This window comes from Peromyscus eremicus, chromosome 23 (assembly GCF_949786415.1).
Source record: "Peromyscus eremicus chromosome 23, PerEre_H2_v1, whole genome shotgun sequence".
Classification (NCBI taxonomy): domain Eukaryota; kingdom Metazoa; phylum Chordata; class Mammalia; order Rodentia; family Cricetidae; genus Peromyscus; species Peromyscus eremicus.
The window spans coordinates 37,211,866-37,282,680 of NC_081438.1; the positions used below are offsets into that span (position 1 = coordinate 37,211,866).

At 48.8% G+C, this 70,815-nt stretch overlaps 1 protein-coding gene across 1 annotated transcript; it reads left to right on the plus strand.

Moving 5' to 3' along the window:
- Positions 1-37,595: 37,595 nt before the first annotated feature.
- Gsx1 (GS homeobox 1) lies at positions 37,596-38,856 on the plus strand. The gene is made up of 2 exons (XM_059248866.1): positions 37,596-38,007; positions 38,462-38,856. Exons 1-2 carry the CDS (start codon positions 37,596-37,598, stop codon positions 38,854-38,856), a joined length of 807 nt encoding a protein of 268 aa, XP_059104849.1.
- The last annotated feature ends 31,959 nt before the right edge of the window (positions 38,857-70,815 follow it).

A 70,815-nucleotide genomic window follows, 5' to 3' on the forward strand; every position in this document is an offset into this window, starting at 1 on the left:
GAAGAGTGAGTTTATTTGGGCTTACAGTCCCAGAGAGCTAGAGTCTGTGATGGCAGAGTGGAGGCAGCAAGCCTGGTGGCTGGAGCAGAGGCTGAGAGCTCACATCGTGAACACAAAGAAGAGCTAATTCTAAAGAGTAAAACTCCCAAAGCCCACCTCCAAGGACACTTCAACAGGGTCAAAGTCTCCCCAAACAATGCCATCAACTGGGGACCGAGGACCTGTCATTCAAACTACTGCACTGTGCAAAGGGAAAGCTCTGGAGCCCCTGGACCCAGTGAAGAAAAGAGAGCTGCACTCTTTCCTTCTCTTGATTTCAGTTGGTTGTAGTGTCCACTATGTGCTAGGTAAGGATATTTTACAAATACTGATTCACTGATTGACAGCTGCTTCAACCAATGGGCTGGTGCGGCTGATTCCCACAAGTTGTTTTCTGGTCTCCATTTGAGCGTGGTGGCAAGCCTGCATGTACACACACACACACACACACACACACACACACACACACACACACACACACAGAGATAATCTTAAATTTTGTTAATTAATGTATATGTATGGGTGTTTGCCTGCTTATATGTATGTGCACTACGTGTGTGCCTCATGTCCTAGGAGGCCGGAAGAGGGTGTCGGATGGCTGTGAGCTGCTATGTGGGTGCTGGGAGTCAAACTCAGACCCTCTGGAAAAGCAGCCCACGCTATTAACCACTGGGTGTAGCAAGCTTTCTTGCTGGACTGTCTTTGGATTGCCAGCCCTCAAATAATGACACGGAGACTTATTATTAATTAAGAGCCTTTCACTTAGGCTTGTTTCCAACTAGCTCTCATAACTTAGTTAACCCATATTTTGTAAGCTACATTCTGTTACATGGCACAGTTACCTCTTCCTAGTATGAAATGTCCAATTTGCTCCGAGTCTGCTGGCCAAATCCACATGCCTAAATACCTCCTCCTCCTCCTCCTCCTCCTCCTCCTCCTCCTCCTGCTCCTCCTCCTCCTCCCTCCTTCCCTCCCTCCCTGGAAATCTTGCCTGTCCTCTGCTGCCTAGCTATTGGCCATTCAGCTCTTTATTACACCAATCACAACAATACATCTTCACACAGTGTACAAATACCCCACCACGACTGAGCTCTCTCTCCAGCTACCTTAAAACTGCTTTCAAGAATTAGGATGGAGGCGGGCCGGGCGGTGGTGGCGCACGCCTTTAATCCCAGCACTCGGGAGGCAGAGCCAGGCGGATCTCTGTGAGTTCGAGGCCCACCTGGACTACCAAGTGAGTCCCAGGAAAGGCGCAAAGCTACACAGAGAAACCCTGTCTCGAAGAAAAAAAAAAAAAAAAAAAAAAAGAATTAGGATGGAGGCATTTGTGTTCTCCTCTGGGTGCCTCTGGCCCCGTAACATAACAATGTGAGAGCCATTGGAGGCCATGTGCACTGCTTTGTACACCAAGTAGCAGAGGAAGCCAGCGAAGAGCAGAGAGAAAAACAGGGGAGGGCAGAGGTGAAGGACCAAGAGCAGCCTTGAGTAGAGGCAGCAGTAGAGGAAAGGCAGGCTACCGGAGGGAGGAGGGGCTTAAGATTTAAGAGCTAGAATTACAGACAAGGAGAGGAAGTAGAGGCAAGGGGTCTATATGCCGTGTAAAGGAACCTGGTGACAGGTGATGCCATAATTGCTTGGCAGAGGCTGGAGGAGCATGGGGGAGTTGGCGATGAGGAAGGAGCTGAGATGGGAGGAGATAGGCATATTTTTCCACAATGAGATATAAGGCCCAGCAGACTGACCTCTGGCAGCCCAGAGGGCCAGTGAGGGCCAACGATAATGGTGCAAGATAGCCAATGGACCATCGTCACAAAGACTATGGGCCGTGGAACTGAGAGGGCACAGGCTGCTGCCATATGCCGTCACATAGGGGTGGGGGCCGAGGGGCTTAGAGCCTGAAAGACACGTGGTACCAGCGAGTGAAACGAGAGGAATCCTCACTTGTGGGAAAATGGCCAGGAGGGAGGAATCTTATTGATCTAGTAGGGTGAAGAGTCCCTTGAGGAAAAATGGCGGGTGGTACAGGATCCCAGAGCTCCTCAGACTGCCAGTGGGCAGGAGAAAGCAGTAGGATTGCCTGGCGATGTTGGCCGTCAGTGTTATGAATTATACACGTGTGGGGAACCCCCAGCTGGCCCGGCCAGAGTGTCCCACTCGTGAGGGAAAACTTGATGGCATGCTGGGCAGATGCAGTGGTGGGCGGGGCAGATGCATGCCATGCAGGCATGGTGGCGGCAGCGGCGGCCAGTAATTCACAATCCAGACACTGCATCCACGTAAAGAGTTTATTATAATAGAGAGATGAAGAGAAAAATAGGGAAGAGGGGGAGAAGAGAGAAAGAGAGAGAAGAGTGTAGCATGAATCTTAACAGTTCTTGTTAATAAGATCAAACCTGTGGCCAGTTATTGGGGTGAAATACTGGAAGGTCAGAGAGACAGAACAAGCCACAGCTAACCTCACCTGGCCAACTTCTCAGCTGGTCTTGTTTCCTCAGACCGGAGGCCTCTGAGTCCTCATCCCAAATGGCTCTCAGCTGAACTGTGCTGCTAGAAGCCTGAAAGCTTAACCAGCCAAATGCTTAACCAGCCAAATGCTTCTAGTTTCTGGTCCTCATGCCTTACATATCTTTCTGCTTTCTGCCATCACTCCCTGGGATTAAAGACTTGCTTTCTGGGATTAAAGGCATGATGAGTCACCATGCCTGTCTGTATCCTTGAACACGTGGATTTCTGCCTCTGGAATGCTAGGATTAAAGGCGTGTGCTACCACTGCCTATCCTTTATGTTTAATATTGTGGCTGTTCTGTCTCTGACCCCAGATAAGTTTATTAGCATGCACAACATTTGGGGGAATACAATACCACAAAAGAGAGAGAGGTCAAGGGGTGTACACCTCATGGAGAAAAAGGCAGAAGAGAGGGAGAGAGAGGAAGGGGTGGAGTTTTTCCTTAAAAAGGGGGCTTTAAATCAGGACCCAGGGCAGCACCAAGGGGGGGATTTCAAGAGGCGGATCAGCACATTAACAATGTGGGTGCTGGGAACCAAACCCTGGTCCTCTGCAAGAGCAAACCACACTCTTAATCACTGAGCTGTCTCTCCAGCCCCATTCCTTCTTTTTATATGAACCTACTTTTAATCGGGCCAGAAAGCATTTCTACTTAAAAACCAGAAGAGAACATTGATCAATGGCAGTGATGATTGTGGCTGTCTTTGGCTTCCTTTGTTTCTGGCTCTGTGGTCAGTGTATTTTGTGCCTTACCCCATTTCCATGCACAGAAACCCTAGACTGAGGGTGCTAGTCTTGTCTCCACTCCACATGCAAAGTCACAGAGGTGCAAACAAAGTCTCAGAGGTGCAAAGTCCAAGGCTAGCCCATCCCCACCCAAGGTCACACCGTCAATAGGTGGTACAGCCCGACTTAGATTCAGAAAGCGCTCAAATACTACGCTATCGAGGCTTATGCGGAGGCAGCCGTCTTACCTGGATGGGAGAGAGCCCTCCACTGCAAGGGACTTGGTAGAGACAAAACCCAGACTCCCTCACAGACGCCCAGCTCTGAGATGCAGGCAAGTGCTCATGGAAATGCCGGGCAGGTCACCTCTGTGGCCGATTGTCAGAGCTCCCCTTGGCCAGAACGGTGGCTTGGGCAATCCATCATCTGGTGACTGCGGCGCCAGCAGCGGACTCTGGCTGCCGGTGCTTGATGCTATTAGCATCATTTAGTTTTAGACTTATCCTATTAAGAAAGGTTCCCACCGGCAACAGCAAAACATCCTTACCACCTCTTTCATTACCCCAGCTTTTCTTCCCCGTAATTACTATTGAGCTCCTGGCTGATTAAATTAGGTTTTCGGAGGGCCTTTCTAAAATCTTGGGGAAATTATCTAAAAATCATGAAATCAATTCCCTTCCGCTGTTTTAATCTTTTATGCCCTCTGCTCAAGGAGGGTTGGGCAGACAAGGGCAGGCCCTCGGGGAAGTGTGCAGTTCGACACTGCTTGCCAGCCTCCGAGGGCCTTTGTGGACCATCTGGGTCAATTTCCTTCCAGGCAAATGAAATGCAAATAAAAATTCCAGCAGTTTTTCAGATGCAGGCTGCCTAGCTGATTAGCATGACAGAGGCTGGGAGATGAGGCCTGACCCTGTGCACTTCCCCTCGGCTCATTAAGTTGTAACTCCACCGCGGCTGCATTCATGGTGTGTATTGACGCTGAAAGGCGTCTTTATCCAAAACTAGCTAAATTCACATTCAGACTTTTTGCCTGGAAGTCTTGCCTGCTTCGGCACCCACATGAAAGTGAACCTATTGTGGCTGGCTCATGAGTCCTGCTGATTCTAAGACAATCTGGAGGTTTCCCAAAAAAGTGTTTATTTCCCAAGTTTGTGTCCTTCCAGACTCCCTCCCCCATCCCACCCCCAGCCTCGGAGTGCGGAGAGACAGCAGTGTGGGAGGAGATGCAGAGCGTGGGAGGAATTCCTAAAGTCAAGTTCTTGGGGATCTGAGGGGATGCCTGCCTGGATGACTCTGGGGTTTGTGGGCTACCTGGAGCAGCTTCGCAGAGATGTTGGTGGCCCAGGGACGAGCTTCCTTAGTCTTTCTTCTAGAAAGCACGTGTAAGCTAGTCCCCTTGATAAAACATTCTATCCATTAACCATATGGGGAAAAAAAAAGCCATGCCATGTCTATAGCCTTGGTTATCATAGATCCTCCTTGGGTTGTGGCTTCAGTATTTGCATGGGGATGATTGTTATTGAGGTTGGGAGGTCCCACTTTAGTCTAAGAGGATACCACAGGGGAAACAAGAGCTCTTTCTCTGAGAAACTAAGAATGAGGAGAGAGGATAGGAAATCTAAGAGGGCGAAGAAGTCACTACTATTTGTAACTCTCTGGTTGCCCCACAAATAAAACACTAGATCAGAAACCCAGCCTCACTGGCCTTGCTGGATTCGCAGAGGGAGAGAGCATTGACATTTCGTGAAGGTTTGGTTGATAGTGAGTTTGCTATGTGAAAACAAAACCTAATGCTTCTAGATTCAGGTTAGCATGTAGGGGGTGGAAGTGTGTGGTTCTGCATGTGAGAAGGAATTGGAGTCCTTACAAAGGCGCTCCTGACATCTTCAAAAGTCCAGGGAACTTCTTTGGCAGTTCTTAGATCAGAATCCATAGCTTCTTGCATGCTAGGCAAGCGATCTACCACTGAGATATACACTCAGCCCAAAACATCTTTAAGCATGTAAACAACATTGGGTTTGATATAATGCTTGAATGGCTATGTGATTTCAATGAAAAATGTCCCCCATAGACTCAGATACTTGAATACTTGGTCCCCAGCTGCAGGTGCTCTTTGGGGAAGTCTAGGAGAATAGCCTTACATAAGTATTTCACTGGAGTTTTTTTGATAGTAAAAAGCTGTGTTTACTTACTGTTTGCTCTCTCTGTTTCCTGCTTGTGTTTGAAGATGTGAATTCTCTGCCTGCCTCTTGCAGCCATGCTTCCCGCCATGGTGGACTGTCATCCTCTGGCACCCAAACAAGCTCCTCCTTCTGTAAGTTGCTTCTGGTCACAGTATTTTATCACAGGACCGGAACTGACACGTTGGTCTATGTCATTGTCCTAGCCTCATGCCCTCTGCCTATTTTAATATCCCAGGGCCCAAATCAGTAGGTTGGTCACTCTATAGGCTGGCCCTGGTTTTCCTGGCTGCTGATAGGACATTTTATTTCTCTTCAGTTGGCCAACAGCAGGAGGTGAGCAAGGCAAGGACAGCAGGCCTGGCCATGCCCAGGAGCTGTGGAAAGATGCGAAGATTTGTTCAGCTCACCCTTCAAAGGAATAAAAGACATGGTTTATGTAGTGAGCACATACCCCAGTTACGGGGGAAGAATAATCACTCTTGATGCAGACTTGGTATAACACTCATTTATTCTCACAGTAAGATTACAAGCATTATTTATCCCGTCTTCCAAATGGAAGCAGGAGTACCTTTCCAGGTGTACAGGTCCGGACTCGCCAGTCTGTTCCTCTGGATCTTGGGTCAGCCTTCCTCAGGTCAGCCACGTCTGCACTGGGGACAGGATCTCACGTCTCTGGCAGAGGAGAGTCGTCTCACGCGAGGGCCTGACGAGCTCTGTTGGTCGGGTCTGAGGCTTCATCTTTTATATTCTTTCCTGGCTAGGTTTCTAGTCTTATCCCCACTTCCACACATAGCTTATAGCTCACCACTACTCCGTTTGTGGTTTACTTATGTCATTCTATTGCTTATCACTCCTGACCAGGGTTGTTCACCCTAGGCCTTACATGTTCCTTACAGTTTATTCTGGAGCAAATATGAATGACCGTGGCTCAGGTACATCTAGATCTTCCCAGATACAATGTTCTAACATGGAAACAATTTCATGGGGTGTTTATACTAACAGAGCAAAAACTTATAAACCAAGACATTTTTAAAATACATTGGTGGAAAGCCGAGTGGTGGTAACACACGCCTTTAATCCCAGCACTGGGAGGCAGAGTCAGGCAGATCTCTGTGAGTTCCAGGCCAGCCTGGTCTACAAAGCTAGTTCCAAGACAACCAAGGCTACCCAAAGGAACTCTGTCTACAAATAAACAAACAAACAAATAGGATACATTGGTGGAAACATCAGAGGGTCACAAAGAGATGGGTGATCTCTCCTCTAGGTCTCAGGTGCTATATAATGACATTCTGAGTGTTTAGGTTGGTGGAAGTTAGTGGTCTGCTAAGTTAATAAATTCCAAAAGACTTTAATCTGTTAGTCACAAGATGTCAGGCCAGACACAGAGGTGGACAAGGTAGCTATTTAGTGGGCTAAAGCTAGCCAAAGATAAAGTTTACTTAAGCTCTAGACCTGCAACATTCCAACCTCTCCACATCACTGTAGCTCTAATAAATCAGTCTTTGAAAGCACAGCTCCTTTCCAGGAGTTCTCATTCACTCCTCAAAGAGGATGAGAGAGCTTACGCCGGAGTCAGACATGAGTGGCTGCAGGCTGGGAACACAGATGAGGTCACCCCCAAATGCCGGGTCCCAACACAGTGTCAGGCCCATGAAAGTTTATAGGAACAGAGGAGAGTCATAAATCATGGTGCTTTTCAGACTTACTGGTAGAAAAATCAGGTAGGTGGGTACAAGGAAGTGGGAAATCACAGCTGATGCTATCTGACGACATCCTTGTTTGTACATCCCAGAGGATTTACCTAATGATCCTCTCTTAGTTAGGGTTACTATTGCTGTGACGAAACACCATGACCAGAAGCAAGTTGGGGAGGAAAGGGTTTATTTACCTTGTAGTTCCACATCACAGTCCATCCCTGGAGGAAGCCAGGACAGGAACTCAAGCAGGGCAGGAACCTGGAGGCAGGAGCTGATGCAGAGGCCGAGGAGGGGTGCTGCTTACTGGCTTGCTCCTCATGGCTTGCTCAGTCTGCTTTCTTATAGAACCAGGACCACCAGCCCAGGGATGTTCCCACCCACAATGGGCTGGGCCCTCCACCATATATTACCAACTAAGAAAATGACCTGGCCGGGCAGTGGTGGCACACACCTTTAATCCCAGCACTCGGGAGGCAGAGGCAGGTGGATCTCTTTGAGTTCGAGGCCAGCCTGGTCTACAAAGCGAGTTCCAGGAAAGGCGCAAAGCTACACAGAGAAACCCTGTCTTGAAAAACCAAAAAAAAAAAAAAAAAAAAAAAAAAGAAAATGCCCTACAGGCTTCTTCGTATATCACTAATTAAGAAAATGCCCTACAGGCTTGCCCACAGCCCGATCTTATGGAGCTATTCTCTCTCTTTTTTTTTTGGTTTTTCGAGTCAGGGTTTCTCTGTGTAGCTTTGCGCCTTTCCTGGGACTCACTTGGTAGTCCAGGCTGGCCTCGAACTCACAGAGATCCGCCTGGCTCTGCCTCCCGAGTGCTGGGATTAAAGGCATGCGCCACCACCGCCCGGCCCTGGAGCTATTCTCTCAATTGTGGCTCCCTCCTCTCTGATGACTCCAGCTTGTGTCACAGTGACATAAAACCCAGGCAGCACAGTCACAGAGATGTTAGATCACATGAGAAGATGGGTAATAAATGGCTATTGTGGGGGACTAAAGATGACCCAGAATAATTTGGCTCTGGGTTTGCGACATTCCAATCTCTCATCACCGAATGGTTCGGGTAGGATATGGTCTTTTCCAAGATCCTTCATTCATGAGGTGAGAACAGAGTCTCAGACGCGGCTTTGGCAAACTTCGGCAACAGAAAGGGGCTGGCACAGTCTGGTTAACCAGGCAACCTTCCTGCGGGCTGTGATTCAGGACTCCTGTAGAGCGTCAAGGTGATTCTGACAGGGGACAGCAGACCATGAGGGCAGCGGCTAGCACCTGGTGAGGCATCATCTGCCATAAACCATCTACATCCTACATTTATTTGAAGGTGCTAAGGGCAGCGGGGATGGAAGCACAGCCCCGCACTGCCACTCAACACAGCTACATCTTCTCATGACCCTAGTACACCAGACCCTGGGAGGAGAACACAATCAGGTGGCGTGCCTTGTGTAAAACATGTGAGCTCAAGGAAATGGCCGCTTATGTCCTACAGGAAAAGCTGAGGGAAAAAGACATTGTTTATTTGAGATTGTAGTAATTTGCCTCAAGGGCAAGGGTGCACTCACGTGTGTGTGTGTGTGTGTGTGTGTGTGTGTGTGTGTGTGTGGTGTGTATGTGTGTGCATGTGTGTGGTATGTGTATGTGAGTGTGTATATGTGTATGTGTGTGTGTATGTGTATGTGTGTGTGTGTGTCCGCTCCACTGTAACCATCTGAACTCTTCAAGGAGTTGGTTCTTGTCACCTCACTTCATTTTTATTTATTTGTTTATTTGTTTGCTTGTTTATTCTTTGAGAGAGGGTCTCACGAATCCTGGACGGCATCTTGCTGTGTAGCTGAGGATGACCTTGAACTCCGATTCTCTACCTCCCAAATTCCACCAAACACCAAGAAGCCGGCTGGCTTCCCACCAAGAACAATGAGATTCAAGGAGAGAAGAGGCGACCCCCTGACATGGGCCAGGCCACTGGGGAGACTCTTTAGGGAAAGGGGTTTGCTGTACACACCTGGGCCCTAAATTCAGTCCCTAGAATCACCCCCAGATCCTGTGGTGAGGGAGAGAACCCCTAAACTTGCCCTCGGACCTCTACTCACGAGTCATGGCGTACCCATCATATGAGCAAACACACATGATAATGAATAAAACAGGCCTGGAAGACATGGCTTAATCCCAGCCTTTGGGAGGCAGGGGCATCTCTACGAGTGGAGTCGAGGCCAGCTTGAGCTACATAGGGAGTTCCCGGCCACCCAGAACTGCATCATGAGACTCTGTCTCCAGCAAACGGTAATTATAGTGATGATGAATGAATAAAATGTTTAAATCTTTGGCGCGAGAGACTGAGGTGTGATGGAAAGGGGAAGCTGCATAGACAGTGAGAGGCAGAGTCTAGTTGAAACATTTCACCAGCAAAGGATTTTAGTTCTCCTAACATTGGTTAAAGGCCCTTTGGTTTTGCCAGTTGAAAATCTAGTTTTTCACATCAGAAACCCCATTCACAGTAAAAGTCATGTCCTAAGTGTTGGCATTCTGGCCCGCCCCTTGGGGACCTGCCCTGTGGGTCCTGACGGAAAGCCTACTTTAAGAGAAAACTCCTCATTCCCCCCTTTCTCTCTGTTCCCACGAGGTGTGCATCTCTCTCTCTCTCCCCCTCCTTCTCTCTTCCCCCCACCAAATAAACCTCTTCGCTGAGCACTGCCTGCATGATGTCTCTGTCTCATCACCCACTGTGGGGCACCTTAGCCCAACTCCCCCCCGACCCCCCCATGCCGTATCATTACACTAAGCCCTCCTGAAACACTGGTGGCTCCGGGATCTACCTCTTTAGATCAGAGCTCCATGCAAGTTCCCACTGGAGACATTCATTTTCTCACTTACCAAAAAGAGAGAGATTAGGTTTATTCATTTCGTTGTATGTGAGTGTTCTGTCTTCATGTGTGTATGTGCACCACGTGTGTGTCTGGTGCCAGCAGAGGCCAGAAGAGGGGCATCAGATTCCCTGGAACTGGAGCTACAGATGGTCGTGGGCCACCAGGTGAGTGCTGGGAATCAAACCTGGGTCCTCTGCAAGAGTAAGTGCTCTAACCACTAGGCCATCCAGCCCCACTTCTAGTGTCTAATAATGCAGATGCTGAGGAAGAACTCTGTGAGCTTCCACACAAAGAAAAGTTTCCTTATTTCACTTTTTCAGAAACTCCCTTGCGGCACCGTAGAACTGAACCCAGGTCCTTCTGCACACTAAGCAAGCTAGAGCTCTGAGGCACGTGGTGCTCTCCACTCTTGAAGATAGTTTCACTGGGTGTAGACTCACAGGTTCAAAGGCGGTGGCTGGTTGTGGGGATTTTGTTGTTCTTGTTTTTGTGTTTGCGTTGCCTTTGGTGTTGGTTTATCTGTTTCCAGGTTTCCTCCTTCCTTCCCTCCCTCCCTCCCTCTTCCTCCCTCCCTCCCTCCCTCTTCCTCCCTCCCTCTTCCTCCCTCTCTCCCTCCCCCTCCCTCCCTCTCTCCCTCCCTCCCTCCCTCCCTCCTCTGTCTATACACTTTAGCATGTTCCTCATTTACATTCTTTTCTGTGAGACAGCGCCCCTCACCCATTTCTCTCTCTGGCTTTTCTCTGGCCACCTTAGAGCTCTGTCATTGGCTGTGACTCGCCACGGTGTGGTTTGTGTCTCTGCTCCTGTTTTACTGAAGGCTGTGGGTCTACAGGCTTGCTGTGTGTAAAAAGCCTGGGTAGTTCCACAGCTACCCCATTATTTCTTCTGCACCCCACTTCAGGGGCCCTAGCCGTGTGTGTATCAGCCTCTTGGCTCCATAACACACTGATACTGTTCATTTTCCCAAATTCTGTGTCATCTGTGCTGCTTCTGTTGTGGGGTAGACTTCCTAAGAAGGTGCAACACCACACACACATACACACACAAATATACATTCAGCACACACACACTCAGCACACACACACATATATACACACATCACATATACACACCACATACACATCACATATACATACCACACACACATACACATCACATATACATACCACACACACCACATATACACACACCACACACATAAACACATATACCACATATACACAGCACACACACACTCACACACAGGCCTCTATTCACACCAGAAAGATCCCAGGACAGATCCAAGTAATGATTGCACCAAAGTGCACCTTGGTGAACCAATAAATTTGTATTGGGGCCACTAACAGGAGTGTTGGGTGAGGGTTAACTTACAGGAGTAGGGGTGATGCAGAAGCCACTGTGTCACTGTGAACATGGGTGACCAACCCTGTAGCTCTCTGTCCAGCCTGCAGGCAGCCCGGCAGTCTGAGACCCTCCCCTGCTGCTGGCTGGCCAGTCTCCACACCCTGAAGCTGTTCACTCCATTTGTTTGTTTGTGAGGCAGGGTTTCTCTGTGTAGTTTTGGTACCTCTCCTAGAACTCACTATGTAGGCCAGGCTGGCCTCGAACTCACAGAGACCCACCAGCCTCTGCCTCCCGAGTGCTGGGATTAAAGGCGTGCGCCACCACCGCTGGCTACGCTCCTTTTTATAAGCTGGGGAGGGGCCATCCGAATCACCTGTTTCTTTTCTCCCAGAGAGATAACCTTTTGTTCACCTCCTGACTCTCGTGGACCACCTCCTCCTGATTCCTGGAATGAAGGCTTTTAATTTAGAGGAAACTGCCAAACGTAGCTTTCTTTGGAATAAATTCCTGTTTCCATGCTTTTAAGATGTCTAAAGTTTTCCCTAACTGATCTTCACTAGACCTCTCTAGTGTTTTCATTTCAGACATGAACCTTTTCATGTCTAGAAGGTTGATTTGGATATTATTATTATTGTATCTTCTTGCTTTTCCAGCAAGTTCCAGATCAGGCTGGCCTCGAACTCACAGAGATCCTCCTGGCTCTGCCTCCTGAGTGCTGGGATTATGGGCGTGAACCACACTCCCGCCCGGCTTGGACTAAGGTTTTATAGAATGTCCATGTGGCCAGGGACTGGACAAAGCAGCTTCTGTACCTGATGTGTGTGTCACAGCTCAGGTGGTGTCTCAGCGCTCTCCAGCACCCCCTGCTACTCTTGATGCCACTTATTATTGATGAACAGATACAGGACTTTTACGGCATGTCAGTCACTGCTAGGGAAGGCTTTGATCAGGACTGGGAACACAGCTCACTGGTAGAGCACTTCCCTCAACACACTCCTCTGTGTCAAAAGAAAAAAATGAATCTGGGCAGCGGTGGTGGCACACGCCTTTAATCCCAGCACTTGGGAGGCAGAGGCTGGCGGGTCTCTGTGAGTTCGAGGCCAGCCTGGTCTACAGAGAAAGTTCAAGGACAGCCAGAGCTACACACAGAAACCAAATCCAAAAACAAAAAAAGAAAAAGAAAAAAAATTAAGAAATGTATGAGTATTCCCTCCTTGTCGGTCTCCATCAACACATGTTGACTGAAAGCTGGATGATGGTAGCATCTGCACTAATACCCACAAGAAACCCTCTGAAAACAATCTTACAGGTCCAGGGACGGAACTCGGTATGAGGCACTTGTACAGCACGTGTAGAGTCCTGGCTTCAGCCTCCAGTAGGACAGAGAAGTCGTTTGTCTCAGAAGTCCTTCTGTATCTCAGGGCATGTGCCCTAAGACCCCCACCACACTGTATGCCTGAAACCATATATAATACCGAACCCTACACATGGTGTTTTTTCCTCACTTATCCATACAAAGCCTATAATAAAGTTTAATTCGTAAGTTAACCACAGTAAGATGTTAATGAGTGTGATCATAAACAAGAACGATTGTAAAGGTCGTTGATAAAATATCCAGCGTCACTGCTCATGCCTCTCGGGACCATTACTATGTAAAGTAAGAGTAGCTTGAGCACAGGTACCACGGCATTGTGCCGGTGGATCCCACGGCTGAGCAGACTGCAGGGTCAGGTGGCCCACACAGGGTAGATACGCTCGTGAATCAGGAGAGTGATTTCATCATGCTTCTCTGAATGGTCTGCATTCTAAAACTCCCATTGTTTATTTTTGCAGTTCCCCAATTGTAGCCAGAAGTTTCTCTGGTCCTGCTTGGGCCCTGCAGTCCCGTGGCCTGCTTATAAAATAATCACTCAGAAGCTTATATTAATTAAAACTGCTCAGCCATTCACTCAGGCTTACCACTAACTAGCTCTTACATTTAAACTCAGCCCATTTCTGTTGATCTGTATGTTGCCATGTGTTCTGTGCCTTTACCTGTGTGCCGTTACATGCTGTTCCCTGGATGGCAGGCTGGCACCTGACTCAGCCTTTGTCTTCCCAAAATTCTCCCTGTCTGCTTATCCTACCTATACTTCTTGCCTGGCTACTGGCCAGTCAGCGTTTTATTTATCAACCAATCAGAGCAACACATATTCACAGCATACATAACATCCCACAGCACCCAGTTAGTATTCTCTGACTGCAGTTGAGCACGAGTAACCAAAGCTGCAGAAACTATGACCATGCAGAAGGGGATGTGGCCTCCACAACCCCACTTTACTGATGAAAGCTGAGGGGGCAAAGAGGGCATAGTTGTCCAAACAGTGCCCCTCAGCCAGCATATGGCAGGACTGTCATTCTGTCTGTCTCTCTACAGACAGTCCTTACACTCATGCACAGTCTTTGACAGAGTGGAATGGACAAAAGTGACATGACTGTCTGTGGACAGAGAAGAGATTCCCTCCCACATGCCCTACAAGAAGCTGGAGGCTACGCTCCAAGTCTGGGAGGAGCAGATTGCTAGGCAGGCGGTAGCTTCCCAAAAAACACAAATCTGTCCCCAATCCCAACATATTCCTTCTAGTCAGTTTAATGCACTTGCCTGTTGTGATCTTTGTAGAGACAAGTCGGAACTCTCAATTTTGACTAACTCTAACAGACCACAGAGCTTCCCATGCAAAGCAGAGGACCAGCCCCATCCTGGTGACCATCACCTTGCAGCAGTTAAGTAACCTCCTCGATGACCTTGGACCACTTACATTCACAAGCCTTTTGAAGACCACTGGCAATGGTTCCCCAAACCCCTCAGCTATGGTGGTATTTTATTTGTACTGAAATGTGATTTTAATTGTATGTTAATAAATAAAGTTGCCCGGGGGTCAGAACTATTAGAGCCATAGCAAGAGTGTGGCGGTGGTGGCGCATGCCTTTAATCCCAGCACTTGGTAGACAGAGCTAGGTAGATCTCTATGTGTTCAAGGATACAGCCAGCATTGGAGACACATGCCTTTAATCTCAATACCAACCACAGAAGACCTGGAAGTCTCTACAGACAGGCAGTGACAAGGCAGTCATGTGTTTGGGTTTACAACCAATGAGAAGGCAGAACAGAAAGACTATATAAATACATACATACAGGAAGTAGATCCCTTTCGGAGAGCTCTCTTGGCTGAAGCAGGAAGGTTAAGGCTCTTAGCTCTGATCTCTTGGCTTTCTTCTCTGAATCGGCTCTGTGTTTCTTAATAAGACGGTTGGTTACATCTACATTTGGCGCCCAACGTGGGGCCACGAAGATGGGGAGTGCTAGCTGCTCTGCAGCAGCTTGGCTGTGTGTCTCAGAGCTGTGAAACTGAGAGATGCATCACCAACTAGGGCAAGACCTTCCGGCTAACCTCATACCCTCAAATAACTGCCAGGAGACCTAACACAGGCCCAGTCTTCAAGTGACTTTCCACAATAATCTCAAGTGTCCTCAGATGGGGTCTTGTTACTCATGGAAGGACATAATAACGACAGCACCATACATTGACTTGGAGATTCTGTTTTGTGAACGTTTTCATATCCTTTCATTGGAACTTTGCACCCACCTGTGTGAGAAGCAGGCAAGTAACTTTTGTTTTGTTTTGTTTAGTTTTGAGACAAGCTCTCAATCTGTAGCTCTGGCTGTCCCTGGAACTCACTGTATTGTCCAGACTGGCCTCCGATTCATGGAGATCTGCCTGCCTCTGCCTCCCGAGTGCTGGGATCAAAGACATGTACCACTATGCCCAGTGGCAGGCAAGTATGTATATCTTCTCTGTTGAGAACTTTTAGGCTTAAAGAAGATAAATACTTGTTCAAGGTCACACCTGTAATAAGATTTGGGACTGGCTATGGCCATAGACTGGAAGGATTCTGTAACACGAATTGCTAAACGGTCTTATTAATTAAAAAAAAAAAAAACAACACAGAGCCAGATATCGGGGTGAAAGCTGAAAGATCAGAGGAATAGAACAAATCAGCCACAAGTTCTTACCACCAGGAAATCCTTAGTCCTAGAGAGAGCTAGTTCTTATATACTCACGCCCATATACCTTTCTGCGCCCTGCCATCTTACTTCCTCTGTCCGTCCAACTACACCACTTCCTCTTTCCACCCAGCTCTATCAGTTCCTGTCTGTCTGTACAGACCTCCAGAACTCTATGATTAACTAGTGCTGGGATTAAAGGCGTGTGCCACCATGCCTGGCTCTGTTCCCAGGGTGGCCTTGAACTCACAGAGATCTGGATGAATCTCTGCCTCCTGAATGCTAGGATTAGAGGCGTGTGCTGCCGCTGCCTGACCTCTATGTTTAATAAAGTGGCTGGCTTTTTCCTCTGATCCCCAGGCAAGCTTTATTTGTTAGAGCACAAATAAAATATCACCGTAGGATTCTGAGCCCAATACTTCTTCACTGGTTCGGCTACTCACAGCATCACGTGGCCTCAGGAAAGGGCTGTCAGGATCCACAGCCATCCCCAGTGGCATGCTACCTTGCAAACAAACCACAGATATGTTTGGTCACTACAGCCACAAGAAGCCCACTCTGCCCACACACCACACACCGCACACCTCCGCTTATGCAAGAGACTTGGGAATGGCTCCTTTCTCACACCCACAGTCACTCCTGGAAATGTACTGTTTCCCAAATTCGTTCAGACAGAATTTTGTATTCAGGACAGGGCTTCCTTGGGCTTCATTTGCTGAGAGTCTGTGGTACCCGTGTGGCACCAAGCCCTGGCATAACAATGCTTCCAACAAGCAACGTAATGATCACTGATTCTACCCAACCCAAGGTGAGAACAAAGGAAGAGACGAAAGTCCCAAGGCAGCTTTCCCCACCGTCAACATAGCAATTCCCAGAAACACCCAAGTGGCTGATGCACTGCCACGCATCCCAATTTGTTTTCTCACCCTCGGATCTGCATCCTCTCCAATTCTCCTGAGTCCTTGGCAGGACAGAAGTGCCAGGGATATTTTCTACAATTTGCAGACAACAAAAGGCTTTTACATGTTCAAAAGTCTGCTATCACGATGGTGTGAGCAAGCCAGCATCCCTAGGGGAGACGGTTAGGGTTACGTGCCTTAGGGAGGTGAACTGAGGCTGGAAAGCATTGAGGGGAGGGCCCGAGGCTGGGACTCTGCCTGTGAAGAGAAGGGATAAGAAGTCAGGACACTAGCAGAGAAAAAGAGGCAAGTGAATCCCACTTGGGAATCACCTGCCAGCATAGACACAGTGGACCTTTGTCACCTGCCAGCCACCATATTATGGCTACAAGGAGACGGGGCACCAGTGATGCAGAGCCTGTGACGCATGGGGGGTGGTGGGAAGAGACCAAATGCTTACCATACGTGGTGTCATCAAGGACTCTGTTCTGTGACTTCTCCCATATTGTCTCACGGACTCCTCAAACTGGCCCTATCAGATGAGTGTATAGTTTCCGTCCTGGGAATAAGGAAGCCAGAGCAATTTCTCCGAGCCTCCGAGACATGCATCAGTGTCTAGGAAACAGGCCTTCCCATCTGCCTTGTGTGTCCTCCCTTCCAAAACATGTCTTTTCTGCTACACACCAAACGTCGCCTTCTTGTTCAAGTTCTCAGCTCCAACCTCTGACACCTTCTCCAGGTCCTCCTCTGGCCCTTCCTGTTCCGTGTGGGGCCTTCTGAGTGGGCACCAATAGCGCTTCTCGGTTCCTACCTTGCCTTGCCTGTACTTGATAGTGTCTAAAAGAAAGAACCTGCCTCATCATGCTTCTGATGGCTGAAGGACAGTCCCTCCATTGCCGAGCACTCCATTCTGAGATGACTGCACTCATACGCTGCTCTGATTTCAAAATGCTCCTCCAGGCTCACTTATTAGAAGTTTGAATTGCCAGTGGAAGTCCCTGAGGCAGAGCTTAGTGAGAGGCATAGTTTCTGAGGGCAGGGACGATGTTACAGGAATGGGTTAGCTACCTTGAAAGTGGATTTGTAATTAAAAACCGTGCTTGGCCTGCTCTTGCTCACCTGCGCTTGCCTTTTCTTGTCTTTGTTTCTCCTGGAATGATACAGAAGGAAGGCCTTGCCAGATGTGGCCTCTAAGTCTTGGATTTTCCAACTTTTAGATCTCAAGCCAAATATATTTCCTTTTTTTTTTTTTTTTTTTTTTTTACTGGACAGGAATTTAGAGCAAGTGAGCCACAAGTCCCTCTTAAAAAGGTTCTTTTCTTTAAAGCTTGCCCAGCCTCAGGTATTCTGTTATAGCAACACAAACCACACTAAGAAAGCTGCTTTAGCCTAGAGTGAGGCAATAGTTTGCTTCTCCCAATGGCAGTCTAGGAAGCGTAACTTTAAGTTCTCAGTTCTGAGGGGCTGGGGGAGGCTGAGGCTGCACCAGCAGCCAGTGACAGAGACTGCCTCCTAATGGTGTTCCTAGCTGCCTCACAGGCACCTCCAGGAAGAGGAAGCAGCACTATCCACAGTATCTCCTCTTCATCCCTTCCCCTGGGTGTCCAACCTTTTGACCCTGAGGTCCGACATTGTCAGTCACAATTGTGCTGAGCCACCTTTATGGCTATCCTGGGACCCACGCAGCCCATGAGCTTCAGGTTGGACATGCCTGACTAGAGTCTCCTGGTACACGGCTCCTGTGTCTCCATGAAAAGCAGGTGCCTGTAGTAGAGGCTGAGTAAGAGGGACCAGTGTTCAAATCCCTGCTAACCCTTGTGGCTGCCTGACTTTAGTGATGTGGAGAAGGAGATGAGCCTGGCTGCCTTGGCCACACTACCCAAGAGGGGAAAATGTAGGTGGAAGTTTCCTGTCCCACTGCCTGCTCCCAAATAACCGGCAGCCGCTTCCCAAATAACTGACTTGGAGACTTAATAGAAATTACAAATGCTCGGCCAATAGCTCAGGCTTGTTACTAACTAGCTCTTACAATCTAACTCATCTCTATTAATCTATGTGTTGCCCTGAGGCTCATGGCTTTTACCTCTATCCCATTTTGTGTGTCCAACTGGTTCTCCATCTGGCTGGAGACTCCACTGACTCCGCCCTTCCTCATCCCATCATTCTCAGTTTGGCTTTCCTGCCTAACTTTATCCTGTTCAGTTACTGGTCAGTCAGCTTGTTTATTAAGCCAATCATAGCGACATATATTCATACACAGTGTACAGAAGGATTCTTCCACAGCAGAAGAACTTTTCTGGCATTGAAGGAAGAGCCTCTCACACAGTTGTCAAGGTGGCTGGGCCTCTCAGTCTATGGCTGTTCCAGTCCTGAGCATGGGGGGTGGGGTGAGGGCTGAGTCAGGCAATCCTTCTTCCTTTTAAACATCTCACAGTTAGGGTAAGAACCACTTCCCTGCCAGAGCCTTCTGTGGGTGGAATCCACATCTTCCAGCAACTTTCCCTTGATACCTAAAGTAGGAAACTTCAGAATAAGACCAGGGCCCACCCCATCCCCCAACTGCCTGGACAAGCCAGGAACCCCATCGTTCAGAGAGCTCTACCATGGTGGCCTGTGACTCACAAGCCGCTCTGTCAGCAGCTCTGCCCCCACTTCATGGACACAGTCGTGAGTTTACAGCAAGCTAAAAAGTGGCCTGAGAAAAATCCAGCCCCCAACTGGCAGGCACAGCAGCCCACCTCATCTTGGCTCAGACTTCAACTGGACCTCCATCCATCACAGCCTTCCTGCCACGTGAGAATCCAAACCCAGCCTCCAAGCCTGGCATCTCAGAGTCACAGAGATGGCAACCAGCAGGCAGGAAAGGCACCTTGTTCCAACAGCCCACTCCTAAGCAGAAGCCTAGACTAGCGGGGACTTTGCGTCTCTACTGATTTTGCCTAATGGAGGGAGGTAAATGTGTGGTCTTTGCCCTTAGTATTATTATCATATTCGTGATGGAACACCAGCGCTTTTTCTTTGAAAGACTCTTCAGTCTTAAACAATAGTGACCATTTATATTGGTCCTTTATGACATGAGGAACTAATTAGTGCTCACGCATGTGCTGAGTTCACAACATCATCCAGCTAGGCATGGAGATGCAGGCCTGTGATCTGAGCACTTAGAAAGCAGAGGCTAGAGGACTGCAGGTTCAAGCCCCAGCCTGGGTGACATATTGAGTTCTAGTCATGTGGACTATACAGCAAGACTCTCTATCTTGAGTGAGAAAAAGTAGGGACTAGGAAATTGGCTCAGGTGTTAAGAGCACTTGCTGATCTTCAGAGGACCCACATACAGTTCCCAAGCACCGCTATCAGGTGGCTCACTACTTGAAACTCCAGCTCCAGAGGATCTGCTGCCCTCTTCTGGCCTTTGGAGGCTATTACACACACACACACACACACACACACACACACACACACACATATACACACACACAATTTTTTTTTAAAGAGCAAGAAAAAAATGTATCAAGGGAAATAGGAACTGCTCTGAAAAGCCCTTGCGAATTGGATGAACCTTGAAAAAGGGTCAAAAAGGTCAGAAAATCCTCCCTTAAAGTCACTGGGTGGCCAGTGGTGGCACATGCCTTTAGTTCCAGCACTTGGAGGCAGAGGCAGGTGAATTTCTATGAGTTCAAGGCCAGCCTGGTCTACAAAGCAAGTTCCAGAACAACCAAAGCTATGCAGAGAAGCCCTATCTTGAAAAAACAATGTGTGTGTGTGTGTGTGTGTGTGTGTGTGTGTGTGTGTGTGTGTGTGCATTTAAGGGGGTGAGCATGGTAGCACACACCTTTTATCCCAGCACTCAGGAGGCAGAAGCAGGTGAATCTCTATAAGTTTGAGTCTAGCCTGATCTACGTAGTGAGTTCTAGGCCAGCCAGGGCTATGTAGAGAAGCTCTGTGTCAAAAGAACACAAGAAGAAAACATGGCTATATGCAAGAAGCCTGTGCTGGAGCACCTTAGAGAAAGCTGAAGGAAGACGGAGCTGAGAGGTGGGGGAGAGGCTGTGCAGAAAGGAGGGAAACTTGAGGGGAACAGGCTGCAAGATCCTTGGAAATCTTGGAGGACATCAGACCTCCTAAGTGTGTTACTTAGCCTTCCATTACTGCCACCAGATACCTGAGATAGTCAATGTAAAAGGGGAAAAGGCTGAAGGCGTCTCACAACATGGTGTCCAGGAAGCCAAGTAGACAAGAAGAGGCTGTTGTCCCAATGTCCACTTCACAGCCATGCCTACAATGACCTAATGTCCTTCCAATAGGACACTTCCTCAAGTGTCCCACCATGTCCCAATAAAGCAACAGGATGAGGGCCACACCTCTAATTCATGAGTCTTCACGGGACACATCACAGGAGTGCTGTGTCCCCGGGATGGGGTGAGGTGTCCAGCACAGAACAGTCATGAATTGCATGTGGCTCCTTGGTATGCACGGATGTCTAAAACCAAGATGGTGGATCAGTGCTTGAAGCACTTGCCACAGACTGGAGCTCAGATCCCTGGCAACCGTAGGTCTAGCAGCTCACCTATAATCCCGGCACTCAGGAGTCAGCGGCAGGGGAGTCCCTAGAACAAGCTGATTAACGAGACTAGCTGACTCAGTGAGCACAGAGTTCAAATAAGAGACTGCCTAAATACATAAAATGGAGAGTGATCAACACCCAGTGTCAGCCTCCGCATGTTGTAGAATAGAATATGTGTTTAGGGCTGGAGAGATGGCTCAGCGGTTAGGAGCACTGGCTATTCTTCCAGAGGTCCTGAGTTCAATTCCCAGCAACCACATGGTGGATCACAACCATCTGTAATGAAACCTGGTGCCCTCTTCTGGCCTGCAGGGATATGTGCAGACAGAACACTGTATACATAATAAATAAATCTTAAAAAAAAAAAAAAAAAAAAAGAATATGTGTTTAACTATGTAATATGTTTATTTATGCTGCGTTCTTTTAACAATGTAAAGATGTGTAGGACATACAGAATGAAAGAAAGGTAAAAAGCCTTGAGGCAAAATGTAGATGAAGAGAAACAGGTTAAATTAAGTTATAAGGCCAGGCGGTGGTGGCGCATGCCTTTAATCCCAGCACTCAGGAGGCAGAGCCAGGCGGATCTCTGTGAGTTCGAGGCCAGCCTGGACTACCAAATGAGTTCCAGGAAAGGCACAAAGCTACACAGAGAAACCCTGTCTCGAAAAACCAAAAAAAAAAAAAAAAAAAAAATTAAGTTATAAGAGCTAGTGGGACAAGCCCAAGCTAAGACCGAGCATTCATAACTATGAATCTCTGTGTCTTTATTTGGGAGCTGGTTGGTGGCCCAAGGAAAGCCTGCTACATCTGCACCTACACCTTTTACACATATGCAAACATTCACACACATACACATGCAAAAACATCCATAAAGATTCATGAGGCCATTTATACTTTCTGGGTCTCTGAATGTCAATGATGGTATCATGTAAAATTGCCAGACTTCTGTTGCAGCACAGGATCCAGGGCGTGTGGCAGGGTCAGGGGTCAGAGGACTGGGGAGGCAGATCAGTTAGTAGAGGACTGCTGGACAAGTGTAAGAACTGAGTTTCATCCCCAGCACTCATGTAGAAAGCCAGGCATGATGTTGTGAGCTTGTCAGCCCAGCACTGGCGAGGTAGAGACAGGCAGATCTCTGTGAGTTGGAGGCCAGCCTGGTCTACAGAGTGAGTTTCAGGCCAGCCAGGGCTACACAGAGAAACCTTGTCTCAAAAAACAAAACAAACAAATAAATAATAATGAAAATTTAAAAACAGGTGGATAGTTCCTGGAGAGAGATACTAAATATTTACCTCTCTCTCTCTCTCTCCTCTCTCTCTCTCTCTCTCTCTCTCTCTCTCTCTCTCACACACACACACACACACACACACACACACACACACACACACACACGCGCGCGCGCACGCGCGCACACGATTCCAGGAATTGGGTTGGGGGTATAACTCAGTGTCACAGCACTTGGCTAACACGTGCAAGGCCCCAGGTTCCACCAGCAGCACCGAAAACCAGACAGTCAGACAAATAAGCAACATCCACCACAAAAGAAAGAAAGGAAAAATAACCTGAGGACTGATGGAGATTTCTTCTGAAGTGTGTAAATTTGACAGGTCCAGTGTCAGAGATATCAACCATGGAGGCAGGCAGAATTCACTGTATTTCCTACAAACGTCATTTCACTAACAGCTGCCGCCCCCTCCCCCCACCCCACCCCTGCAAACCAACGTAGACTTATCTGTGCTGTCTTGGGTATGTGGAGCTGGCAGCTGGGGTCTGATTACCAAAGCAGCCAGGACATGGTCAGTAGTTCAGTGCCTGCACAGCAGGCACATGGCCTTGGGTTCCACTCCCCGTACTACAGAAACAGCAACAACAAAAGAATGAAAATGAGAAGTTAAAATAACACTTATTGCTACAAACTGCTGTGGGATAATCCTTCTGTATACTGTGGATATGTATTACTCTCATTGGCTAATAATAAAACTGATTGGCCTATAGCAAGGCAGAATAAAGTTGATGGGACAATCACACTGAGGACTGGGAGGAAGAAGAGTGGAGTCCGGAGAGACACCAGTGAGCTGCCCAAGAAGCAAAACGCTACAGGACAGATAAAGCCACGAGCCACGAGGCAACACATAGATTAATAGAAATGGGTTAATTTAAATATAAGAGCTAGTTAGCCTGAGCTATTGACCAAGCATTTTGTAATTAATGTAAGCTTGTGTGTGTTTATTTGGGAACCGGCGGCGGTCGGGACGAGAAAACTCTGCCTCCATTTACAACAAATTTAACAATAGTAAATCGTTACAGGCTAAGATAAAGCACTGTTAACAGATTCTCAAATGCCAACCAGTTTTCATCATGCCAATCATAGCCCCTAAAGATGAATATTAAGGATAGATCCACACTGACACTACGAGCTTCCTCACATAGTAACTCAACAGACAGAGCCTTCTAAATTCCACTCCTTTTCCAAGACTTAGCTCAAAGGACTTTGTATCCATTTTAATACAAGTTAAGAGCATTTGTAAGCTTGGATAGTGGTGGTACACGCCTTTAATCCCAGCACTCGGGAGACAGAGACAGGTGGATCTCTGAGTCCAAGGACAGCCTGGTCTACAGAGTGAGTTCCAGGACAGCCAGGGCTACACAGAGAAATCCTGTCTCAAAAATCCAAAAAGAAAAGAAAAGAAGAAGGAAAAGAAGTAGGAAGAGCAGAAGGAGCATTTGTAAATCACAATCACTGTATGGCTAGGCTGCATGGTTGTGCTCATCTGGGCTTGGCTTGACTTATAACTGTTGGGTGTACTGATGTATCCTCAGGCAGTTGGCAGGCCCTCTGGGAGCCAATTGGTCTAGGTGAGCCTTGGCTAAGGTAGCTTCTGTTCTACATGACCTCTCCTGTGTAGCAATTTCCTCCAAAGCCTCTATCTTACAGGGGTCTCACTAAGACTTGGGATGTATTAAAAATGGGGTGAAACATTCCATCCGGCAGGGAAGCCCCTTAAGTTCAGAAAGCACACAATTCAAAGGCTCCAGGAAGTCCCTGAAACTTACCACATACACTAGGCCCCTCCCTCCCCAAGCATACATAAGCAATAAGGTCTACTGAGAGACACTCTGCCAAGCTGAGATGCCTGGAAGCAGAGATTGGGCCAAGCTACCTGGAAGAGTCAGAGACCAACCTCTAAGCAGAGACTAACCAAGATGAGTAGAAGGAGCTCTGTCCAACTGATCTGCCTGAAAAGGACACTCTCCAACCTGTTGAACTTCCTGCACACTGTGCAGTGTGCTCCAGGTTTCCAGCTTTCGTCACCCGTGTTGGGGTGGTCTTTGGTGACACCATTGTCTTTGAAGCATTTCTGCTCCTGTAAGTAACCCCTCACCCATATTCCTTTAAGTAACACCAATAGAACTCACCAGTTCACCACGTGGGACGTCGGTGGTGTCCATACTTCCTCTGTTGTCAATTTCTCATCTGAGGTTAGTAGATATTGTTCATGTCTCTCAAAGAATAGTGTCACACAACAACCTCTGAACCTCCTCGTGGCTAGCTTGGATTTGTCCTCAAGGTGAAGGAAGGGCTCCTAGAGATCACAGGAGTATATAGGGCTTGTAATGAGTGCCTTATCACCTTTATTGTCACTGGCCAAGACAAGTGACAAGATCAGTTTGGATGCCAAGGCTAGGCAACTAAGCTTCTTGGTGGGTGAGCTGCAATCACAGGACACTGGAGCTCTGAGGCTACCATCTATTTCACCTCTGTGGTGGTTTGAAAGAAAACGGCCCCCATAGGCCCACAGGGAGCGGCACTATTAGGAGGTATGGCTTTGTTGGAGTAGGGATGGCCTTGTTGAAGGAAGTGTGTCACTGTAGGGGTGGGCTTTGAGGTCTCAGACTCTCAAGCTATGGCCAGTATGGCACACACTTGCTTCTGCTGCCTGTGGATCAAGACATAGAACTCTCAGCTCCTTCTCCAGCACCATGTCTGCCTGCACACTACCATGACAATAATGGACTAAACCTCTGAACAGTAAGCCAGCCTCAATTAAATATTTTCCTTTGTAAGAGTTGCCCTGGTCATAGTGTCTCTTCACAGCAGTAGAAACCCTAAGACAATCACCAAGTTTGGATTGAATGCTGTTCTACACAGTAAGAAGAATCATCCGAGGTAGCCATGCTTCTGGATTTGTAGGAGTGAGTTTAGTAAGCCTGTAGCAAGCAAAAGCAAAACAATCAATAGCAAGTCACGAGTGGAGAGAAGCAGCAGACAGACAACAAAACATCATCAGATCCTGTGTCCATGGCATCCAGCAGAGATCCCTGGAGTAGCCCAACTGAGAGAGCCAGCTGAAGTAACATCACCAAATAGTGCTTACAAAATCACGCAGAAACTGATGGGGAGGGGGAGCTTGCTGAGGCAGCCAGTTCCAGCGTGCAGAGCGGTTTCTCCATGGAGAGGCTTCTTGTTCCCACAGCAGATAGTTTTATGCTACGGGATAAGCAGGGACAACCTCATTTGGAAACGGTGTGCCTCTTGATGTTCTCAAGGGCACAATGTTTTTAAGACCCTTAGATGTTTGTGATTTTCCCCTCTCCATTACAGAGCCAAGGGCCCATCCTGACCCAGAGGGGAGGTTTTGGAGGTGCTTGAGACAACCATGCTTGGGTCTGAAATGGGGCAGAGGTGGGTTTCTATCCCATTTACAGAATCAGCCATTTACCAACATAAGGAATATTACAGATTTTCTTCCCCTGTGTCCCTATATATGGCATGTATATTTCTAGCCATGTTAAACCATGACCAACACCTTTTAGAAGGGAATTACTTGGCTCTGTAACTGTTTTATCAGTAAGTTCCCTGAGTGAAAAATAACATCCCTTAACTAACTTTCCATTTTTCATAGCAGTAAAAACAAGGCAAAATTTCAATGTTGGAAGTTGTCGACAATTTAGGGAAATACATATTCTGGAATCCTGGGGGCAGAATGTAAATTGAAATATTCAGAGAAGCTGCATACACTCCAAGCCTTCACAATAGGAGTCGGTTTTGATTCCCCGGCTTTAGGAGTTATCCCCACAGCATTTATTGGCATGTGAACTGTAAGTTAGAAGAGTGGTTTGCAAACATTTAGTTATTTATGATATTAAACAGTTAAAACATTTCTAAATGCCTAATAACAAGCAATAGGCTAAATTGTTGGTTTGTTGTTGGGCACAGTGGTGCCCGCCTTTAATCCCAGCACTCGGGAGGCAGAGCCAGGAGGATTTCTGTGAGTTCGAGGCCAGCCTGGTCTACAGAGTGAGTTCCAGGACAGCCAGGGTTACAAAGGGAAACCTTGTCTCAGAAAAAAAAAATTGTTTGTTTGTTTGTTTGTTTGTTTGTTTAAGACAGGGCATCATCCTGTAGAGCAAGCTGTCCCAGATCTCACTATATCACTCATTTGATCTCAAACTCACAATGCTCTCTTTCTGTCTCAGACTCCTGAGAGCTGAGATTGCAGGGACGAGATATCATGCCCATCCTTAGTTGTGTGGATCTGTACAATGAAACCATCCATGGGTATTTCAAATGTTATTTTGGCTGTCCAGTGTTGTGGTGCACACTTTTAATCCCAGCACTCGAGAGACAGAAGCAGAAGAATCTCTGCGAGCTTCAGGCCAGCTTAGTCAACAGAGCAAGTTCCAGGCCAGCCAGGACTGCACAGTGAAAGCCTGTCAATAAATAAATAGATAGATAAATAAATAAATGTTATTTGAACTGGTTATATTAATGAGTAAAAGTATTTTATTAAATAAAAAGTACCAAATTCTAATAAATATATGATCTATTTTCCACATGGAAAAATCTATGGGGTAGGGGTGGGGATCTTGCTAAAGATTTAGCTCAGTGGCAGAGCACTTGTCTAACATATACAAGGCCTGGGGGATGTCTGTTGTTAGCACACAGAATAATGACTTTCTTTAGGATATTTGCATACACATAAAGGTCCAGGGTCTATTCCCAGGATCTAGAACAGCAACGACAATAACAAAAATCTGGAATAAAATAAGCCAAAGTAGTGGTAGTTACCTGTGAGTGATGGATTGAAGAATTTCTCTTTCTATCCAATGCCATTTTGTTTCTTTTTAGATTTATTTTATTTTTGTACGTATGAGTGTTTTGCCTGCAACAGAGGGACTTATGTTGGCTACTTCTGCCCAGCACCTGTTTTGGACTTGGAAGAAAAAGACCTGTGCAGTATTTAATCACTAATGCCATTTACAGGGTGATTTCATGCCGGTCTAGCTTGCTGTAGATCCGAGAAGGAGTGAGTCCTTTCCCAGCCTCCTCACGTCTCAATCTGTGCATTGATGACAAGGGTGAATACATTTCCTTCCACGCCGATGTAGTTAAGTCTCTATCCCTTCTTTTTAACCCAGCACCATTTCCAAATCAATTTCTATGGAGAAAGACTACCTGGACATTTAAATCCATCAAAAAGGAGTAAATGAGCATTTCAGATACATCTATCAAGAGAAATGCCCCCTTCTCCCTATCATTGGAGGGCTTTGTCAGTCCCTGTCAGATGAATGTCCCCATAAGTGTTTATTAATCATTCTCGTGCTCGCTGATGGGCCGGACACTTTGCTCTTCTGCGGCGGCGACACGCGGAGGATACAGTGGGCTCCTTCTATCTGTCTTTCCATGCAGTCACTTACTTTGTTAAAGTTAATTTCCGCTCATTTCTGGCTTTGATGGGAAGATTCCTTTATCAATTCAATTCATGTGTGTTGTCTGCAATCAAGGCAATATTGTCTGCTAATGTGAGGTACGTTCGATGCTCTCTCTCCATCTTACGCTAACGCCTTTCTTCTACTGGTCCTGCAGTGGAGAATTTGGGACGAGGCTCCCTCCCTGGCCTTCAGAGATGGGCTGGGAGTTACTGAATGACAACCATTCCTCTCTTCCTAGAATTCCTGGGCTGCAGAAGTGATGGGTGTCTGTTTCAACTATTGAAAAACAAGTTGATGGGAAAGAAGAAGGGGTTGGGAATGTGTGGTGGCAGTTTGGTATTCTGGCCACATCTTCAGAGCCAACTTTCACTCTGTAAAACTGAACACTCTGTGTTCTAAGCTTCACGGAAAGCTTTCCCATTAAACCCTCTACCTCTCCCCCAAATTCCGTCATATCCCCACCCAGACTCACACATCCCCTCTCACTCTGTCTTCCCAACTTCTTTCTCTCTCTCCCAACCTCCTGCCCTCTGTGGTTTTGAGCTGAAGGCTGCCAGAGAGTGGGAAGCTGGGGGAGAGGCTATGGCCTGGGTTTGCCCCGATAAAAGATGGGAAGAGGGGAGTGTGCACAGAGCATCTCCAGAGGTGTCTGTCGGCCTGTTGCTGTTGCATGCTGCCACCTGGCTGAGCTGCTGCATCCCTCTGCAGAGAAGGAAAGGGGAGAAGATGGACCAGCTCACCCCAGAAAGTCTCAAAACCAAGCTTGCTGGTGGGAATTCCCCCGCTGTGCCACGAACAAATCTGATTGGTGACTCAGATCACTTTCACCCGTAAGCGGCAAACGAACTGTTCCAAAGGCAAGGTCTACTTCTGGCAAGGTGGCCATTTCACAAATCACCTCAAGTGGATTGTGTCTGTCTATTCAGACCGACTATTCAACCTTTAAATCAACAAGCGTCTCTCCCTTTCTTCCTTACTGTTGACAAACACCCTTACGTTAACAAAAACAACCTTTGCTCCAGGTAGTGTCAATATGAAGGGGAAGGCTGAGGCACGTTCCTTCAGATGGAAACGCCACACCCAGAGAAAGCTTCACCAATGGCCTGACATCTTCTCACACAGGAAAGAAAATGAGACACAGCTTTCGCGGACTGAGAGCCCATTCAGTCCCCAACAGTGAGCTCAGAGTCTTACAAATGCATCAACAGTGATTCCTGGAATGAAACCTAAGAGGTTACAGATCTTATCCCAGGCCAAGGCCATGAACTCAGATGTCTCTGTGCAAGGGAGGAGTGTGGGGTTGTCACTCTGGCCATAGATGTCATGCTATGCTGTCCCACGACCACAGGCAGAAGAACAAGCAGGCACATATGGGCAAGAAAGAGAGCAGGGAAAGGCTAAAGGCACTTTCTAAAGACAAGTGTGTGTGTGTGTGTGTGTGTGTGTGTGTGTGTGTGTGTGTGTGCAGGTGGCCTCAGAGGCCAGAGAGGGCATCAAATGCCCTGGAGCTGGAGTTACAGGTGATTGTAAGCCACTTGATGTGGGTGCTGAGAACTGACCTTGGACCCTCTGCAAGAACGTCAACAATCCTTAACTACTGAGTGGTCTCTCCTGCCGCCGAAGTCACCTTTACAACAAATATACTCCTGCAATAATGACATTGTCCATTTGTGAAGGCAGGCCCCTTGGGACCTAGTCACCTTTTCAAGGTCTCAACTCTATGGCATTGTGGAATACTTTTAACACACAGAATCCAGGGGACACATGGAAACCACAGCAACAGGTAATAATATGAAATAAGGGGAAAGTTTTCTGAAATTAAGAGATGCAGGAATCCAAAGGGTTCTCCAAGCCTTTTAGATCTTCCATGTTACCAGTGAGCTGTAGTTATTGATGGGGGCCTTATAAATCTCCAACCTTAAACACAATAAAAAGCTCCAGGCTTGGGGCTTCTCTGCATTTCTTTCAGACATCTGTCTCCTAAGCAGTATTCCTTTTAGAAGATTCCTCCTTTACACTTCTGTTGTAGGTTTTCAGGTGAAATGCTGCCTGCCAGCACAGCCACATTCTAAGGAATACGGTTTGCTGGGACTGTGTCCAGACAGCTTAGGATTTGACTCCTGAATGCCCCTGGGTGAGAATCCAGCCCTGTATCCCAGTATAAAAATGGCCCCTCTTGGCAGAGAGCTTGCCTATCATGCCTAAGGCTCTCGGTTTGATTCTCAGAGCCAACACACCGGCGCATCCTCTAGCAGGGTGTGAGAAGGCACGTGTATGCTCAAGGAAGGCTGGAGGAGGAGGGGGGTTCCTGGAGTTCAGAGGCCCTCCAGGATGACACCGTGAGACTCAAGAAAGAAAGGGGCCTGGAGTCAAGAGTGTGTGCTGCTCTTGTGGAGGACCAGAGTTCCATTCCCAGCACCCATCCTGGGCAACTCCCAACCACCTGTAACTCCAGCTGCAGGGGGACCTGTGGCCTCTGTGGACACCTATATTCGTTTTCGTGCATAAACATAAGCACACATACACACAATCTTTAAGTAAGGTAATTACTTTAAGAACGAGAAAGAGTCCAGGTGTGGTGGTGAACGCCTTTAATCCCAGCACTTGGGCAGCAGAGGCAAGCGGATCTCTGTGAGTTCGAGGCCAGCCTGGTCTATAAAGTGAGATCCAGAACAGCCAGGACTACACAACACGGTGAAATCCTGTCTTGAAAAACAAACCAAAAAAAAAAAAAAAAAAACAGATGAAGAATTTGATACTGTGTGTGTTTCTAACCATGGGTTTTTTTGTTTCAAGACAGGATTTCTCTGTGTTTCTCTGGCCATCCTGGAACTCACTCTATAGAACAGGCTGGTCTCAAATTCACAGAGATCCATCTGCCTCTGCCTGCCCAGTGCTGGGATTAAAGGCATGTACCACTACGCCCAGCTTTTTCTTAATATTTTAAAAACTAGACAGAATTTTTTTAATGGCCCTTCTTTTCCAATATGCCCCTTCCTCCACTACTTCCAATTACTTAGAATTCTAGAGCAATAAAAGGGCAAATAAATGATGTGTTCCTCAGGCAAATGCCTCGTGCCCTCCTCCTTTGGTCCAGTCCTGATATGGGACCCTCAGAGGTAGGTCTCTAACAACTCTGTCTAGTAGCTGGGGATATAGCTCAGCGATAGAGTGCTTACGTAGTGTGCGTGAGGCTCTAGGTTCAATTCCCACCACCAAAATAATAATAAACATTGATCCCAGCGATAATAGCTCCACCTAGACTGCAGCTGCTGTCCACGGAGAGCTCCAGGTCCTCCCAGTAGTCCCATCAAATGTCGTCATCACCTGGAGCTGTGAGACACACCTAGAGAAGGCAGCACCCCACATACAGCAGTCAGCACCCCACATAAAGAAGTCAGCACCCCACATACAGCAGTCAGCACCCCACACACAGAAGTCAGCACCTCTCGTAGAGAAATCAGCACCCCACACACAGAAGTCAGCACCCCACATACAGCAGTCAGCACCCCACTTAGAGAAATCAACACCCCACACACAGAAGTCAGCACCCCACATACAGCAGTCAGCACCCCACACACAGAAGTCAGCACCCCACTTAGAGGAGACAGCACCCCACATACAGAAGTCAGCACCCCACTTAGAGGAGACAGCACCCTACACACAGAAGTCAGCACCCCACTTTGCATTCAGAAAACCTGACTTCCTTTGCAGGGCCCCCCGCAGACTCTGTGGTCATGGACAGTTCCACCTCCAAGTCCAGCTTCTCCACGTCTAGGGCGGGTGATGTGCTGGAGCTCTGAGTAGTTATCGCACTCAGGAAGAACCAGGTTAGACAGAGGACACCAATTAAATTTGAATTCTAAACAAACAAGTGTTTATGCACATTCACATAATATTGGAGGCGAAACGATACTAAATTCTTTTGCTTATATGAAATTCAAATTTGCTAGGTGTCCTGTATTTTATTTGCTAAATATGACAGACCTTTCTGGGTGAACCGGCCTATATAATGCTTCAGGGTTTTTTTCTATTTTTTTTTCTCAGTCCTTTTTCTGTGTCCAGTTGCCTTAGTTACTTTTCAATTGGTGTGAAAAGACACCATGACCATGGCAACTTACAAAAGAGAGCATTTAATTTGGAGGCTGGCAGGAGAGGGTTAGGGTCCACGGCCATCGTGGCGGGAAGCATGGCAGCGGACGGGCAGGCATGGCACTGGAGCAGAAGCTGGGACCTCACATCCTGAGACCACAACCATGAGGCAAAGAGAGAGAGAGAGCCAACTGGGAATGGCATCCCCAGGACACACTTCCTCCAACAAGGCCACACCTCCTAATCCTTCCCACACAGTTCTGTCTACTAAAGACCAATCATTCAATACATGAGCCTATGGGCCATATCATTCAAACTACCACAACTATCTTTTAGGAAGACTCTCTCACTCCCATTTGTCTCCTTGATGTGGGGGTCCCCTAGGAATGTATCTATAATCCCCTTTTACCTCCCTCCATCCATTCTAAGATTAATGCTACCATTTTGACACACATATGCTTCAAGTCTCCCCCCGTTTCTAATAAAGCTTAGGCCTATGTATTCCTCTGCCTGAGGGACATTAGCAGAATGTTCTGAACGTTAAAAACTAAAATCCGGGGCTGGAGAGATAGCTCAGAGGTTAGGAGCACAGACTGCTCTCTTCTAGAGGACCCGGGTTCAAACCCCAGCACCCACATGGCAGCTCACAACTGTCTGTGATGCCAGCTTCAGGGGACCCAACACCCGTGGCAAAAATATGTACATTAAAATGAACAAATTTTTAAAAATGCAACACATCACCGAGATGGGCGTCAATGTGGTGTACCTCCAAAGCAGAGCTATCAAAAGATCCCATGGGTAAGTTTCCTGCTCCGGCCTCTGATGCCATCACTCACTCACCTCTTCTAGTGAGCAACCAGGACTTGGAAGGCATGATGGATCGCTCTTTCTTTCCTGGTGTTTCACTCCAAGACACGCATGTGTGTATACACCTACGCACTTGCACACACACACACACACACACACACACACACACACACACACATCCCTAATCAGCCCTAGCCTTTAATTCCCCTTAGTCTCTTGGAGTAGTTCCCTTTTCTGGTCCTGCTGCCCCTACCCCACCTCAGGTGGTCATCACTCAGCACTTGGCCTGACACAGACTTCTCCTTCTTCTCCCTATTCACTCACTAATTTGTAAACTAATTTGTTGGGCTCTTTCTGTCTCCACCAACAGACCTTGAATCACATTTCTCAGACTCACATCTGACTCATTTACTCCCCTGGCTTAAAAATCTTGGAACGTGGAACTGTAGGGATGGCTCAGTGTTTAAGGGCATGTACTGCTCTTGCAGAGGACCCGGGTTCTATTCCCAGCACCCACATAGTGGTTCACAACCATCTGTAACTCCAGTTCTGATGCTTTCTTCTGACCTCTGAGAGCACCAGCATGTATACAGTGTACAGACATATGTGCAGGCAAAACACAGATACATTTTTTAAAAAATTAACCAGGAGTGGTAGTGCGCACCTTTAATCCCAGTGATCCAGGAGGCAGAGGGCAGGCAGATCTCTGAGTTCAAGGCCAGCCTGGTCTACAGAGCTAGTTCCACACCAGCCAGGGCTACACAGAGAAACCCTCTCTCCAAAAACCAAACCAAACAAATAAAATCTGGGGGAGGGGGGGCCGGGGGGGGCAGGCATGGTGTGGTACACTCCTTTAATCTAAGCTCTCAGGAATCAAGAGGTAAGTGGATCTTTGTGAACTTGAGGCCAGCATGGTCTCCATAGCCCGTTTCAGGACAGGAGGGGCTACATAGAGAGAGCCTGTCTCAAATAAATAAATAAATAAATAAATAAATAAATAAATAAATAAATAAATAAATAAATAAATAAGTCTTGAAACATGAGCAGAACCCCAGAGTGTTGGCATGGGCCTCCATGACTTGGCCTCTGCTTCCTCTGCACACTCAAGGCCAAATCCTTCTTAGGTCTTCCTTCCCTGGCTCCAGTCAGCATTCTCTGGCACCCCAGGCATTCTCTGCCTCTCTGCTCATTGGAACAGCTTGCAAGCACACACACACACACACACACACACACACACACACACACACACACACGCCAGTTCTCTAGACACCTGCTGCTCAGGAAGCAGTTTCTCTACTAGAGGAATTCTCACCCACCTCAGTCAGAGAGGCAGAATCATGCTGTTGTTTCCTAGCTGTTGACTGTATGTATCTCTTCCCTTTCCAGCCCACCCTCTGCTCTTATATAACGGGAAAGGTCTGAGACATGAGGATTTCCCACATCTAGAAAGGTGACTGGAACTGCCTTGAATAGAATCCATTTTGTCTCTACGAGAATCTGCCTTCGAGGCTGTGGGGTGGGGGTGGGGGGGTGGCATTGATTGGCTTATTTGGCTGACATTCAGTTAACAGACACACTGAGCTCTGATGGTGATCCAGGCCTTTGAGATGAGGAAGGACCGGGAGATTCAGAGACCCTTGACCTCCAGGGTCGCCCAGAGTCTGTCACTCCAGTCAGGCGCCTCAGGGTCCAGGTAGAAAATCCTAAGAGGTCCTGCTTCCTGAGTGAGTTCTTTCTCGTTGATGGATTCACCCAACAAATGCATCTTAAGCATCTGCTATGAGCTAGGGAGGGACGTTTTGCAACAGAAAGAGCGGACCCTCGTTCTCCCAGAGCTCGCATTTCAGGATGGTAAGGGAGACAGAAAAGAGAATGAGCAAAGGAAACAACAAACTTAGAAGTTGCCTCCAAGGCCAGGAGCCCTTCAGCGAGGGCGGAAGAGAAGGTGTTTTAAACAAGGCAGTGGGCTTCTCTGAGAAGGCAAATGACCTTGGGTGGGGGTGAAGGAAATCCACATTTGTGCTTTTTTTTTTCCTGCAAATATCTCACAAGGGAGGCCGCGGTGTGCACAGGGGAGAAAAGGCCCGGGTCGCAGAAATGCTTCCAGTTGGAGCTGTCTCTGATGGACACTTGAAAACCGTCTGGGAGCCGGGAAGCAGGCGCTGGGGGCCCAGGGGCTCTCGGGGGCCCTGTCGCGGGGCTGTCAGGCTAATCCGGCTGCCTGCTCCCACCCTGCCCCTCCCTAGGGGGCGTTTGCTTCGCGGAGAACAGTTCAGCTGGAGCGAGCTCTGCCAGGCGCTTTGAGCAGAAAAGCCGAGCGGCCGCGGAAGAGACCGCGAGAGGGACTGGGGAACAGAGAGAGGCTGCTGCCGAGGCGATGGGCAGGGCGACAGGGCCACCGTGCGCCCGGGGCCCCGGCCTAGCAACCCACGCTTCTCGGGGGCGCAGGACTGTCTTGTCTATTCAGTGATCACCGGGCGGCAGCGGGGGCCTAGGAGCACCGAGCAGGGAGCCCCCTGCCCATCGCCTCGTTTGGAGCTGGCGGGTGGTGAAAACACCCCTGGACAGGACGGTCCCCGCGCCAGGGCTCTCCCGCTCCGAGCTGCACAACCAATCGTTTCAACATTTCGCCACAAACCCGGTCCACTGTGGGGCCCGCACATTAAAAAGTGTTACTCGCTTTGAAGGTTTTGTCTAATGGTTCTAAACTGAAAGAAAATGTTTTCCTATTACTTAATTCAATCATAGCGAAGAGACTTGGTAAAAAGCCCACGGATTTTGTCCCAAAGTGTGACAGAGTTCTCTTTGTGTTTGCTTATCCTCCGCTGTCACACACTTTAATTCGCCTCTCTTTATCTGGCATTCAAAACTTTCTTCAATGACATTCAATAAGGTCCAGGGGCTGCAGGGAGAGGGGGAAACTGGTTATTCCCCCCCACACCCCTCTATATTCTTTCCCAGTAGCTTGGGCCTTGCTTGTATTCAAGGGCTCTTAACCCCTTCCTAGCTTGGAGTGCTGGGCAGCTCCCAGGAGGGCCCCGCACTGGCATCTCCGGGGACATGCCAGCTCTAGGGCTCAGCGGCCTCTCCGTCTACCCTCGGCCGGCATCCACACCCACTTCTCCGGAGCCCGCCTCAGCCCAGCGGGGTGCCCCTCTCCACTCGCAGCTCTCCACCACCCAGCCCAGCCCCAATTTCCCAGAGAGCAATTAGAACGGGAATTAGGCTGCATTGATGCGTACCGGCTGGTTTGCAGGAGCTTTGGGGCCGAGACCGTGGCTTGGGGGCACCCCATGCCAAGCACCAGGGAACCATTGATCCCTCACTCCAGCTAGATGGCGAGATGGCACGCCCTCGGTGCAGGTTAGTCCCCCTGTTGCGGCTCTCCCATTGTGGAAGCGGTTGTTCTCACACACACCCTCTCTCCCATAACAAATCATCTTTGATTTTTTTTTTAACCAGTTGTACTGGACGGATGTCATGAACAGTGCAAACCGGTGCAGACGCCTCGGGTTTGGGCAGCCTTGTCCTGATTCCCCCCACCCCCATCCTCGAAAATCTGCCCCTTCCTGGTCTCACGATTCTGTTCACGACTGAGAGCAGGTGACGGCAGCGATTTGTAAAATCGAAAGTAGTAAATTCGAAATATTTATGCTAATTCCCCTTTGTATGGAAAACGCACAGGAACGGAAACGGCTCTGAACCGCGAGTGATTTTTTTTTTTTTTTTAAACTGAAGATGTGTACACAGAGCGGGGCATTTGAAGTTGTTTAACCATTGTGTGACCAGGAAAAAAAAAAAAAAGTGGCGCGATGGGAGGAAGAAGCAAGGGCAAGCGAAGCTGGGAGAGACAGAAGAGCGCCCTTTCTTTCTCTCCAGCCATGGGAAGGCAACGGTCCCGAGGGCATCCACGAATCTAGCGGCGTGTGCGCGAGTGGAGAGTGCCCGTGCAACGTCTGTGCGAGTCTAGACCATCCGCACTCGCCACGTTCGGTGGGGTGGTAGAGCGTCACATGAATGACTGGGCTTTCACGCCCCACGCTCGGTATCTGTCCACATTTTCAAAGTCTACCCATCCCGGTGCTCGTTTTATTGTTTTGTTTCTTGACATCCGCGGCCCTGGTGTTGAAGGACAGGGCTGGTTGACCACGGGCCACCGAACAAAGACTAGGGATCGTATGCAACACTAAAGTTGAGACCATTTGAAAAATTCAGAGGAAACAGAGGGACAGAAATGAAGCCAGTCTCGAACGGGCAATAGTGAGGCCCTCTTCCTCCTCTGAGGCGCATCTTCTGTCCAGAAACCCTGTTCTGTCTCCAACGCTAGGAGAGAAGGGACTCCACAGGTGGGAACGAGGGCCGTCTGCCAGGAGCTCGCAGGATGCAGGGCTGAACAGAGAGAACGAAGAGAAAGCATTGCACTTGCTGTGTCTGGGGAGGTGGGGGGCTCTCAAGGAAGAGGTAACAGAGAGAAAGGGACCGAGATCAACTGGGCAGAGGAGATGGGTGTGTGCCCACGGGGATCTGTGGAAGCGAGGCGGCACGGGTGCAAAATCAGTGAGATAAATGGGCCGATTGCCAGCGCAGAGCCAAAGGGGAATAAGAAATAAAGAGAAAGAAAAGAATATTAAATCGCGGGAGAATGAGAAAATAAACCCGAAAAGGGGAGTGGAGGGGGCGAGTGCGCCTGTTACGGCGTGGGTGGGGTTGACAAGAATAGAGTACATTATGCAGTTCATTTAGTTAACAAGTGAAATAATGAGGAAGCGTGCAGAGAGAATGCCAAGAGAAAGGGCACAAAAACCCTATTGAGAGGCCCCGGCCGCTCCTGGCGTAGCCCATCACATGGCAATAGTCCTATTTAAGCGGCGGCGCCGGCGTCTTTCAGCACCACCAGCGCTGGCCAGCACCTCACGCGCTCCGGGCGGCGCCCGCAGCAGCAGCAGCAGCAGCAGCAGCCGCAGCCGAGGTGACTTCAGCTGCGGCTGGTGTCGCGCGTGGAGCCTCCGGGGCCCGGGCAGTTGCGGGAGGCCGCGGCCGGGGGAAGCGAGGGCAGGACCCGCAGCTCCCTTAGGCGCCAGGGGCGGGCTGGCGGCGGGTGGACCGCGCGCCGGCGCCATGCCGCGTTCCTTCCTGGTGGACTCCCTGGTGCTGCGGGAGGCCAGCGACAAGAAGGCGCCCGAGGGCAGCCCGCCACCGCTCTTCCCTTACGCGGTCCCCCCGCCGCACGCGCTGCATGGCCTCTCGCCCGGCGCCTGCCACGCGCGCAAGGCCGGCTTGCTGTGCGTGTGTCCCCTCTGCGTCACCGCCTCGCAGCTGCACGGGCCCCCCGGGCCGCCGGCGCTGCCGCTACTCAAGGCGTCCTTCCCCCCCTTCGGATCGCAGTACTGCCACGCGCCCCTGGGCCGCCAGCACTCGGCCGTGTCTCCTGGAGTCGCCCACGGCCCGGCTGCGGCCGCAGCAGCTGCCGCGCTCTACCAGACCTCCTATCCGCTGCCGGACCCCAGGCAGTTCCACTGCATCTCCGTGGGTAAGCCGGGGTCCCCCCCCCGCCCCCGTGCGCGCGCGAGCTGGCATGGAAGAACCGGTGATGGCAGGGGGCAAGTGGGCGAGCTGGGGATCGAGAAAAGGTGCGCTATGAAGGCGGTGAGGATCCTGTCCCGGATCTTCGAGGGGCGCTCACAGTGGTGGGCTGGGGCAGGACGCAGGAACCGGGGTGAGGGCTGAAGATCCTGGGTCTGGGACTTTGGGGGGGGGGGTTGGGGGTTGAGGTCAGCTTCGGGGAGTTCCATAAAGGGATGTTAGGGACGACCTAACAGAGAATAAGGGATTCTGTCACTTGGCAAGGAGGTGCCCGCCTGTGGTGAGTGGAAAGGGTGTGTGTGGGGGTCCAAGGTTGAAGCTAATCGCAGCTCTGCGGGAAATTAGGCCCGCGGCTCAGACGTTTGATGACTTCTCTCTCTGTCCCCGCGTCGCCCCTCCAGACAGCGGCTCGAACCAGCTGCCCAGCAGCAAGAGGATGCGGACGGCGTTCACCAGCACGCAGCTCCTAGAGCTGGAGCGCGAGTTCGCCTCCAACATGTACCTGTCCCGCCTGCGGCGCATCGAGATCGCGACCTATCTGAACCTGTCCGAGAAGCAGGTGAAGATCTGGTTTCAGAACCGCCGAGTGAAGCATAAGAAAGAGGGCAAAGGCAACATCCACCGCGGCGGCGGCGGTGGCGGCGGCGGGGCTGGGGCGGGGGCCGGCGGGGGCGCAGCGCCAGGCTGCAAGTGTTCCTCGCTCTCCTCGGCCAAGTGCTCAGAGGATGACGACGAATCGCCCATGTCTCCATCCTCCTCCGGGAAGGATGACAGAGATCTCACAGTCACTCCGTAGGTGCGCCCTTCAGAGGACCACTGGCTCCCCGGCCCCTCCCGCACCTCAAAGACTGGTTCCCCAGGCACCCGCCGCCAATCGATGGATTTGGGTAGGGCTTCGCCGTGGTACCCAGCTCGAGACAGAGCTAAGACTTTAGCAGAGACTTGAAGACAGTGCCCCTGGCCCGTAGGCTCCAAGGGTGTCTAGGAGGACTCCAAGCGCTGAACCCAAGTTCTCCGGGTCCTCTTTCCAGGACATAGCCTTCCCCAGAGGCGTGCAGGCCCGAGCCAGAGCGCCTTGCTCGCCGACGGCACCTCCTCGCCCATCCATTCTGGGCTGGTCCAGGCTTTCTCGCTGCCTCTACCCTCTCCTCCTCGGTCAAGCTGGACCTTTCACTCCGCGAATGGCTGTTTGTTTCCCTTTTAACATTTTTTTTTCCTTGTCCTCAACTGTTTTCCCACAGTGGTCGATTTTGCAACGCGCTCATGAACTGAACTTTTCCCTCTTCCTTCCCTCCCCCCTCCTCAGGGAGCCCCTTCCTTCAGTCCGTTTGCCCCTTGACCAGGGACAGGTATTGCTGTTCGAAGTCCTCTTAGCAGAGAGGAACCTCTCCCGTGGCGTTGTGTTGGGGAAAATGACTTAGTTTGTTTCCAACACGTTCCACATTCCCTCAGATGAAGACCGATCCCTCTCCTCCGCCATAAACGACCTGTCCCCACCCTCCAGGTCCCGACCCCGCTGGGGACTGAGTGTGTAACTGTATGGTCTCTGTAATGCCAGAAGATATTTATTTATTTATTTATGTACAAAATTTTAAATAAACTTTTTTTTTTCTTAGAAATTCCTCTGCCTTTGGGTGCCTAGGTTTAGACTGTGGGCTAGGCAGGCACGGGCATAGGCTGATACTCTTCCGGGGCGTTGTAGAAGTCCCGCAGCAGCTTCTCACCTTACAGCCAGCCACCGCCCTCCCCACACCCCCAGCCCCCCTGGAGCTCCAGCTCCGCACCGTTCCCAGTGTTCTTGTGCGGGCCCCACATGGTGCTCCCTCGGCTCTCCAGCAAAGGATGTGATACTTGGTGGCTAACCCCAAGGTATGAGACTAGAGGCTTGTCTTGACCTTGCCTTTTTTTAGAAAGGGCGCACCTTGTTTTGCTTCCAGGCAAAAGGTCCTTGCAGTGGCGCACGATTCCAGGTGAGAATTCCGACGACCTGAAGCGACCTCATTGCTGGAGCAGTAGGGAGCCAGCACCTGGGTGTTTGGGGACCTCGCATTTTGTCCAATTCTGTTAGAAACCCCACAGTCGCTATGACGTAAACTCTACTCTTTAGTCTTCCTTGGGGGGGGGGGGTCTGCGTGTGGTTTTTTGTTTTTTTTTGTTTGTTTGTTTTTTTGTTTTGTTTTGTTTTTTTGTTTTAATGCGGCTGTGTTAGATGAGGTGCATGGAGTTCCGCCAAGACGGTGAGCACCCAGTGACAGTTGTCAGGAAATTCAAAAACAGAGCAGAGAGGATCCAGGTGCTACCTCTGGAAGACCTTATATTTTTTTATCTGACACCTAGGATCCGTCTTTTCCTTCCAGAAACCCACCCTTCTGCTAACACACTCAGAAGAACCCCGAACTCGCAAAGCATCTCTCATGGAAAAAAAGACATGTAGCTGGGTTTGCTCAACATTCGTGGTACTTTCTCGTTTTGTCTTCTCATTGACACCGGGCTCTCGGTGCGAGAGTCTCTCTCCAGTTCCCCCCAGAACAGCGGGCGCCCCTAGGAGAAACCCGTTTTGATTCTCCCCTTTTTATTCAGATAGAGAGGGGAACTGTTGGCTTGGCCCTGCCTCCCACCCCCATTCCCATCCATCTGAACTTCAGTCTCCCTCGGGCTGGTTCTCCAACCTCCCTGGAGGAGGCACGGTGCCAACCTAAAGGCAGCCAAGGCTCTCGGGACTGACGCTGATAGAATAGTGACTGACGTCTTGTTGTTGGGGCGACCGCAGTGCCTTCCTGGCTGACATGACCACGTAGGTTTGTCGAGCGTGCTAATGGGTCCTTTAGCCCCATGAAACCCACCAGTGTAACTTTGGCAAGGATTCAGGGGCGGACTGCCCCCAGTGACCCTCAGTGTGCGGAAGTCTGCAGTGGATTCCAAGGACTCGCTTAAAAGCAGGTCTTCACCTGGATTATCTGAATGGGTAGCTTCTGTGCAGAAGGACAGGCTCCGTGGGAGACCTCTCCACAAGAAATACAGTTTCAAACCCGTGGGAGAGCCGAGTTGGGAGTGGGAGGCCCCTGGTCTCCACCTTTATTTGTGGTCTCTGAGTCTTGCTCCTTCGGTTCTCTGTGGCGGGCAGCGATGGTTTGTAGTGCACCGAGCCCACACCGGTTCGATTTTCCCAAGAGCCAAATTTCTTCCTCTGATCTCTTTCCCAGGGCTTAATTTTCCTGCCAGTCTTGGGGCCCAGAGCGCTAGGCTTTTGGCATTCTGGTGGGCGACCCTGGAGCGTAGTGGGATAAGAGCGCAGCCATGCTCCTGCCAGCCCCGGTCATTCCCCAGACCTTGGTGAAGCGCAGCGAAGGATGTGCGGAAGCGGCTTCGGTGGCGGTGGCGAGCAACAGGGCTCAACGTCCTTCGCCTGAACCACAGTGACCCGCATCCGAAAGGTGCTACAGGATTCCGCTCGCAATAGCCTACAGACTCCGGCCTGAATGAAGAAATAGTCTGGGTTTTATAAGGACCTAGTCTCGAGGCTGAAGGAAGGGCCAAAGTCAGTCCTCCAAGCGCGCGTTGGGGTTGCAAACCCCGTCTGGGACACACAATTCAGCCTTTAAATCCATGATGTGAGCTGGAATTCGGAGTTTGTAAGGCAAATTGTAAAATTAGACCCAAGCCGGATGATGAAGATGAGGTTTCCTGTGAATTATCGTTGAGTTGGAGAATCCACAAATAGATCGCCAAGTTTATTTCGGTGACAGAGTCCTTTTCCCAGTAGAGTTCAGTGGCTAGGAGTTTGAGGAACTAGAATTCAGTCTTGGCTTTGCAAACCATTTCTACCGTTTACTTAAACTGGGTAATTGTGCTCGGTTTCTGTGCAATATTGAAGGACAGAATTCATATAGAACGCTAAGCACAATGCCCGCCAAATTTCAGTGAGAATCGACATTGTCGTTGTTGCATTGAAGTGGTTACCAGTAGCGTCCACATCTGTGGTGGGAGTGGAGTTAGTGCAGAATTATTTAGGGAGTGCTGAGGTGACCAGTCACACACAGCTTTGCCCTGAACAAAAAGCAAGAAGAATCCCAGCGCATAAACTGGGTGTGGTGAGGATGCTCACCCTAATCCCAGAACTGAGGCAGGGGAAGCAGGAGTTCCATCAAAGCTGGGAACCACTTCAAACAGGGGTCCTCCCCCGACCTTCTGGTGGACCTGCTCCTCCACCTCGCCTTGCTGATGTCTTAGTTCAGATGATTCTTTTAGGGGTGTGCCCTGTTCAGGATGCTAACCTGCATTCTTGTCCTCTACCCTTAACTGCCAGTAGAACGATCTATCTATCTATCCATCCATCCATCCATCCATCCATCCATCCATCTCTGTCTCACTTGTGACAGTTAAAGGTTGTTGCCAAGTCTCCTGGAGGGCAGAACAGTTTCAGGCTGAAAACCACCAATACGGATCTGAATTGTCCCTGTTGAAGTCCCAAATGGCCAGGATTGCCCAGCCCAATTCTGAGCATTCTTTATGCCTCTCTCTCAGTTCTCTGTCTCAGACATGTGGGGTGCTAGACCTGCACTGTGGGGTGCTGGATCTGCACTGTGGGGTGCTGGATCTGTACTGTGGGGTGCTGGACCTGCACTGTGGGGTGGTGTGTAAGAAGGAAGGAGAAAGAGAAATGGAGGCTGGAGGGAGTGGGGGCATCCCAAAAAGGCATCTCTTCTCCTCCTCAGAACAGTTCAGGGGGAAGGTTGGGATGCTTGAAAGCTTGCTGGATGAGTGGCTTGTAAGTCACCACAGCCTTCCCAGAGTTTGCTATGCATGTGGCTCAGGGCTTGGGATTCATAAAGCAAGTGCTGTCCATAATGTCCGTGCTATCTCACAGGGGAACCTTTCGGGAAATTATTTTGGAAACAGAGGTGTGTCCCAGCAAACCTGTCTTCCCTCCTCTCTCCTTCCCCCTCCCCCCTCCCCCCTCCCTTTCTCCTCCCCCCTCCCCTTCTCCTCCTCTCTCCCTCCCCCCCTCCCCTCCTCTCTTCTCTTCCACTATGGCTCATCTTCATTCTTTTTTTCTTTCTTTCTTTTTTTTTTTTTTGGAGGGGGGCCTTTTTTTGAGACAGGGTTTCTCTGTGTAGCCCTGGCTGTCCTGGAACTCCCTCTGTAGACCAGCTGGCTTCAAACTCACAAAGATCCTCCTGCCTCTGCCTCCCAAGTGCTTGACAGTTTGAAGCTAAAACTCAATTCTCTTTGACTAAAGTCTCTCATCTTCTATTCAAAGACAGAAACTTCTGAAAATAGGGACCAAAGAGGGCTGATGATGTTGTTAAGTGTCAGGATGCATGCTGTTCATATGCAAGGCCGTGGGTTCAAACCAGAGCCATCAAAAATTCACATACAGGCAAGGTGTGGTGGCCCAGCACTCGGGAGGCAAAGGCAGGCAGGTGGGTCTCTGAGTTCAGTTCAAGGCCAGCCTGATCTACAGAGAGAGTTCCAAGACAGCTAGGGCTACACAGAGAAACCCTGCCTTGAAAAGACAAATAAATAAGCGAATAAATAAATTCACATGCACACACCTGTGCATGAATGTTGACAGCTCTTGACTTTTTCTGAGAAGGCCCTAGAAGGGCAAAGGTGTAGAAGGGTCTTGAGGACTGGGGGTATAAGGAGAGGGGGAGGGATCTGGGAGAGCTGGAAGGACAAGAAAAGAATCACGGGTCCTGGAGGGTTCTGAATGCCACTGTGGCACCAGTCTGTGTTTCTTGGGGTCATGTGCCCCCCACTCACAAGATCAGGGTATGAGTTGGTTTAACGGACTCTTGCAGAGCCAACATCACCCCCAGACTAAATGAGCGGTTCCCATGAGACAACACCTCACAAATCCACCTCTTCCCCAACCTCTCATGAAATAAGTTCCTAATATGATGTCCCAGGCCTGAAACATAAACAGAACTCAACCATATACGTAATGTTTTTATACAATACACATACATGGTGAAGTTTACTTTATAAATTAACCAAGAGGCTAATCATTAATAACAGAGCATTTATAAGACTATGACAATAAAAGTTATTTTAAATCTGTGAGTTATTTACTTCTGGAATTTTCTATTTAAATTTTTTTGGCTAAGGTAGAACACAGGTAATTGAGACCAAAGAATATAAAACAGCACCCCAAGGGGTGACTACTGTACTCTTAGGTTTGTGCATGTGAGCATGTGTTTTGTGTGTGTGTGTGTGTGTGTGTGTGTGTGTGTGTTTTAGAGGGAGGATAAGCCAAAATGAAGGGGTTTGTTGGTGGTGGTGGTGATGGGTTTTGTTTTTGTTTTACAAGGTTTCTCTGTGTAGTCTTGGATGTTCTGGAACTCACTCTGCAGACCAGGCTGGCCTCAAAATCAGAGATCCACCTGCCTCTGCCTCCTGACTGCTGGGATTAAAGGTGTGTGCCACAACATCTGGCACAAAATGTTTTTAAAGTATAAGAAAAACAGGGGCTGGAGAGATGGCTCAGAGGTTAAGAGCACTGACTGAACTTCCAGAGGTTCTGAGTTCAATTCCCAGCAACCACATGGTGGCTCACAACCATCTGTAATGAGATCTGGCGCCCTCTTCTGGCCTGCAGGGATACATGCAGACAGAACACTGTATACATGATAAATAAAATAAATCTTTAAATATATATATATATGAAAAACAGTTAAAAGGGGGCTGAGGCTCTAGCCGAGGTGGTTTAGTGTTTCCTCACTTGTGAGAAGCCCTGGCTACCATCCCCCATACATCCCATGCACAGCATACACCAGGATAATCCCAGCACTGGGAAGGTAGAGCATCAGAGAGTCAGGACCATCCTGGAATACATAGTGAGTTTTGAGGCCAGCCTGAGCTACATAAAGCCCTCCCCTAAAAAATTAAAAACAAAACACAACCAGTGACTCTAAGGAGACTAGGTTAAGCACTCTACTTAGCAAACAGCTAAGTGGCTCCAACCCTGCTGTCCCTGTGCTGTCTTTGAAGCACCAGGGAAGATGGAGGCTGGAAATTTCTGATAGCAGCCTTCTGGGCTTGTTTTGGTGAGGGTGCATCCTCAGTTCAAGGGGAGAAAAGCCCCTGCCATGCCCAAATTGGGAGGCATTTAGGTTTTTGTTTTTATTCCTTCTCTGAAAATTGTATGCATGTATATAATTCTCTTTGATCATGCCAATCCCCCATTCTCCCTCCAAGCCCTCTCAGGGCCCCTTCTCTTACTGCATCCCCTTGTCTGTCAACTTCCTATCCTCATTTCACAGCCTACGGAGTCCAGTCAGGGTTGCCCTTGTGTGTGTGTGGGTGTTAAAGACTGATGGGGTGCATGTGTTTCGGCATGCATTCAGGGCTACCGTAGGTAAGGAGGATGGCCTCAGGAGTCCGGCCTGCCTGTGGTCAGACTGGACCTGAGTGTAGAGTCAGCCAGCATTTACTCTGGGGATCCTTACAGGGAGGGGTTTCTTCTGCTGGTCCTGTTGGGCTGGGCTGTCCGGTAAGGACACAGACACACTCAGAAAAGGCCCAGGGAGATCTGGGCAACCCCTGCTATCCCAGAACTGGGAAGGCAACAGGTTTAGAGGATCAGGATTTCCAGGCCAGCCTGGGCTACATGGTGAAACCCTAGCTCAATTAAAAAAAAAAAAAACAAAAAAACACACATGGAGAAGGTAACATCTGCAAACCAAAGAGGAGCCTCAGAGGAACCCACACCGCTGCCACCGTGTGTAGCTAGAGTTTTCCTGCCTGGCCCACAGTCAGGACAAATCTTTGTCACCCGCCAGTCCCACAGCCGCTCAGACCCAACCAAGTAAACACAGAGACTTATATTGGTTACAAACTGTGTGGCCATGGCAGGCTTCTTGCTAACTGTTCTTATAGCTTAAATTAATCCATTTCTATAAATCTATATCTTGCCACATGGCTCGTGGCTTACCGGCATCTTCACATGCTGCTTGTCATGGTGGCGGCTGGCAGTGACTCCTTCTGCCTTCCTGTTCTTTCTTTTCTCCTCTCTGTTAGTCCCACCTATACTTCCTGCCTAGCCACTGGCCAATCAGTGTTTTATTTATTGACCAATCAGAGCAATTTGACATACAGACCATCCCACAGCAACCGTGGCCTTGGATTTCAGCTTCAAGAACTAGGAGACAATAAATGTCCTTTGTTAAGGTGGCCCTAGGTGAGTCAGACAAATTCTCTCTGAAGTCAGGCTGTGTGACAAACTCCAGTTCTGCCCTTATTTCTCTGCTCAGCCTCCATTTTTCCTCAGATCCTTCCACCTAGATTGTGTTCTGTCAGATGTGAATTAAAATCTTGCTGGGAGGTGGTGATGCACACCTTTGATCCCAGCACCTGAGAGGCAGAGGCAGAAGGATGCCCAAGCTCTAGGCCAGCCTGGTCTACAAAACAAGTTCCAAGAGAGCCAGAGCTACAGCGAGAAACCCTGTCTCGAAAACCAACAAAACAAATCTCTTTCAGAAGAGAGCATCTTCTGAAATAGACTCTTGGGCCTTGTGGAACATCACTACCAAATCAAATGGAGCCTAGGTACAAGCTGTGCACCTCACCTGATGCTTGGGCCTGGGAGCTGGACCCCGGGCTTGCCATCTGGACCTTTTCCCTACCAATCTGAAGTGAGAGGGGAGTAACTCAGAGGTGCCATGTACCAACTCTTCCCTATTGAGCCTCCACACGATGGCGAATGACTGATGGTAAAGTCAATGTCCCAACAGACACCTCAGCGGTGGCCGTTACCTGCATGCCCACAGCAGAGACCTTGCCTAGACTCCGTCCTCCTTCTGCCAGACTTCTAAACCCATTTTTCCGGCTTTCCCTTTGACTATCAGATGACTTCACTTCCTTTTCTACTTTACTAGCCAGAACTGGCTTCCGTGGCCTGTGGTCAAGAACTGGGAGTGACGTGGTAACTTACACCACGATCAAGTCACTTAGAACCTGCACAAGTTGGTGAATAGGCTGGGGGACGCACCAGATTCCTCCTGGAAACGAGTTGTGCCCTGACTGGTGTAAGTCAAACTCACACAGGCTTCTCTGTGTGGGGCTCCTTGAGCATCGAGGCAGGGGTGATGACAGGAGTCATCATCCGGGGTGATCCAGGGTCACAGCTAGAGCAGGACTGACCTCTCCTTGGCACACCCTCAGCTCTCCGGGCAGCAGTGATGGGCTTCGTCCCCATTTGTACCGAGAAGCCATGTATATCACCTTACAGGCCGTGCCCTTTTGAGTGGCCATCTTCGGTGGACACGGATTCATTCAGTTGAGCTCTGACATCACGCACCATGACATGTGTGCCCCTCTGCACAGTAATAAACACCTAAAAGAGAAATACTTTTAAATGTGCTGGGAGTTTTCTATCTGATTTTATTTGTGGTTTTGCTATGTAGTCCAGGCTAGCCTCAAGCTCTTTTTTTTTTTTTTTTTTTTTTGGTTTTTCGAGACAGGGTTTCTCTGTGTAGCTTTGCGCCTCTCCTGGAACTCACTTGGTAGCCCAGGCTGGCCTCAAACTCACAGAGATCCGCCTGGCTCTGCCTCCCGAGTGCTGGGATTAAAGGCGTGCGCCACCACCGCCCGGCAGCCTCAAGCTCTTTACACTCCTGGGTGGTGATATGTTGTGTCCCCCAATATATTGTGCACCTTAATAAAGCTTATCTGAAGATCCGAGGAAAAAGCCGACCACTATATTAAACATAGAAGTCAGGCAATAGTAGAACACTCCTTTAATCTTAGCATTCAGGAGGCACAGATCCATCTGTATCTATGTGAGTTCAAGGCCACATTGGGAACAGAGCCAGGCATGGTGGCACACGCCTTTAATTCCAGCACTAGTTAACCATAAAGGTCTGGAGGTCTGTATAGATGGACAGGAAGTGATGTAGCTGGGCAGGCAGACAGACAGGAAATGATGTAGCTAGGCAGAGAGAGGAAGTGAGATGGCAGAACAGAAAGGATATAGGCGTGAGTATACAGGAAGTAGCTCTCTCTGGAGGCTGAGGAGTTGGTGAGGTGAGGTTGGCTGTGGCTTGTCCTATTCCTCTGATCTCTCGGTTTTCACCCCATATCTGGCTCCGGGTTTTTTATTAATAAGACCATTTAGCGATTCGTGTTACACTCTTGTCTCTGATTCCCCAGGGCTGACGTTACAGTAGTTTCACTTTTAAAGCACACATAGATTTCAGTGGTAAAAAGGTTTGGAGTCCTCTACATTTTTCAGAGTGCTAGCGTCCCTGAGACCAAAAAGTTTGAGAGGGGCTGTGGTAGTATCCTAGGTATGATCTAAATCCATGTCTTTAAAAAATTATTTTATACATATGAGTGTTTCTCCTGTGTGTATGCCTGGTGCCCACAGAGGACTGAAAGTGCAGTCTGGTCCCGTGGACTGCAGTTAGAGGTGGCTGTAAGCTGAGCCCAGGTCCTCTGCAAGAGCAGCCAGTGTTCTTTTTTTGAGACAGGGTTTCTCTGTGTAGCTTTGCGCCTTTCCTGGATCTCACTCTGTAGCCCAGGCTGGCCTTGAACTCACAGAGATCCGCCTGCCTCTGCCTCCCCAGTGCTGGGATTAAAGGCATGTGTCACCACTGCCGGGCTCGCAGCCAGTGTTCTTAACCACTGAGCCATCTTGGCAGCATCTCCAAGCCCCTGTCTTTCTCTTTCTCATGAGAAGCAGGATCCATGAATGAAGGAAGGGGGCACAGAAGCTGAGGGGCTCTCAGCCTCATTCCAGGGCCATCTTCTCAAATGTATTCAACTGCTGCTTCTGGGCATAAGTGTGCTCAGTGGTGCATTGTACAAGGACCTGGGCTCCATTTCTAGCACTAAAATTTAAAAATTTTAAGACTAACTCTGGGAGCCACAGTCTGAGTGCCCACTCAATTTCATAGGCTCAGAAAGCCCTGACGTCATGCCCTGCCCTTCAACCACCCAGTATCTAAACCTAGTAGCTACAAAAAATAATTTTAAATTAAAATAATATTAGCCAGTGATGTTGTTTCCTATATTCCCAGCATTTGAGTAGCTAAGCTGGAAGAGAGTCAAGAGTTTGAGGCTAGCCTGGGCTGTATAGTAAGATCTGGTCTCAAAAACTCAAATACAAACTCAATAAGTCTAACACTTGCTAGACCTGATGAGGCATGCATGCAACCCCACGCAGAGGACTGTGGGTTCCAAGGCTAGCCTGGGCTATGCACGAAGACCCTGTCTCAAAACAAAAGAAAGCAAAAAAATTTGAGAGTATAATAAACTGCAAATGATTTTTAAAGTTGTATTGAGCACAGAGTCATAATCTCTTCTCTTTATTATAAAATATTATAATTAAAATATTTTATTTTATTTTTTTAAACAGGATTTCAATATATTGCCCTGACTGGCTTTGAACTCATAGAGATCTGCCTGCCTCTGCCTCCCAATTCACAATTTCTTTCTTTCTTTTTTTTTTTCTTTTCTTTTTTTGTTTTTTGTTTTTTTGAAACAGGGTTTCTCTGTGTAGCCCTAGCTGTCCTAGAACTCTCTCTGTAGACCAGGCTGACCTTGAATTCACAGAGATCCTTCTACCTCTGCCTCCCAAGTGCTGGGATTAAAGGACTGTGCCATCACCACCTAGCTCACAATTTCTTACTTAATATCGGCAAATCTGACCTTGGGAACAAAATGTCAAGAAACCCCAATCCAGCCACTGGTGATAACATTAGTTCACAACTGTTTTGTTTTGTTGGTTTTTGAGACAAGGCCTCCCTGTGCTGCTCAGGCTGACCTGAAACTCTCTATATAACTCCAATTCTCAGTCTTCCTGCCACCGCCTCCTCAGTGCCGGGATTATGGTGTGTGCCACCACCCTGGATCTCAGTTCACACCTTGTTATTATTATACTCTTAAAATCGGCAAATGCGGGTAGCAGCTACATGTGTTACTGCCTCCTATGCCATTTTGTACCCAAGGTCTTGTGTGTATTAAGCAAGTTCTCTACCACTGAGCCACATCCACAGCCCCAGTGTCCCTTAATATTAACACCATCTGGTCAAGCACTGGTGGTGCACACCTTTAATCCCAGCACTTGAGAGGCAGAGGCAGGGGATCTTTGTGAGTTTGAGGCCAGCCTGGTTTACAGAGTGAGTTTCAGGACAGCCAGAGCTACACAGAAAAACCTGTCTTGAAAAACCAACACACACACACACACACACACACACACACACACACACACACACACACACAGAGGTCACATACAGATCACAGTTTGAGAGAATTCCAGTTATAATGGCATTGCCCAGTCCAAGGCCTTCTGGTGACCGTCAGCCAATGTCCTGGGGGTCTTTGCATGCTCTAATCTATGTGTGGCTACATGATTTCTCTTTATAATCCTGGCCCAGTGTCTCAAGCTTAATATGTTATTCGCTAAATAACAGACACCCCCTTTCCCTCAAGTACCTTTTAATTAAAATGTTAATTTGGCCATGCATAATTTATCTTAACTCTAGCCCAGAAAGGAGGGTGCTAACTTAAACAGCAGTTTGAAATTCTTTCATCAACTTAAGGCATTTGGGGGCTATGAAAGATGCTTCAGAGAATGAAGCTGTCAGGTATTGTATGTGTAAATAAACCTTTTAGCTCACTGGCAGAATCCTAGCGTTGTAGAGCTGGAAAAGCATTCTGGGTATTGGCATGCAAATGAGCTCGTCAACAGCGGTTCCAGTGTACCTTGGGGTGGTAAACAAGCTGATTGTCATGGGAAATGTAGTCGGCTTGCCCTGTTTGAAACTGTTACAAATCCCTTGTTCAGTTAGATCTCTGAAAGTTGAATTTGTGAACTCGGTAATACGGCTTAATACCAAGCTCCCAGCCACACCGTCTTCGGATGCCTGACAAGGTTGTCTGCCTTAAAGGAGGCACAAGCAGGCATGCGCAATTAGGTTTGGAATGTAGGGAGTCGGGGCTGAGGGAAACACAGAGTTCTCCAGTAAGATGTGGGCTGCAATTAGGAAATGGCCAGTTCTGTGTGGACCTCGTGTCCCACTGTGGGATGGCCATGACCTTGACGGCTCTGCCTGAAACTCCCCTGTCCTCCACCTCCAGCCTGGCCTCTTTGAGGAGACCTCTTCCTTCCTGGACTCCCCAGGCAGAGCTGCTTCTCCAGCCCAGGGGTTCTGTCCCGTCTGTTCCCCCTGACCTGTGTTCGTTTGTTCAGACTGGACGCTGACCGAGGTGACCGGCAAGATGATGCCATCTGCGCATGTGCCCGAGTGAGGATAGGATCCTAACATCTGACCTGTGTTCATTTGTACAGACTGGACGCTGACCGAGGTGACTGGCAAGATGATGCCATCTGCGCATGTGCCCGAGTGAGGATAGGATCCTAACATCTGACCTGTGTTCATTTGTACAGGCTGGACGCTGACCGAGGTGACCGGCAAGATGATGCCATCCATCTAAAGACACAGTGGTGCTGCAGACAGACTGAGCCTTCTCCAGCCCCGTGTCTTGCTGTTGGGGGCGCTGGTGGAGGATGCTTTCTGTGCGATCTCAGCTCCTGGCCTTGTTACCTGGAAGACAATCAACAACAAAACCCTGAACTCTGGCCCTGTCTTTCTTCCTGCATCCTCGCCTACCCCTCTATGTATTTTCTGGATCTCTCTGACCACAATTCCAAAGAAAAACAGCTTACAGGAGGAAAGACTTACTTGGCTCAGGATTTCAGTCCATCGTGACATCATCGATGGCCAAGAAGCGGGGACAGAAGGACAGAAGACAGAGCCAGGGACAGCTCTATAATTTTCAAGGGCCTGATGTAGCCACAGCATCCCTATCTTTTCACCAGCTGAGCTCCATCTTGTACAGGCTCCCCCAAAACACCACCCACTGGTCAGGAAGCCCTTGGAACCATATCAAACCATATCACCTGTCCTACTTAGAGAATGCCTCTGCAGTTTCCTTATATCTCTCTCTCCTGAGGGACCAGGATCCTAAATATCACTGCACTCCATAAAGATACCACCACCGGGTGGTGGCGGTGGCGGTGGCGGTGGCGGTGGCGGTGGCGGTGGCGGTGGCGGTGGCGGTGGCGGTGGCGGTGGCGGTGGCGGTGGCGGTGGCGGTGGCGGTGGCGGTGGTGGCGCACACCTTTAATCCCAGCACTGGGGAGGCAGAGCCAGGCGGATCTCTGTGAGTTGGAGGCCAGTCTGGTCTACAGAGAGAGTTCCAGGCCAAGGACTTCATAGTGAGACCCTATCTCTAAATAAATAAATCAATCCTTCTCAAGGCCCTCCTTTTCTAAGAGCCCTTGGGGGTTTTGTTTGTCTGCTTGTTGGCTGGTTTGGTTTGAGACAGGGTCTCGTGTGTCCTAGGCTGGTCTTGAACTTCTGATCCTCCTGCCTCTACCTCCCTGAGTGCTGGAGGTACCGTGCCTGTTTTTATGCAGTGCTGGGAATCACACCCAGAGCTTCGTGCATGCTAAGAGGGTTCTCTACCGACCGAGCTCCGTCCCCAAAACTTTTAGTGTTTTCCTTTAATTTTCATTGTGTATATTGATTGTATGCAGAATTGTGCTCCACAGAAAGACGATTCCAAACTAGTGTGGATTTGTCCTCTGTGCATATGCCCCGTAACCCTCTGCTCCACTTAATCCCCCGCCCCCCCCCAGTCAATCTCAGTCCTGCCTCCTTGGCATGCATACATAAACGCTTTTATATGTCTGTGTAAGAGCTAGGAACCAAAAGTGACAGAAAATTTATGATATTTATCTTTCTGAGACTGCCTTAATTGGCTTAATATGATTTTCTCAGTGGTCTCCATTTTCTTTTTTCTTTTTCTTTTTTCAAGACAGGGTTTCTCTGTGTAGTTTTGGTGCCTGTCCTGGATCTCGCTCTGTACCCCAGGCTGGCCTCGAACTCACAGAGATCTGCCTGGCTCTGCCTCCCAAGTGCTGGGATTAAAGGTGTGCACCACCACTGCCGGATAGTATCCATTTTCTTAAGAGCAATGCAATTTAATTTCTTATTTGCAGCTGAAAAAAATTCCACTGTGCATATAAGCTCCATTTTCTTCACCCATTCCTGTTGCTGGACACCTAGGTTGGCTCCACAACTTAGCTACAGTGAAAAGTGCTGTAGTGAACTCTGATGTATGTGGTGTGTTAATATTCTGACCCACCCCTTGGGGCCGCCCTGCATCCTGACTCCTGACCTAAAGTCTCTTCTTAAGGAAAACTTCCGCCCCTTTTTCTTTCTCCCTTCACTCCCACGAAGTGTGCGCCCCTTGACCCCTCTCTCTTTTCCTCTCTTTTTCTCTCTTCTTTCCTATCTGCTCTTCGTCTCTCTACTATAACAAACCATTTCTGCTCGCCACCCTGCCGCCATGCCCAAATGGAGTGGGTCGCCCCCCAGCCCACCGCTGCATCTGCCCAGTATGCCAGCATGGTTCCCTGCATGAGTGCGATACCCTGGCCTGGCCAGCTGGGGGTTTCCCACGTGTGGATAATTCATAACATAATGTATGTGTGATATGTAAGTCTCTGCACAAATGCCCAAGAATAAAATGGCTGCATCATACAGAAAAATCTATTTTTTAAGATTTGTGTATTTTTATTTTATGTGGTTAAGTGTATATATGTCCCTGCAGAGAGGAAGTGCCTGGTGCCCATGGAGGTCAGAAGAGTGTTCCAGATCCCTTGGAACTGGAGCTAGGAACCATTGTAAGCTGCCACATGGGTGTCGGGAATTGACCCCAGAACCTCTCTGCAAGAGCAGCCAGTGCTCTCAACCACTGAGCCCTCTCTCCAGCTCCAGGAAATCTGTTCATTGTTGTCTGATGAGCCTCTGATGATGTCTGCAGCGTCTGCACTGGTGTTCATCCCACCATGTGTGGTCATTTGTTCCAGTGTTGACTGTGTGTCTGACGGCTAATGACACCCTATTTCCCCATATGTGGGGTGGCCCTTTGTATTTCATTTCTTTACAACTCCTTGCTCACTTCATCAGCTCATTTTTGCATTATTTGATGTCTTTATATCTGATTTCTTTAGTTCTTTGTGTATTCCAGATATCAATGCAAATATTTTCTCTTATTCTGAAGGCTGTCTTTAAAAAATAATAATTTTAATTGTTTTATTTATTTATTTATTTATTTATTTATTTATTTATTTATTTATTTATTTATTATGTATACAGCATGTATGACTGTAGGCCAGAAGAGGGCACCAGATCTCATTACAGATGGTTGTGAGCCACCATGTGGTTGCTGGGAATTGAACTCAGGACCTCTGAAAGAGCAGTCAGTGCTCTTAACCACTGAGCCATCTCTCCAGCCCCTGTTTTTTATTTTTACGTGTATGGGTGATTTGCCTGGCCGTGGGTCTGTGTACTGCATGAGTGCAGTGCCTGTGGAGGCCAGGAGAGGGACTCACATCCCTGGAACTGGAGTCACAGACAGTTGTGAGGAACCGTGTGGGTGCTGGGACCTCAAGCAAGGTCCCCGAAAAGAGCAGCCAGTGCTCCTAAGCACTCAGCCATCTCTCCAGCCCCTCTGCAAGCTGTCTTGAAGAACCTTTTGTCCTTGAAGCCACCCCTGAAGATTCCTTTGACAAAAAGGACACCAGCTTGATAGCAGCCATTTAATGTATTCCCCTGCAGCCCAGATGAAACCAGTAACAAGGTGCCTGGGCTGTGGGAAGACCCACGTGTTATCACCTGAGGTATCAGACACGGGAGGTGACCTCCCAGCACACAGCTCATGGTCTATACGCCACTAAAGATGTGTGTGTGAGAGCCAGGATGGGGAAGAACTCCCAGAGGACTCCCAGCCCCACAGTGCTGCTTTCGGAAAAATAAAGTCATTCAGATTCTTATTCAAAAACAGAGCGGAGTGTGGTGGTGTCCTCACTTAAGGCAGATGAGGCCACCCTGGTCTACATAGTGAGTTCCAGGTGAGATCCTGTCCCCAAAAACAAAACAAAACACAAATCAAAACAACCATCCCCCATCCCCATCTTAGTCAGGGTTTCTGACTAAGAAACACCTGAAGAGACACCGTGACCACGGCAACTCTTATAAAGGAAAACATTTCATTGAAGTGGCGGCTTACAGTGTTAGAGGTTCAGTTCATTTTCCTCCTGGTGGGACATGGTGGCATACAGGCAGACATGGTGCTGGAGAAGGAGCTGAGAGTTCTATATCTTACAGGCAACAGGAAGTGGTCTGTCTCTTTGGGTATGACTTGAGCATATATGAGGCCTCAAAGCCTGCCTCCACAGTGACACACTTCCTCCAACAAGACCACACCTACTCCAATAAAGCCATACCTCCTAATAGTGCCACTCCCTTGGGGGGTCATTTTCTTTCAAATCACCACACACACACACACCTCAAAAAAGGGGAAAAAAAAAACAAAAAAAAAAAAACAAGCCATGAGAAAACATTTTCATCAAACCTTGTTGGGTTGGCCATTTTGAGACATGTGTGTTGAAGTTTGCTCCCACAATAGCTCAGTATGTGGGAGAGATTCAAAAGGGATGACCAAGCAAAATTAGATGTTAGGGTGTCCCTGGGCTGACCCAAGTTCTTTTTTTTTTTTTTTTTTTTTTTTTTGGAGCTGAGGATCGAACCCAGGGCCTTGTGCTTGCTAGGCAAGCACTCTACCACTGAGCTAAATCCCCAACTCCCCAAGTTCTTTTTTAAGTAATATTTTTCAAAATAAGATTTGGGAATTTCATACAATATATTTTGATCATATTCACTCCTCCTTCAACTCCTCTGGGATCCATGCCTACTTCCCTATTCACTCAATTTCTTTCTCTTCCTCTTCCTCCTCTCCCTCCTCCTCCTCCTCTCCCTCCTCCTCCTCCTCTCCCTCCTCCTCCTCCTCTTGGGGGGCCAAACCCTGGAGCATAGTCAACACTAGTGTCACATCCTTAAAGAAAACCGTCTTTCCCAGCAGCTATCAACGGCTCCTCAACCAGGATGGGATTTTGTCTCCCGGTCTCCATGTCAGGATTCTGACTGGCTTGAGCTCGTACCGGTTCAAGCTCTTATGAGAAGAAGGGATTGGAACATGCCAGGAAGGGAACACACAGAGGACACAGCAAGGAGCTGGCATCTGCAAACCAAGGAGAAAGGTCAAAAGGATCAGCTCCCTGAGTTTGGCCACCCAGTCCTCAGAACTGTGAGACACACTTCTGAGTTCATACCCAGTAGCTGTGGGACCTGCTCTGCAGAAACCTACAGGCAGGCCTCCCCTGTCGGATGTAGGGATCCTGTTGACTACCCTGGCATCAGAAGACAGCCGCCATGGCCACCTTTGGGTGACGGCTATGCAGTGTTCCAAATCTTCCTGCCATGCCCGGGGCCAAGCAGAGGCAAGGAGTCATTGACAGCCATCAGGCTCCCGATCCTCTCTGGAGAGTTCTGGGAACTCTGACCCTCCTCTTCCACTGACGAATCTGCTTATTCAATAAATATTCCTCAAGCACAAGGGGTCTGCCCATCAGGGCACAGGTTTACAAGCTTACAACACTCAGGAGGTAACAGACTTCAGGAAATCATGACAGACGGTGGAGAAAATCAGAAAGAGATTGCAAAGAGCTGAGGTCTTAAGAATTAATCAAAGGGGCGCTGAAGAGATGGCTCAGTGGTTAAGAGCACTGCCTGCTCTTCTAGAGGACCCGGGTTCAATTCCCAGCAGCCACATGGTAGCTCACAACTGTGTAACTCCTGTTCCAGGGCCATGTGGGCAATAAGATATAAATAAATAAATAAATAAATAAATAAATGAATGAATGAATGAATGGAGACATGGCTCAGTGGTTAAGAGCACTGGCTGATCTTCCAGAGAACCTGAGTTCAATTCCCAGCAACCACATGATGGCTCAAAATCTTCTATGGTGGGATCTGATACCCTCTTTTGGTATAAAGTTGTGTGTGCGGATATAGCTCTCATACATAAATAAATAAATCTTAAAAAAAGAAAAGAGAAAAGGAGGGGGACTGGAGAGATGGCTCAGTGGTTAAGAGCTCTGGCTCCCCTTCTAGGGAACCCAGGTTCAATTCCCAGCACCCACGTAGCAGTTCACAACTGCCTGTAACTCCAGTTCCAGGGGATCCAACACCCTCACACAGACTTACATGCAAGCAAAATACCAGTGCACAAAAAAAGAATCAGTCAGAAAGGAAGCAAAGAGAGGTGGGGAGGGATGTGATGGGAATGCAGCTTGAGAGATGGCAAAAGGCTAAGAACCCTGGCTGCTCTTCCACAGAACTCAGGTTCAATTCCCTGCACCCACACCATGACTCACAACCATCTCTACCTCAGTCCCAGAGGATCTGACACCCCCTTCTGGCCTTCATAGGTACTGCATGCACATAGTGCACAGACACACGGGCCGAAACACCCTTACATATAAAATAAATCTTAAAGTGAAAAGGGACCCGTAATAATGGGAGGAGGACAGAGAGGACAGCAGATCCTGGGAGGACTGGTCGGTCAGAGCTTTAGATGTTATTGTATGAATTAATTTAAAACATTTATTCATGGATGGGGATGAAGAAATGATTCGGTGGTTAAGACCACTTGCTGCTCTTCTAGAGAACGTGAATTTGGCCACAGCTCCCATATCAGGCGGCTCACAAACACCTGTCTCTCCAGCTCTAGGGGATCCTGTCTTCCAGTCTCTGAGGTCACCAGCAGACACTGAGACACACACATATATACACATAAATCAAAATAGAAAGTCATCATGAAAAATAAAACATCCCGGGCATGAGGCAACCTCTCCTCCATAGCTGGGACTCTAGGTGTAGGGTACCACCATGCCTTGCTGCAGGCCACAGGAATATATCATAAGAACTCAGCTGGTTATGGCAAAGTCACTACCTGGAGGAATCAGGGAATTCCTCCAGAGGAAGTCAAATCCCAAGGAGTTTTTGGTGTTACTTGACTTGTTATATGTCAGCTGTATTCCATTATGAAAATCATGTGTGCCTTCATAGTTTTCCCAATAGACTTTTCCCTAAGAAGGGCTAACAGTGTGGACTGATCACTCTCTGGACATACACATTCCAGGTATTTGAAGAACAGCCTCAGGAAAGGCTTTCTCTGGAATCAGAGAGTCACTTTCAAGGACTAGCAGTAATAACAGTCCACATGCAAGTCTCCTGATTTAAGGTAAATTCCACAAGGAGACACCACCTAGGTCAGGTGGACGTTAAGTAATAGCTTTACACAATTTAGCTCAGACCCTCCTTTCTTACAGCCTTACTAACTTTATAGACCTTATCTAACCACTTCTAGGAATATTTGGATAACCTTCTGCACTGACAGCTATGCTCAGCCAGAACCCCAGTTCAAGCCTCCCTGTAATTATCATCATTGGCAGCATCTGGCCAGGTCCATCCCCAGATGGAGGAAAGTACCTTATCAGATTTACCTCTGTACTTTCTAAGAACAGACTTAAGCATCCAGGCTACCCATTTGAGAAGGCCTGGTGGATATGCCAATTAAGCTTTACTTCCTCCTTTCCCAAACCTTACCTCTGGTTCCAGATCTCCCTTTAACTATCACCAGAGGCATCTAGCTGTACACAGGTTGCCTAGCGACTGAGCACACTTTCCCCACCCTGCAGAAAAACAGCAGATAGCTTGGACAGATATGAGTCACAGGAAAAAAGAAGACAGTTTTATTTTCTCCCATTGACCTAGCAACTTATAGATTCTTAACATTTTCTACTAATCACGTTTAAAACTATAGTTGAGCACATAAGATTCTTCTTAGATATTACCTGAATTCAGCCTTTAGTTAATTCATTTCCCCATTGGTCACTTCCCTTTGGGGTTGCAAATGATAATTAACAGTTATTGCCTCTCAATGTGATTCTTATCACCCCTCCGTTTGACCCTGGAAGCCTGACTTTATATACCAGGACTTCCAGGGCACAGGTAACGGAGAAGAGAAAAGAGAGACGGAGAAGAGAAAAGAGAATGGAAGAACTAGGCAGGTAAGAACTTGAGAGGAACAAACTGAGATGGGGAAGAACTAGGTTGTAGAGCTAGAAGAGAGTACCAGAGGAACAACATGGAAGATGAGGAAGAGTCAGATGGGGAAGTACTAGCTGGCTAAGAACAAGATAAAAGGGACCTAGATGAGGCAGAGTTAAGACAAGAGAATTAAGATAGAACTTAGAGGAAGCAGTAGATAAATACAGAGAGAAATCAGGCAAGAAAGGAGCTAGACATGAGAATAGAACTGAAGCTGTGTATAAAGGATGTTATGCCGGGGGAATTAAAGCAAGTGGACTATAGAGCTCTGTGTGCTAAGATTCTATTTCCTGAAAATAGTCCTTGCCGTTAGTAGTTCTCTCTCCTGAGCCCCTGGGATGTATAATATTAAGGCTGGTCCCGCTAATATTATACAAGAACGCCTGGTTCTGGATTTTGAGAATAAAACTATAACAACAAAAATCTATGACTAGATAATTTTTAACAGGAGAGAGGCCACTGTAGTCAAAAGTTTCTCTGGTCCTGCCTGGCCCCCAAGATCCAGACAAATCTCTCTCAGCTGCAGGACCCAAGCAAACACATAGAGGCTTATATTATTTACAAACTGTATGGCCTATGGCAGGCCTCTTGCTAGCTAGTTCTTATATCTTCAATTAACCCATTTCTATTAATCTATGTTTTGCCACGTGTTCGGTGGCTTACCGGTCAGCTGGCATGTTGTTCCTTGGGTGGCAGGCTGGCATCTTCCCAGACTCTGCCTTTCTCTTTCCTATCTTTCTCCTTGGATTTCCCACCTGCCTCTAAGCCACAGGCTAAAGCAGCTTATTTGTTAACCAATGGGAACAACATATATTTATAGCAAAGAGAAAGACATCCCCCACAGGCCACCTGGTGTGTGCTGTGGAAGGTCATCCAGGATGCTAAGGGGAAACAGAGCCGAGGGAAAGAGGCCAGGCAAGCACACTGGCTGGAGTGTGAGGCCAAGCTGGTGGTGGCTGGAACCACAGAGGAGTTACAAAGGCACGGGGCACTGTGGCAAACACAGACAGGCAAAGCCACCACCACCGCTGTGTGGGGACATGTGTCAGGACAGGAGCAGAGACTTGAGTGAGTAGGAGAATCTCAGCCTGTGCTGTCACTCATGGTCTGCTCAGGGAGGCAGAGGACGAGGTGGGGAAAGACGTCACTCGAGGGGACTACTGAGTCATGCCATCTTGGTGATGCCGCTGTGTGACTTTTCCTGGGGAGACACAAACTCCATGCACCCCAGATGACGGATGAAGGACACAATTCTACCTTCATCAAGCTCAATGAACTGGTGAGGGCGGTTCCTCACACTAACTTAATTAACTGGTAAGTTTTTGAGGGCCCCTTACGGGACCATGGAGGAAAGGCTACTCACAGGAGTGTGGTGACGCAAAGGCAGCCACATCACCGATAATCCCACTAGCAGGAGTGAGGACTCCGATGGGGTGTATTCCTGGAACCCCCTGAATAAATTACCAAGAGCTGGGCCAGCTAGAGCATCCACTCTTCCCAGCAATTGTTACCACTTCTACAACCTTGGGGAGGGGCTTCTAGAGCCTGGCAAATTGCATGAACGTCTGTCTACCCTCCAAGAGGATATGCCTCAATTCTCCAAAAATGGCTGTTCCAAAGATGCCCATTGGCTTAAGGAGGAGCAGGCGCTGGCATAGGAATCTGGAGTCTTATAGGCAGAAAGGATGGCAATAGGGACCAAGGGGAGGAGACAGCCCTGAGGAGACCGAATGTGGCATCAGAGACATCCACAGCTTGCAAGGATGAAGACTCCTCTTGCTACAGTTTCTGGCTCCACCACATCCCTCAAATATCTCAAAGCTCACTGGGCACACAGCCTGAGACACCCAAGATGCATCAAGAAGCAGAAGAAAGTCTTCCTGGGCAGAGGAGAAGCCACTGGTCACGTGAACGCCACCTGCAGGGTAGCTGTGCAGCAGACAGACCCAAGAGCTCTGTGGGAGGAAGCCTGAGCTGAGAGCCCCAGCGAGGTGACTGAGTCAGGAAGGAAGGAGGCGCAGCGATGTTTGCGACTATGCAGAGGGCAGAAGCGGGCATCACTCTCAGAAGGGCACACAAGCTGCCCAGGAGGCGGGAAGAGAGGCAAGGCCAGCAGTGTGTAAGGCCACCATGGGAGGGAGCTGGGAGACCCCTGAGGTCAATGAGAAACCACACAAAAAATATTAAGCTAAAATGTGACAAGACCATGGGGGACACTGGAAAAGTCACTAACTGGAAAGCAGCTTGGTCTCCCCCTCTCTACCTCCATGAGGACATCTTTCCCGTCTGTCCCCTTGCATTACGGGAAATTCCTCTCAGGCCTTTGCTGGGCCTTTTGAGGACTGTCATCTCCCAACCCTGAGTTCTTCTCTCCTACCAACACGATCATTAGTCTCAAGCCTCCTCAGCAACCCAAGCTAGGGACATCCGTCCCTCCATCAAGTCTCTGAATGGCAGCTATGAGTCAGGCCTTGTTCATGGTGCTCTCATTCCAGTGTGGAAGACAGGCCAGGCCCAAGTTACCCCTCTCTGGAACCCAAATTCCAGGGCAATTGACAATCAACATAAAAGGTTTTGTAATTCAGGCCGGGCGGTGGTGGCGCACGCCTTTAATCCCAGCACTCGGGAGGCAGAGGCAGGCGGATCTCTGTGAGTTCGAGGCCAGCCTGGGCTATCAAGTGAGTTCCAGGAAAGGCGCAAAGCTACACAGAGAAACCCTGTCTCGAAAAACCAAAAAAAGAAAAAGAAAAGGTTTTGTAATTCATGTATTTTAGATGATGGCCATTGGGAGTGGGTATCACAGGCTTCGAGACGAGAGAGGCAATGTTGTGTGAGACAGGGGGATGTGTTCTCAGGAGAGGGACCTGTGTGGAGCAGGAGGGCTTCCTCAGAGGAAAAAGGCAGTGTCATGCATAATAGAAGGGTGTCCCCTGGGGAGGGGAGAGAGCAGCGTGGGGTGATGTGAGGGTGTTCCCAGAGGACCCAGTGTTGCATGGGGGTAGGGATGGGGTGTTGTCACAGGAGGGAGGCAGTACTGTATGTGGGAACTGAAAATGCTACAGGTCTTAGGTAGTCAGCCTTCCTGGGTAGGTGGTATCTAGGGCACAAGTGTGTCGCAATGGCATAGAGAAGAGTCTATGCACCGGAGGAGGCTAGTGCAATGTCCAAAGATAGCTTACAGGGAGTTTCAACCCTCCCCTACTCGGAATCAACCCTGTGGGTTCCATATCTAGCATTCCACTCAAGAAAGAGAGTTCCCATCATGGTCCAGCTGCCCAAAAAAAAAATCCATCATGGTGTCTGTCCATCATGGCAGTCACCATCAACCTTCCTGAGAAATGAACGGAATCCACTCCTCCTTTTTCCTCTTGAAAGCTGCCGATCTCTCTCCTGCCATGATTCCTCACTCGGGCACTTGCTCGTGCCCTCTCTGAGTCCCTTGGACATATTCATAGCTGTCCTGGGCATTAGCTAACTTGCTTTTCTCAGAGAAGATTCCGGCGAGGGTGCTCATTTCTGGAGGAGACAGGGTATCTTGGTTATTCAGATTGCTTGGGATTTTTGTGACTGGACCTAGGCATCTGGGCTTAGGTCATTGGTAGTGTTCCTGGGTGTGGATATCTGGTCTCCCTTTCACTGAATGGTTGTTTGGATCCTCGTTTGCTCTTACTCTAACTTGTCAGGTGGTGCACCCCCCTGAATTGTGCTTGGTGCTCAGTCTTGGGGCCACTCTGTGTACGAATGGTGTGTCAGAAGTTGTGAGATGATCTTTTCATACACTGTGAGGATTTGTCTCTGCCAAGGCACCTTCTGATTGGTTTACTAATGAGCTGAATGGCCAATAGCTAGGCAGGAGAGGATAGGTGGGACTTCCGGGGAGAGAGAGGAACTCAGGGGAAGAATTTTAGTGGTGGGCATTTCGCCAGTGGGAAGCCGAGGAAGTGGGGTGTACTGCACTGAGGAGAGGTAAAGAGCCATGTGGCAGAAGGTAGATTAATATAAATGGGCTAATTTGCATTTTAAGACTAGCTGGGGTCAAGCCTAAGCGAAGGCCAAGCTTTCATAATTAATAGTAAGTCTGTATGTCATTATTCAAGAGCTAGCGGTACAAAGAAAGCCCAACTGCAAGAAGTGATATCTGTTTAGCTAGGAATAGGTGCAACTTCTGAGCCTAAGAGTAACTTTCTGTGTTGCAGTAGCACCCGCACTACCACCACCCATTCACCATGTCAGAGCGAGGGGCTGTGGATTAAGAAATAGAGACAAAAGACAGCGGGTCATTCGGCCCAGCAGAATGCCCAATGCGGTTTATTGAAGGAGGGAGGAAACCTTAAATACAGGCTTACAGCACAATGGAGGATCCCCAGAGGGCAGAAGTTTGCTACCCAATGTTCTACATTCTTGCATCTAAGCTGTTTACACCTAATGCAGGATACACAAACAAAGAACCTCTGGTGTGTGTTCAGGAAGAAGGAAACTGGCAGGGAATCAGCATAGGGAGGACATCTGGTCAAGGTCGGCAAGCAAGGCAACAGCTACCCAAATTGGGGGGCCAGGGCCCTATATTTCTGTAGACTTAGAAGATTCTCTCTGCCTATCTCAGAAGTTTGTGTAGACTTACTGGATTTTACAGAAGTCCTGGAGTTCTCAGGTGGACCCCCTCCCCAACACGCCAGTGCTGGGAGGAGTAGTGGATGGGGCAACGGATAGGCAGGCAGGATTGGGCAACCTAGCATTAGCCTCAGGCCAAACTCCACACTGTCCGGTACAGAGGGTGGGGGACAGTAACTGCTGGGCAAGACGCAGAAAAGTGGATCTCTCTCCTGCATATGCGAAGTCTCCTGGGCAGTCTCCTGTTTCTAGATAGCAGTGGGATTGGAAACACTGATGCAGTGCAGGAGCGTCTTCCTCAAAGTCAAGCTAGCTTATTACAAATGAATTCCAAACTCCTTCTTGCACCCTCCAAGTGTGCCTTCCCCACCCCTGCCTTTGGCCATCGCTTCAGAGCGCCCCCTCCTGACTCCCCTGTATTGCCCCAGCCACACTGGTATCCCAGCTCCGTCTCGCCTCAAGGCCTTTGCCCATTTGTATTGATTTGCTTTTCCATTGCTTTGATAAAACACCATGGTCCAAAGCACATTAGGGTGGGAAGGACTTGTTTGGCTTATGTGTCCCAGTTGTCGTTCATAACTGAGGGATGCCAAGGCAAGAAAGCAGGCAAGGCAGGAACCTGGAGGCAGGAACTGAAGCAGAAATGACGGAGGAGTGCTGTTTATGGCCTTGCTCCTCCAGGCTTGCTCAGTTCGCTTTATCCCACAACCCAGCACCACCTGCCTGTGGGTGACACCACCCACAGTGGGCTGGGTCCTCCCACATCCATCAGTCATTAATCAAGAAAATGCCTTCACAGACTTGCCTATGGGCCAATCTGATGGATGCATTTTCTCAATTGAGAGTCCCCTCTTTCCAAAAGCCAGCTTGTGCCAAGTTGAAAAAACAAAAACAAAAACAAAAAAACAAACAAGAAGAAACCCTACCCAGCACTCATGTTGTTCTCTCTGCCTGGAACTTTCTTCCTGGCTTTCCTTAGGGCCACCTTTTCTTTTCTTTTCTTTTTTTTTTTTTTTTTGGGTTTTGGTTTTGGTTTTTCGAGACAGGGTTTCTCTGTGCAGCTTTGTGCCTTTCCTGGAACTCACTCTGTAGACCAGGCTGGCCTCGAACTCACAGAGATCTGCCTGCCTCTGCCTCCCGAGGGCTGGGATTAAAGGCGTGCGCCACCACCGCCCAGCTAGTAGGGCCACCTTTCCACACCCTCAGCTCCCAGTAAAAATGTCACCTCCTCTCCCAGAAGTCATGCCTAAATAGCACCTTTAGTCTTTGTCATTTGTGGCCTTGTTAGATAGGTCCTTTTCATGAGTTTCTTCTCCTGCAGTTTGGCAATGCAGGTGTGAGGGCGTTGACTGAAGGAAGTGGAAGCACAGGAGCGAAGAAGCCATCAGGACACAGGCGCCATCACACGGCTATAAGCACAGTCCTTGACAGCAAGGTCGTAAAGTGGGTGGACCTGTGAGAGCCTCGGTGGACCCGTGAGAGCCTCGGTGGACCCGTGAGAGCCGCGGTGGACCCGTGAGAGCCGCGGTGGACCCGTGAGAGCCGCGGTGGACCCGTGAGAGCCGCGGTGGACCCGTGAGAGCCGCGGTGGACCCGTGAGAGCCGCGGTGGACCCGTGAGAGCCGCGGTGGAGGAGAAGCCTTGGGATCTGGCGTCACTGTGATTGTAGCAATCAAAGGAGACCTTGGGAGCGTCCCCACATGATCTAGCTCTTTCCACCCAGCTCCCATTTCCCTCCTTTCCATTCAGGGAAAGCAGGAGGGTCAGAGAGCTGCTTTGGGAAATGCCTTTGTCGTTAATAGTTGGGCCAGAGCCCCCTGTGACCGAGTCCTTCTTCCCTTGACTGGTCCCTGTCTCAGGTCAGCCCACGGAACCAGAGCAAACATCCCAACCTGGTGTGGTCTCTGCCGCAATACAGGGTGTTCACTCTTAGAGGAGGAAGTATACTAGCTGTGATTAGAGGGGGAGCCTTGGGCAGGCTGTGGTCACAAGTGGGGAGCAGGAAAAAAATGAGGAACCCAGGGTGATACAGGGAGGGGGCAGTCAGCTGGGGAGAGAAGGTCAAGCTCATTTTCACAAGTCAGAGAAGACTGAAGCTTGTTTTCACAGGTCAAATCATGAATGTCCCCCACAGGCCCAAGTGGTAAAGGCTTGGTCTCCGGATAGCACTGTCGGAAGGTCATGGCGCCTTCAGAAGGTCCTCAGGTCACTGGAGACACGCCCTAGAAGGGAACTGTGGCTGGCAATGGTGGCGCACTCCTTTAATCCCAGCACTTGGGAGGCAGAGCCAGGCGGATCTCTGTGAGTTCGAGGCCAGCCTGGGCTACAGAATGAGTTCCAAGAAAGGTGCAAAGCTACACAGAGAAACCCTATCTGGAAAAAAAAAAAAGAAGAAGAAGGGAACTGTGGACCTGGCCTTTGCTCCTCCCTTTTGTTCCTTGGCCACGAGGAGCATTTCTTCTGCCACACACTTCCCACCCTGACATACAGCATGCCCACCGGAGGCCCGAAGGTCTGAGTTCCCCCATCTCAGGCTGAAGCTTCCAGAACCATTGGCTAGAAACCCTTTTCCCTCACAGATAAATGATCTCGGGTGGTTTTTTTTGTTGTTGTTGTTGTTGTTGTTGTTGTTGTTTTTTAAATTTTTACCTTTTAAGTAAAAACAAATTGTGTGCGTACATGTGGGTCTGTGCATGTGGGTCAGCGCCTGTGGCAGCCAGAAGCACTGGATGGCCTGGAGCTAGGGTCACAGGTAGTTGTAAGCCACTAATCTGGAAACTAGAACCAACCTTAGGTCCCCACAAGAGCAGCCAGTGCTCTTAATCACTGGAGACTGTTGTCTTTAAATTTTGTGTGTACGAATACTTTACCTGAATATATGTATGTGCACTGTGTGTATGCCTGGTACCCACGGAGGCCAAAAGGGGGCACCAAGTACTGTGGAACCAGAGTTAAGGATGGTTGTAAGTCACCATGTGGGTGCCAGAAACTGATTTGGGGACTTCTTAAAGAGTAACAAGTACTCTAAACCATTGAGTCATCTCCCCAGTCCCCTCTTAAAGTTTTGGGTTTTTTTATTGTTGCTGTTGTTTGTTTTTTTTTTAAAAATCATTTATTTAGTTGTTGTTGTTATTGTTGTTTTTGTGACCAGATCTTGCTATGTATAGAATTATCAATCCACCTGTCTCCACCTCTTTTTTTTTTTAATTTATTATGTATATCAAGTTCTGCCCGCATGCCAGAAGAGGGCACCAGATCTCATTACAGATGGTTGTGAGCCACCATGTGGTTGCTGGGAACTGAACTCAGGATCTCTGGAAGAGCAGCCAGTGCTCATAACCTCTGAGCCATCTCTCCAGCCCCTGCCTCAGCCTCTTGAATGCTGGGATCACAGGTGTGCACCACCCTGCTCAGAATGAATTGCTGTACTCTTCAAGTGCCAGTGGTAAACTTTGCTATGGAAATCTGTGTGATGTGCAAAGTACAGGATGTGTATTTCTCCACAGGCTTGAGAAAGTTCTTGAGAAAAAACTTATCTGAGATAGACAGGCATGCATTCCCTCCCTCCCCCTCTGAGACAGGATTCCTCTCTGTAGCTCTGGCTGTCCTGGAACTCACTCTGTAGACCAGGCTGGCCTTGAACTCAGAAATCCACCTGCCTCTGCCTCCCGAGTGCTGGGATTAAAGGTGTGTGCCACCACCGCCCGGCGGTCTTCCCTCTCTTTGCAACTGTTCAACTCCTGTATGGTCTGAGTTTGATAAGGAAGGTCTTGACACTGGGAACTTTCTCACAGCTGATCCATGTGGAATTGAGAGGCAGCTAGCTGAAGGTCACAGAGCCAGCCAGGATCCAGGAGACCAAGAGTGGTGTAGAAGAAGCCCCGAAATGGATATTGGTTATAGTATGTTCAGATAGCTCTCCAACAGTAGAAACAGATGTGGAAGAGCAGACACCACTCCTGGGATAAATCTACACAAGCAGAGGGTAACATGTCAGGTTCAACACAGAGTATAGGTGAAACATCAAAAGCGTAAGGGAGGTGGTGACGTTGGGCATTTACTGAGGGATGGAGTCGGGGGGAAGCATAGAGGAAAAAAAGGCCTGAGGCTGTAGCCATGGTTTCCCAATGGAAACTGATGCTTTTTCAAGCCAGTATGGGTGGGAGTATTAATTCCAAAGATGGGAGGAGAAAGACCACCTACCCAGATTATCATGGCCAAGTTACTTAAAGCAAGCAATTAATTAAAGCAAGCTTTTTTAGGGCTGGAGAGATGGCTCAGAGGTTAAGAGCATAGGCTGCTCTTCCAGAGGTCCAGAGTTCAATTCCCAGCAACCACATGATGGCTCACAACCATCTATAATGAGATCTGGTGCCCTCTTCTGGCATGCAGGCATACATGCAAGCAGAACACTGTATATATAATAAATAAATCTTTGAAAAAAAAAAAAAGCAAGCTTTTTTATTCATGCACACAGGCTGCTTCCCCTCAAGGCAGGGTTCGAGAGGTCAGCATTGGATGTGTGGAAAACAAGGCTTTTATAGCTCAGGAGTCGAGGGTTTCCAAATGGAGGATTTGGTAGGCAAAATAGGTGGGTTACAGGAGCTGAACATAAGCGTAACAAGTGAGTTATAACCACCTCCTGAAACAAAGACATGACTGCAAGGTGGGCATCACAAGGGAGTCGTAGCATTGGTAGTCATAGATGGTCATAGATGGTCACAGATGGTCATAGATAGTCATAGATGGTCACAGATGGTCACAGATGGTCATAGATGGTCATAGATGGCCATAGATGGCCATAGATGGTCATAGATAGTCATAGATGGTCAGGTCATAGATAGTCATAGGTAGTCATAGATGGTCATAGATGGTCATAGATAGTCATAGATAGTCATAGATTGCCATAGATGGTCATAGATGGTCATAGATAGTCATAGATAATCATAGATGGTCAGGTCATAGATAGTCATAGACGGCCATAGACGGCCATAGATGGTCATAGATGGTCATAGATAGTCATAGATGGTCAGGTCATAGATAGTCATAAATGGTCATAGATGGTCATAAATAGTCATAGATGGTCATAGATGGTCATAGATGGTCATACAACCTTTTGAAACAAAGCATGATTTGCAAGATGATAATAGTCTTTTGAAACAGAGACATGGTTTCTGTTTCCTTAAACAGGCAGTACAGAATCATTTGTAGTTAAGGTTATAGGTGGAGCACAGCCCAATCCTTGAGAAACAGAGATTTGGTCATAAACAGGAATTAACTTAGCTTGTCTTTACTTGTAAGATGGCTTTTAAGCCCAAGATGAAGGCAGGCTGGTTCTTCAAGAGACAGGGTAGCCAAGTCCAGAATTGCATCCTGTAGAAGTCAGGCAAATCCAGGTTAAAAAATCTTACTTTTTCCTTAAGAGCTGTGTGGCTCACTTGGATGCAAACATCATATCTAGGGACCATTGTCTCTCCATCTGTGAAAAGGGCTAAGTACATCCATTTTTTTTGCAAACTGCAAATGTCAAATTGAGCTGAGCATGGTGGACCATACTTTTCATCCCCGCACTCAAGAGGCAGAAGCAGGAGGAACTCTGAGTTCAAGGCCAGTCTGGTCTACATAGAGAGACCCCGTCTCAAAAAAAAAAAAAAAAAGTTAAATCCGAAAACCACATAAACACCATACCGCTTAAGGGTGAGCATTCGAAAGCCAGAAGAAGGGGAAGGGTGAAAGAAGAAAGAAATGAAGTGTGGGTTTGTGAGCTTCCCTCTGGAGACAAAGCCTCCATGAGGAGTAGCAGCCAGCAAGTCCTCACCGCTTTCAGGAGGGTCAGACACTGGCTACGGAACCACTGGATTTTCACTTCTCACCAGGCTTCTTTTCTCCTGGCATTTCCCCAGATCTGCAGTGTGGCTTGGGCCATGTTGGAGTGCTTGGCCTCTGACCCCCTGGGAAAGACCATTGCTTTGACTCAGTAGTGCCCCGTCCGGAGACTTTTGTACCTCCTCCCTCTGCGGACCCCTGCATTTGGGAAGGGTAGTACCAAAAGCTAGATCCATCCAGCCTGAGTCGACAGGATGCTGAGGAGGCTGGTCTGCTGCTGCCTCGCTGCCTCTCTACTGTCTCCCCAGGCTGGAGCTTTTCAGCCATCCGAGTTTCAAATAGAGTGGGCTGGGCAGAGGAGAAGACCAGCTCAATTTGGGGGTATCCCAAAGACTCAGCTTCTACAAGTGGGGACACTTGCCTAGGCAAGCTTGCAACAAGGAACGCTGCGGACCTAGTACAGGTCTGCCATTTTCCCAAACTCTGCAGGCCAGCTCTCTTCTCCCACGAGTGGCCCCAGGTGGAGGTGTGTGGGACAGCCCATTCCTGTGCACAGTTGGGACGCACAGCTCGCTGCGCGTGGACTGGAGAGAGGTGCTTGGGGACCAGGTGAAATACAGACCTAATCGATTAACCGCGCCCTCTCTGCGCATCATCCAGTGCCCATCAGAGCAGGTACTTCAACTCCCTTTTATTGGGGCGACTCGGGAGACTCTGCCTCCAAAAGCAGGTGCTTGATGCAAGTTTGTCCCGCCCCATCCCCCACGACATCCCACCCTGGGGCGCAATCTTAGCCATGCTTAACCTACGCTCTGGTTTTGCAAGACCTCCGGAGCTCTCTTGGGAATAAAGTGGGAGAAGGTATGAGCAGGTGTGTGTATACCCGGTTGTGTGCCTTTAAGGAAAGAAGTCCGAACCAAAAAGACTGGCATAGCAGTCGCCCCCCTCCCCAACCCCCGCCCCACGGGAACCGGCTGAGAAAAAAGCAAACCTAGAACAAAGCCCCAGTCGCCCTATGAGCTTTTTGTTTCGAGTCAAATGCGCAAAGCCAGGTGGCTCCTTCAACACCCCAGAGATTGTCCCCAGGAGCTCCTCTGCACGCCATGGGGTGCTGGGTACCGGGGACTTACCCCGTGCGCCCCACTGAGCCTCAGCCTGGCTGGGTGGCTCTACTGATAAGGTAGCTTGGGTGGGGGAAAGAGTCTGTGGATACAAAGGGCTTGGAAGTGTGAAGGGAGTCTGGGGACCTCGCAAAGGCTTGGGGACTCCCCAGAGCCCTGGTCCCTGCC

Excerpts from the sequence above, each read along its gene's own strand:
- Gsx1 (XM_059248866.1), top strand. The coding sequence starts at position 37,596 with ATGCCGCGTTCCTTCCTGGTGGACTCCCTGGTGCTGCGGGAGGCCAGC. Across the intron at positions 38,008-38,461 it reads GTTCCACTGCATCTCCGTGG|ACAGCGGCTCGAACCAGCTG; the intron begins GTAAGCCGGGGT and ends TCGCCCCTCCAG.